The sequence below is a fragment of the Strongylocentrotus purpuratus genome, unplaced genomic scaffold, assembly GCF_000002235.5.
Source record: "Strongylocentrotus purpuratus isolate Spur 01 unplaced genomic scaffold, Spur_5.0 spur5_scaffold_6, whole genome shotgun sequence".
NCBI lineage: Eukaryota > Metazoa > Echinodermata > Echinoidea > Camarodonta > Strongylocentrotidae > Strongylocentrotus > Strongylocentrotus purpuratus.
Genome location: NW_022145612.1, coordinates 20,813,736 through 20,866,379, shown reverse-complemented (window position 1 = coordinate 20,866,379; position 52,644 = coordinate 20,813,736). Strand labels below are relative to the sequence as shown.

General features: G+C 36.0%; 4 protein-coding genes across 4 annotated transcripts; 1 reads left to right on the top strand and 3 right to left on the bottom strand.

Annotated features, from left to right (window-relative positions):
- Positions 1 to 627: 627 nt before the first annotated feature.
- On the top strand, positions 628 to 31,494 carry LOC584846 (transient receptor potential cation channel subfamily V member 5). The gene is made up of 16 exons (XM_031000435.1): positions 628 to 753; positions 5,821 to 6,030; positions 6,453 to 6,800; positions 7,259 to 7,496; positions 8,022 to 8,365; positions 8,941 to 9,166; positions 9,783 to 9,898; positions 10,904 to 11,017; positions 11,719 to 11,829; positions 12,566 to 12,717; positions 13,647 to 13,756; positions 14,220 to 14,323; positions 14,731 to 14,892; positions 17,553 to 17,704; positions 29,536 to 29,725; positions 30,508 to 31,494. The coding sequence occupies exons 3-16, from the start codon at positions 6,492 to 6,494 to the stop codon at positions 30,673 to 30,675; spliced, it is 2,496 nt and encodes an 831-aa protein (XP_030856295.1). The 5' UTR covers positions 628 to 753; positions 5,821 to 6,030; positions 6,453 to 6,491; the 3' UTR covers positions 30,676 to 31,494.
- On the bottom strand, positions 22,920 to 27,638 carry LOC115930044 (uncharacterized protein K02A2.6-like). The gene is made up of 2 exons (XM_031000434.1): positions 23,883 to 27,638; positions 22,920 to 23,831 (listed from the first exon to the last, which is right to left on the bottom strand). The coding sequence occupies exon 1, from the start codon at positions 27,363 to 27,365 to the stop codon at positions 24,171 to 24,173; it is 3,195 nt and encodes a 1,064-aa protein (XP_030856294.1). The 5' UTR covers positions 27,366 to 27,638; the 3' UTR covers positions 22,920 to 23,831; positions 23,883 to 24,170.
- A 4,455-nt stretch (positions 31,495 to 35,949) lies between the features above and the next one.
- Positions 35,950 to 40,062, bottom strand: LOC581567 (uncharacterized protein C1orf194 homolog). Its single transcript, XM_781556.5, has 4 exons — positions 39,745 to 40,062; positions 38,601 to 38,717; positions 38,053 to 38,168; positions 35,950 to 37,076 (listed from the first exon to the last, which is right to left on the bottom strand). The coding sequence occupies exons 1-4, from the start codon at positions 39,832 to 39,834 to the stop codon at positions 36,881 to 36,883; spliced, it is 519 nt and encodes a 172-aa protein (XP_786649.2). The 5' UTR covers positions 39,835 to 40,062; the 3' UTR covers positions 35,950 to 36,880.
- A 489-nt stretch (positions 40,063 to 40,551) lies between these two features.
- Positions 40,552 to 52,319, bottom strand: LOC577218 (protein O-glucosyltransferase 1). Its single transcript, XM_774818.5, has 11 exons — positions 52,176 to 52,319; positions 51,162 to 51,252; positions 50,203 to 50,346; positions 49,480 to 49,612; positions 48,801 to 48,925; positions 47,900 to 47,959; positions 47,293 to 47,392; positions 46,818 to 46,876; positions 46,045 to 46,212; positions 44,151 to 44,207; positions 40,552 to 43,523 (listed from the first exon to the last, which is right to left on the bottom strand). Exons 1-11 carry the CDS (start codon positions 52,285 to 52,287, stop codon positions 43,373 to 43,375), a joined length of 1,200 nt encoding a protein of 399 aa, XP_779911.4. The 5' UTR covers positions 52,288 to 52,319; the 3' UTR covers positions 40,552 to 43,372.
- Positions 52,320 to 52,644: the final 325 nt, after the last annotated feature.

The following is a 52,644-nucleotide window of genomic DNA, read 5'->3' as shown; positions in this document are numbered from 1 at the left end:
TTCCGGGGGCTCTGCCCCCTGGACCCCACCAAGGGCCCTAAGGCGGGCCCCTGGATGCTCATCTGACTGTAATTAAATACCTAAAACCCCTGAGATTCCGGGGGCTCTGCCCCCTGAACCACACCAAGGGCCCTAAGACGGCCCCTGGATGCTCATCTGACCGTAGTTAAATATCAAAACCTCTGAATTTCTGGGCTCTCCCCCCCCCCCCCCCCTTGGAACACGTCAATTGCCTTACAGAGGGCCCCTGGATGCTCATCTAACCGTAAATAAATACCTAAAACCCCTGAGCTTCCGGGGGCTCAGCCCCTTGACCCCCTGCCGAGGCTCATTCCCTGGACCCCACGCCAATTTACGCTCTACCTGATCGATAATACTCCACTTTGAAAAACGTTCCGCGGGACCTGCATGTAACGTGTAAGACTGGTGGTGATGCAGATTTTTCGTGTGCCCCCCCCCCCCCTTCCGAACTTTTTTTCTCATTACGTCACTGCCCCTCGAATGTGAGCCCCTGGAATGTTTGCCCCCCCAGTCCCAAACTGCTTCCGGCGCGCCTGACTTCAGCTTAATTGATTACATAACTCTATTGGTCCGCCATTGTGAGAGCGAAAATCCACAGTTGTATTGTCAGCGGACCACCGTTTACTCTCGCTGCAGGCACAAGAGACTCGCAGGCCTATATTTACCTTCGCAACCGTAGCGATCGCTTACGACGACGGGAAAACTTTCTCTTGTGAGACATTAATTTAACATGTAAGTAATACTCAAAACTGATATAACATTGAGGAGCTTAATGTATCATTATGTATTGGCCTGTTTGTTGAAGTATGTGTATTTTCGATTAATACCGATCTGGTAAAACTAAGAGTAAGAAACAACAAGTGGTGGTCCTACCAGTCGCAATGCCTGTGTGAGTGTGGTGGTATATTAATGGGAGCGTCGAGTCCATTAAGTCTTCGTGGTTATTGATTGGCACGACTGCATTTTACCATGGACCTAGGGCAATGATTTTACGCCAAAGGTTAGGCGGTGTTTATGAGCCGTCGGCCGTCTTACTACGTTCTACTATAGGAATAATTGGACAGCACAAGTGTACTCTCTTAAAAAAAGAGAGTGAATTTTCACTCTATTTTCACTTTCTTGGGAGTGACGTCCGTGATCACTTGTTTAGGAGTGAAAATCGATTGATTTTAGAGTGCTCTCTAAGAAGAAAAGGGTGAATGTTCACTCTATTTTCACTACATTTTCACTCTCCAGAGGAGTGACGTCCGTGATCACTCAATTTTTTTTAGAGAGTATGCGCTTGTTAAATATGAAATATGAAGGAGTGATTTATGGTTTTTATCAAGTTTGATTGACGGTGCAGCGACTATGATTGCTCTTAATTCTTGTGTTATTTTTTAATCATATAATGATATACAAAAATAATTATCGTTTGCATTTTATTTAGCATTTCTGAACCCTACATCTTTGATAATTGACTTAAGTTTTACATTTCACTCCACTTTTCTTTAAAATATATTTATGTTGGTTTGAGAGAGGCATATTTAATTTTAATGTCAAGTTATATATTGAGTCAAGTTTTATTACTAATTTTTGATGTGGTTTTCCAAAATAATTATCAAAATAATGTTGAATGATCTCTTGATCTCATCTGATGATGTGTACGTGTGCATGTATTTATATTTCCTTTTCCTTTGAGGGAATGAGAAACTCTGATCTTTATGCACATTAGTCAGAAGAAAGATATGTTATGAATGTGGACAGTGACAAAGGAAATAGAGGAGTGATTATGCCCCAAGACTCACTGTACTGGTAAATGCTAAAATACTGGCAGATAGGTGAGCAAATGAGGTCAGTTGTACTTGTTCCTACATGAAGCTGTAATTAATGTCTGATCCTGATATTTTTTTTTTATGTATATAGTTGATTTTGGACACCTTGATAATGATTGTGAGTACAGTATCTCTGATGTTAAGATTTGCTGAGGAGCTAAATTGGATAAAGTATAATTTGTGTGAAGAAGAGGGAGATAACTTTAATTTACATGAAGGATGCATTCTGGTAGTAATAGTGTTTAATTATTAATGCTAGAAAGGTGTGTCAGTAAGACATTATTCGTATATGTTTTTGGTATTCATAAAGACAAGTTCTGTTGGTTTTCTTGTGGAATTCAGATTGGTAAGCAAATCTGTTAATAACTGCATACAAATAGCAAACTTCTCTAGAGACAAGGTGAAGATGTTGTGTCTCACTGATTGTAATTTATATTATAATTTGAGTAATTGTGTCTTGTGTCATATCATAATGAAGACACCATGCACATGTATTATTAGCTTTATTTATATAAATCTTAACAGTTTTTTAATCTTCATTTCATGAAGCCTGCACTTTTCAGGAAGAAGAAGGAATGAATTTAGTATTGATGTAGCCTGTAGTAGGTGTGTAATACTTTTTTTTCCATGATTTTTTTTGTTGCAGATTTGGAATGAAAATGCAAAATATTCTCTTTATAGGTTTATACTGGGTATACTTTTAAATTGTCCAAATGTTCTCTTGGGCATCAAATTTGAGTTTCTTAATGGTATTTCTGTTTTAAAAGTTCAAAAGTAGCTTTCATCCTGGACAAATATTATAGAATCGACATTTTATTTAAAATCATACCTGTTTTTTTAGCCCTCACTTTCATTGGATATTTGAAATGTGCCTATACTATTACAGTAGAATTTGATTTATCTTAAGTCGACTTTTTCCACAAATTACATGACTTTTTAGAATATATATGATTATGTATATAATGTATTTTCAGAACCTAGTGACTTAAACTGTATAAAATACATAATGAATGAAAGTTGTATCAGGGAAAAAATTAATATTTATTTTTTCGGGGGCTACTTTTCAAGCTTGCCTGCATAAAAACAACACTCTAAAATTTGTTTTGCATTGATTTACTTTATTGATGCAAATTTACGGAGGCTCTTTTCTGATTTTCGGGGGCTCTTTTGGGCATTTCGGGGGCAAATTCGCCCTGAGCCCCTGTGTATTTTTTTCACTGAGTTGTATGTTAAATAATAAAAGTGACTATGTGACATATTTTGTGATATCAAAATATAGTAAGCTCTGTTTAAACCCCACCTGTCAGAACATGATAATTAAAAAATATAATAATCTGTTTGTCTTGAAAGGTTAAATTCTATGCCCTCTAGCACATTTTAGAAAGAAGAGACACACTCAAGCTGATAGACCGAAGCACTTCCTGTATAGTAATATACATAGTACATATGCAATTTGCAGCTTATAATGGAATTAATTATGGTTGATAAGAACTGTGCAATTAAGAGAGCTGTACTCAGTGGGTAGGAAGGCATCATGCATGCTGCTCTTCGGAAAGCCATTTTGGTTGCCATAGCAGCCACGTCTACCGGTATATGTACACACTTTATTCATTCATATCTCTCTGTATTCGTTGCTGGCATAGAGCTGATACAAGGATATTTTTGAGAGCTGTGTGCCGATTCTATTTTTCCTCTGTGTCTTCCTCTCTCTCTCTCTCTGTCTACAAATGTATCTCTCTCTGTCTATCTCTCTCTCTCTCTCTCTCTCTCTTTATCTCTTTCCTTTCTCTCTAGGTATATATCCTTCTCCTGTATGGCAGTAAACAATATTTTCGATTCAAATAAGAAATGAACATGGCCAATAAACTGTGGTTTGTACAAACACCATTTTGAGATAGATGTTCTGAGATATATATTATTTTTTCTCCATGTTAGTTGTAACTATGCATGTAAGATGTGATCAAACTTGGTCATAGATTTCAGGAAAATGTAAATGTCTTTGTACATTAAGCAAATATTAATCGACTACAAGGATAATGGTACAAACTATCATCGCCAAGGTGATCTCAAGGGGCTACTATCATTCCAAGCCGAAGGCGAGGGATTATGGTAGCCCCGAGATCACCGAGTAAAGGAGGTTAATATTTGTTTTATTTCCCACATCGGCAATAAGGTCTATTTAAAGTGAATTTTACATAATTAAAAGAACTGATTCTGCAGACAGTTTAGCTTCAGCTAGATTTTACTAAGCGCAACATTGCATACAATGTAACAAAGTCGATGCGCGCTCATTTGACATTGACATTTCGCGTAACCTACTTTGCTACGCGTATTCAATTACAAGTGGGGCAGCAGCAAAAATTTCCCTTACAAAAGTACTATCTCAGGTAGATAGTATTTATCTATCTTTTATCATGTGACCTCGTTTAGACCAATCAGATTGCAAGATTCTTAGTATGTGGGATATAATACATTCTATCTGGTAAGTCTAAGTTAGTCTAATCTTCTTCAGTCAGTTTGAAGTGATAGGAGTACATTACCTGAACAGCTAGAATACACTGCTCTTGTTCAAGACTTTCCCATTTGTTTTATTTTTGTATCTATATATATGCATTGTAATTTCAGAAACAATGGTATTTGAGAGATATTTATAATTGAGGAATCTATTGCACTTGTAACACCTAACACTATAATATCTACATGTATCATTCAGACATATATAACTTAAAAAGCCATGAAATCCACCAAACCGTCTGCCGTTTTAAGATATTTTGATGATTATTTTTATATGAAATGTTCTTTTCTTCCTGATACCAAGTAATTGTCTTAACTCCAAGCTTCGATGAATGAATGACTACACTTCTACATCCACATAGATTTAAGTTGTAGATAAATGTTGAAATGTTCAGGGGGCCAACTCGCCGTGAGGAGTTTGGGGACTCTCCCCCATGTGTCTCTTGGTATCTTAACTATATATTAACTTTAATAGCCATATGATCAAAAAGTATCATGAGAAAATATCTAATTCCTAAACAAATTTTCAGTACCATTCCATTTCTGGTTATACAAATAGTAACAAATGATATGAAATGAAAGTTAAATTTGTGTCATATCATATCATAATGAAGGCATCATGCACAGTCATGTATCAATATTAGCCTTATGGAAGCTTCTAATACTATATTTGCTTTCCTTTTCTAACAATAATGGGAGAACTATGACATAGTTTGAAGGTTGAAGGGTTCAAGTCGATCGCATATATTTGTTTTTTGTTCTGGCTCAGTAATTCTATTATGCTGAGTATTTGGATTTCTCAGCGCGAGAGCTTTTTAGGTCATTGTTCAGTTGTATGTGTACCTTTTATTATAAATGGAGCTCTGTCAATAATAATTTCGATCTTGATAAGTTTGCAGGCCTGCAGTTTTTGTTTACCTCACCTACATTTAAGTGTATGTGTATCTAAAAAGTAGCTGTGTCCAATATTTATGCAGTTTTTCTAGAAGTGTTCAAAGCCATGTGCAAGTTAGACCTACCAGTTAAAGATTTAAAGATGCATAGAGTATATTGATATGAAGATAATATGTATAAATACATGGTTTTGAATTGTTGCAATTAGCACATGAAGTTCGGAGGGTAACAACTTTTGGAAGCCTTAGCTCATAGGGTACATTATCAGTATGATGATATTAAATGATAATTATAAAGAGTATTCATAAAGTGCCATATCCATTTTGCAAAATGATCAAGATGCTAGGAATGTACATGAAAAATATATAATCTATATTTACATGTAAATTGTAAATTGCAAGAAAATGCAAATTATTCTCTTTACATGCAATGACTAGATTCATATACTTTTAAAATTATAATTCATGCTATCTGCAATGTACTGTTAAATCCAAATTTATTCATATGTCATATTTTTTTAGGCATTGTAGTTTACGATAAGTCACTTTTCTATGGGTATCTTTGTTATGTTTTTCAGATTTCTCAGATCATTGCTATGTGGGCTACGAATCACCTGCTGCCAACGTACAGTTCTACTCTTCCTGGTCATCATTTCATCAACGTCTGAATTCCAGCTGCTTGTTCATATGCCTTTCACACTCACCTTCAGTCACTAGCTCTTGTGATTGAAACCATGGCTGAAACATGACAGAAGCTAGCTCACCAAGTATGCTGGCAAGTGTGTTAGGTGAGTCCTCAGTGTAATCAGGATCTATGTATTCTGGTATTACTTTGTTACATTACACTGGCTTGTAAAACCATTAACCAGTTTTAATATTTAATGAGAGCATTGATTACTGCGGGTGTTTCACCACTAATGTCGGTGTCATTCTACAGCAATATATACCGGTAGAGTACATTTCAACATAACTATATTTGAATTGATTTTTAATTCCCAAAACCAGCAACACTCTGATTTGGCAATCTTTTACTGATTTTTGACTAATTTTCAATTTACACCTCTACCAGAATTGGAAGATAATAATAAAATAGATTAAAGTTAAAACGATCAAAGGACAAGTTATTCATTTTTTAATCAGACTTTGATAACCTTTGAAATTATCAAACTGAACTAACAATAAGTCATATTTTTCAAACTTTCATATGTAGGTCTGAAATAAACGGCGTGCACATCCCCCGCCCACCAAGATGCTGCGTCGCGTAAAGAATGCTCTGGTGAGCAGGTTCTTTGGAACCAGTGGAGATCCAGATGCAGAGTGGCGGAAGCAGAACGAGGCAGCGGATGAAAATGAGATGTACAAGTTGCTCTATTTCAATTCTAAAGGCAAACTGGTAGAGGAGTACAGACATGTACTAGCTGGCCACAAAAAATTGGAGGATTTCAGGGCTTACATCAGGGAGAACGTAGGCAAGATGCTATACCATGAAGGCAACGGAAAGACAATCACCCGATTGGAATATGCAACATACAAGCTCATAACGCTGGATGGTAAAAATGTATGTTCATTACTTTTACCTTTTTGAAGAAGTTCCTTTGAGAGCTATGATGTGCAGTCATTTAAAAATCTTGTGAATAATAATATGACAAATTAAAATAACAAGCAGAGATTGCTTGCTCTTCACATTCACTTTTAGATGACTACAAATTTCATCTTTCTTGTTAATTTTGAAAGCACAAAAATATGGCATACATGATAAACAACAGATGTGAACGAGCCTCTTAAATGAATTATTTTGTAAAAATGTAAAGGCAGTCTACCGACAGATTTATTGAGTGCAATAATACATGATCATATTATTTCCTAAATGAAACATTGAGTGCAAAATGTTAAAAACATTTTATAAACTTTTACTGTAACTCTTTTAGATTTAAACCTGTAATATATAACACCTCTGTCTTTTTTGTTTTCCTTGCATCAACCTCATTCTTTTCTGCTTTATGTTCATGATTACAGGCCGAGACACCAGACCATGAACTCCTGAAAGTCTTTGATGATGGTCAGTCGTCAGCTATAAACAAGTTCGAACAGCATGACGCTTGTTTTGACCTTAATAAACGTGGAGCGATTGGAGAGACTATCCTGCATATGTGCTTCCTCAATGACACTCGAATGCATCGTGAGATTGCTTCTCACTTGCTAACAGTGTACCCTAAGCTTGCTCTTGATGTCTACGAAGGCAGTGACTTCTTTGGTAATTTCATATTCTAATACAAGATTGTAATTTTATAAGTATATACCATGACATGTATATTTGTAACCTACTCATCATGTGATGTGGTGTTAATGAAAATATGCAATATTTTGTGAATATATAGATTATATTATATATAAATTATTGTATTTCATCTCTATCCTTTGACTAAAAGTCATTTCCATATGTTATATTTGATACATGGTAAATGTAACTATTAAGGCTGCAATATAACTTTGTTCAAAGGAACGATGTTTATGTATGTATTTGATTGATTTTGCATTTTTTGCGCAGACCTTCATGTCCAAACGATTATAAATGTATGTACTTTGTTGTCATATGCATTTTGGTCAGTTATATGCCCAAACAAAAGTTTTTTTAAGAATTGGAATTCATTTGTTGTTTTAATACTTATAACTAAAAAAGTTTATCCCTCTATACAGAAGTTGTATATAGATACATTCAATTCTTTGAATCATTTGTTTGTTTTTTTATTGTAAAATTTTCAATTTGATTACCTCTCAGGTGAGAGCGCATTGCACATGGCCATTGTGAACAAGGATTTCAGGTCGGTCCAGCTCCTAGTCGGTCGATACAAGGCTCGCCTGGACGAGAGGGCAACGGGACGCTTCTTCCGCCCTCACGACTTAAAGGATCACGTCAGCCAAAATAAATCCTTCTACGAGGGCACTGCCTATCTGGGGGAGTATCCACTGGCTTTTTGTGCCAGTACGGGTGCCATGGAGATGTATGATTACTGCATCGATCAGTCTCTGAGACGGAAACCAGGAGAAGGGAGGTGTCATCCGGACGCTCAGGACTCGTTTGGGAATACTGTAGTTCATATGGCTATCATTCACAGTCAAACGGTAATTAAATACACTGATTCTGATGCAGTCAACTTTGTGTAATGGATTGGTCAAGAATTTTAAACAGTATAGTCACCCATCAATAATGTATACTATATTTGGCATTGCAATAAACACTTTTAGTAAACAAATTTAGTTGGAATAATATTTAGGTCTAACTTGAAAGTTGTCAGTAATTTCCAGACTTCAAAGTCACATTCAAGCTGGTATATATCAAATGGAGATAACAAATCTAATACAGTCAAACCTGTCTATAGCGACCACCCAAGGGAAACACAAAAATTGGTCTTTGTAGACAGGTGGTCACTAAAGCAGGTTTGACTATATTGTAATGAGTTTCACTGTTTAGGAAAAGAATTGTATTGTGGTGAACATGTACATGTAAGTCTATCTTTAATATGACATTAATGGCTATAAAGCTAGTGATTAAAATTGATATTTGTGACAAGTAACTGGAGAAGAGAGGATAATCATTTTTTATAAAGTTCCTTTAGTAAAGATATGGACCTTCATCTCCACTCATATCGATGATGTATTTTAATGACAACTACCATATATTTTTCTTTTGCTCTTAGCTCTTGTTTTACCATGCCATCCATCATAACAAGATGCCAGCATCCTATACCATTGCCAATAAAGCTGGTCTCACGGCCCTTCAGCTCTCGTTCCAGTTAGGACGGAATGAACTCTTCTCGGCTCTCTTAGAACTGAGCAGTGAAACACAATGGACCTACGGCAAGATTGCGTATGTAGCCTATCCTCTCTCCATCCTGGATTCCATTGATAGTGAAGGATGCGTCAGTAAGTAGCATTTGATACCAAGGCTTTTTTGACAATAACTTCTTAAAACTTGATGTGCCTTTCTGTGCTCAAGGATAATAATTATTCTGAATGAATTTTCATAAGCAAAATTTTGATTTTGGATTCTTTATTTTGTTGTATATGCTGTAGGTCTTCATTGTGAGGGGATGCCATTGAAAACTTTTAATAATAATAATATAGGCCTACCATACTTATATAGCACATATCACAATATGTCTCTATGCGCTGTAAGAAAGAGTTAAAAGGAAACGTGGATAGAGTAACACAAGAAGAGTGAGATATGCTCAACATACTTCATCTCGTTAACAGTGGAAAGTATTTTTGAAAAGACGCGCCTTGAAGTTGTCAACAGTGTCACAGTTTTTTAGATTTTCCGGTAATTTATTCTAAAGTTCGGCCGATGCAACCTGAAAAGAACGAAACCCGTAGAATTTAGTATTTATTTGTGGAATGGTGAGGAGAGACTTTTGGGAAGATCTGAGGGTTCTGTTTGGAACATATAGGGTAAGTAATTCTGTTAAATAAGTAGGAGCTAATCCTTTTGTAACTTGACTCTTTTAAAAACCGAATTGTTTATTTTGAATGACCACTACAGATAGCTCTTCTGCACTGAGTGTCATTGTTCAGTATGATACCATCAACCATCTCAAGATGTTAGAAGGACAGGTGATCGATGAACTACTCCATGTCAAGTGGAACTTGTATTGCAAGGTATAAAGCTTACATCACACCCAAAACAGACTATATCTTTATACATGTGTGTATATATATATATATATATATATATATATATCTAGAAGACTATTTGTTCAGCTTCAGCTTAATTCATTTACTCTCAATAACTGCATGAGCATGCATGGTGGTGTAGCTGGTTCAGTGAGTAGTGGTATATCTTGGTATATCTTTTTGTGATTTTTCTGCCCCGTATGTTACAAAATATAGAATAACATAGTTATCATGACATGTAGCATTTCTATGATATCTGGGGGGGGGGGGGGTGTTTCATAAAGCTGTTCGTAAAGTTACGCTTGACTTTACGAACGACTTGTATATGAAATGCCAGATAGGATTCCCAAAGTTTGTCCTGACATCTTTACAAAGAGTCACTATATTTCCAATAACCTCAATTAAATTATGGCAAACAAATATACTTTGCATTAAAAATGTTTGTTATAATAAGAATGTCAATCTTCATCTGCACAGTTCAACTTTAGTTGATGCAGTTGAATAATGATCGAGCACCCCATTTGGCTTTTCATATTTAAGTCATTCGTAAAGTCATGCGTAACTTTACAAACAGCTTTATGAAACAACCCCTGGTCTATCCAAGATCTAAGAGAGAATTAGCACCTTCATACAACCACCATGGGAACCATTTTTCATAGTCGGCAATCTTTGGGACAAAGACCTTGGGCCTTGTCCATTTATCATGCTCCTAGTGAATGTAATGATTGGTGGAGGCATATATGCAGGGAGTGATTACTCCACTCAAATAGGTGGTACACTCAAAATAGTAATACTGCTCTGTGTATTATGGGGTATTTTTGTAGTACAATTATCAATTTGTATGTCCTCCTTGTTATGTAGTGCTTTCGAAGATCATGCATTTGTGACTATCATCAACCAAAGCAAATGAGATCTTCATGTTCATACCTTATCTTATTGAAATGTGGTAGTGCACCGATAAAGACATTGTTCAATCTAATTTCCTTACAGAAACAATTTGCCTTCAAATTATTCTGGGCATGTATCCATTTGACGTGGCTCTTCATCGCCGTCCAGCTCCGTCCAGCTCAAGGTCTTCTTAGTGGAAGCAGGCCTGTCGATAAGGTAAAATAATTTTTATAATTTAAGGTTGTAACACACTCATGCTTGTAAGAATTATAAGGTTTTATTAATCTACAAGTAGCAATTTATATTTATATATATGTTTTAAAGCTTCAAATAGAAAAAAGATAGCAAGGAAGTATTTCTACACAAGAACAATGGCTGATTGGATACTAGACCTACTAGTGGCTACTATCCCTTTGAACAATTACCCACATACCAGACAGCTGGCGCCCAGATACAGCTCCCAAAGACATCTACCCCTTAGACAATTAATATTTGGATAACTACTCTCTGGCTTATTATCCTTAATGACAATTCCTTCCTGACAGCTACTACTAATACTCCATGGAAAACTACCCGATTAGAAAATTACCCTCTGGGTAGTCCAGTGGTAATCGTGTGTGGAGGTACATGTAGATGTCTTGGTGAGGGCAGGTGTTTGTTGCTTTGTGTCAGGGATGGCAGTGTGGGGTTATTATTTGGGACAGAGAAAGATTGAATATGAAATGGACAAATCAATAAGAATTTTTGTGTGTGAAGGAGAAAGTTGTGGATATTTAAAGTTTAATTTGGTCATTATGTTCTACTTAATAATTTATTGATTTATTTTGTGCTCTTTGCTTGAGGGCATCGTAATTGTATCATTCTATACCAACCTTTAAAACTACATTCTTTGCTTTTCCTCCCTTTTAACTCTATAGTTCCGCTATGTGTCAGAAGTGTGTGTAATCGTTGGCTGTCTTGCAAAGACTTTTACGGAACTAACAGAGATTAGAGCAAGAGGATCATTCACCGATTACATAAAAAGTTTGGTAAGCAATCATGTCTCGTTTTTGCTATAAAGAGAATATCACAAAAGAGAAGGTGAGCTGCGTATGGAATTTTAAAACAATTTGCAAAAGAAGTTGAAATGTATATTTCCCCCACGTCCGCACCACAGTGACTTAAGCTCACGGACGCCAGCTATTCTCCACTCCTGACGACGGATAGTCAACCTGTTCGAAACGTCGAGCCACTCCCGCCACCCATCCTCTCCAAGCGCTATAGTTCTCCTTAGAACTATAAGCTAAGAAAGATAACCAACAGTCTTTTTCAAGACTACACCAACAGTCCTTTTCAGGACTACACACCCTCAAGAAAGATTACCGAGAGTCCTTATCAGGACTCCTCAATCCTCTCTCTCACATGGTGCACCCGCAAGCCTACTGTATATATTTTTATTTATGTACCAAATTTATGATACTCTGAAGTGATTTTTATTCAAAGCAAATAAGCATTTGTTATATAAGTTACAAGCTGTCTTTGTTTGGAAGATGATACTGACTTAGCTTCATATCGCAAGTGGCATTGAGCATTATTTTCTTTTATATCAACATTTTTATATAGGCCACAAAATCAAACATACCGGTAATATCTTTATAAATAGCCTATCTAGAGCTAGAAACTCTCAGGCCTGCATGGTAGCTACTACCCCTTGTTCAGTAACTTGTAAAAGAGCACACCAATATCATTTTGTAACCTTTCTTATCTCTCTTGCAACCTATGCAGGCTGATTTTCCAACAAAAGCTCTCTTCATGATAGCAGTCTTGCTGCTCTTCATCTGTATCCCTCTCCGATTCACGGGGCTAGAGTGGTATGAAAACGTCCTCATCATGTTCATCGTGCCTCTCTCCTGGAGCTACCTCTTATTCTTCTTCAGGTGAGTCCATGCAGTTATCTGAAGTTAAATTCCAATGATTTTTTTCTCTCATGCAAAACATAATACAATGAATAAATATATTACAAACAAATATACAATGAAACAACAAATATAATAGTAATAGCACGAGAAAAGAGGAACTAACTAAAAGCATAGCTTGTTGAATTATTAGTTCCTCAGATGCTGTTTTACAAGATATCTTGAACAAAGTATACTGAGAAAATCAATAAATTAAAAAATATGAAGCAAAGAAATTATGAATTTTGGGAGAAAAATAAATAAAAGATTGTAGATATTAAACCTGCTAAGAATGCTGAGAAATTTGTACTTTCATGGTTTTTTCTCCCCCTAGAGATTTTACTATATAACTTAACATGAATATGAATTGATAATGATGAGAAGAAAGCAAGTAGATTGTTTAAATGCCATGTTGTTTTTGTTCTGCTGATCCGCATGACTGTATTAACGTGTGAATTTTGATAAAAGGGTGAAAAATAACGCCTTGTATAGTCTGTTCAAAGAATTTTAAGCTATTGATCTGTGAAATGATTAGGATTCATGTCTAAAATCTTTAGAAACGAGCCCCAATTTGAATTGTAAGTCTTAAAATATTAGGATTCATGCACTTTCCATTTCATACATGAAATAGATAATGCTCATAATTTGGAAATTATTAAATCAAAGAAAAACCAATAGATCTAGGTACCTGTGTGTTCCTTTCGGAATCTCAAAAAATTATATAAAAGAATCTTAAATATATTTGAGTGGGATCCATGTACGTGTAGACGTCTAACTGCGATGATCATTGCTAACTATAAAAATGACAGATTCCCATTTGTGAATGATAAGACTTTTCCAGATAATCACCATGTTTTTTGTTTTTCACTTCTTCGTAACTCATTCTTGACAACTTCATTTCTCATTCACAGGGGTCATCCTAGCCTTGGTCCATTGGTGGTAGTCTTCTTCAAGATGTTGAAAGGAGATTTGTTGCGATTCTCTCTCATCTACTTCATTCTTCTTATAGTATTTGCTCAAGGTAAGGGGATTATTTCCCGAAGTTCATGATTTTTCTTAACTTTAAGCCCCACTGTCCTACTTGTAGCTACTTGCTCCCTCTATATAGAAAACTTCCCACATCGTTGCCTGTTGGTCTCCCATGATCCTTTATACCTTATGTTATTTGTGAGCTGAGTTGATGAGATAGCCACCTTTCAGTGACCTCGCTATGTGGTCTAATCCCTCCTGGCCAAACTAGTGCAGATAAGCTTTAAGAAAGAAATTAGATATAAATTACCAAAAAAAAATAAGTTTGATAAGATCTTCATGCCTAAAATATTCAATGTTAACAAGAAACCTTTCCTATGGCTCTGTCCACTTTGGCTACCGGTATTTAATATCAGAAGTTCATGAATGTGCCTCCTATTTGTTGAATTACATTTTGGGGGGGTCAATTATTTGAAATAAAACTAATATATCTATTTGTTATTTTTTATTTCCAGCATTCTTCTTCCTCTTCAGGGACAGTGGTGCAAATACCAAATCATTTGTGACAATTTCAGAAACCTTCATTTCAACATTCATCATGACAAACGGAGAATTCAACGTAAGTCATGACCGCAGATTTTGAATTACTGTTTTAGAGCAATATTGTAGTGACAAGGGTTATTTTGATGAAGATTACATAATCATCATAATTGTTTTGAAGCGCTGACTTTTCATAGCTTTCATGAGAATGTTACAATCAATGTCCAGTAAGGCTTACATGCTGGTACATATATTCGACAGAAGGGCATTCTCTTGACGTTGTTTTATATTATTTAGACACATAGAATATTTATATTTTTTAATAGTTTATTATTTCTATTAATATTATTCATTGTGTATGTAGTTTGATATACTCTGATACGTATCACATCACATTGTTCATACATTAATCGTTGAAAAGAGGGAAAAGCCTTTTGGATGACCACAGCAATTTGATTTGTATCTTCTATTCTGTACCTCTTGCAGTGGCGTGAACTTTATGAGTGTCGTATGCCGTGGTTTGCCATCATCCTGTTCATAATCTTCATGTGGTTCATCTCGGTACTTATGCTCAACATGGTCATCGCCATGATGGCGCGTACCTTTGATATCATCAAGGAGAGATCCCGTATGGAGTGGAAGAGACAGGTAAGTAGTCATATTTCAGCACTTAAGATTAGTTAGTTTTATACATCACCTAAGTAGATCCTTGTCATTTGATTGGAGGATTGTTGGTCACATGATATTCAATAGATAAACTATTGCATGGGCGTGCATTTTTGGTACTATTTGCCGTAGTACTATTCAACGAGCGTGCATTTTTGGTTATATGCAGACTGCGTACACCTCTCTGCCCTGTGCGTATCCCATTGTTATTTAGCTGCGCGCATCTGGCGCGAAGGTGATCAAGAAGGGCCGACTCCAACTTTAAGTTATCTTTAATATAAGGAGCAAAGCATACTTTGTTGAAAGATTAACGTTCTAATTTTTGTCTCGCCTGCGTAGCAAAAAGCGAGACATAGGCGCCGCTTTTCCGGTGACGGCGGCGGCGACGGCGACGGCGACGGCGACGGCGACGGCGACGGCGTCAACATCAAAAACTTAACCTAAGGTTAAGTTTTTGAATTTTTGGTATAATTTTTAAAGTATAATTTCTTAGTCAATGAAACTTTGACTATAGGGTAATCAAGTATCCCCAATCATGTGAGTAGAATTTCAGATCACAAAGTCAAGGTCAAAGGTCATTTCAGGTCAACAGACTTGGACTATGTTGTAGCATCATCATCGAAAACTTAACCTAAGGTTAAGTTTTTGAATTTTTGATATAATTTTGAAAGTATAAGTTCTTAGTCAATGAAATTTGGACTATAGGGTTATCAAGTCTCCCCAATCATGTGAGTAGAATTTCAGGTCACTAAGTTAAGGTCAAAGGCCATTTAAGGTCAACAAATTTAGACTTTGTTGTGGCATCGACATTAAGATTTTCAAAATGCTTCTTCTTCGTTATTTTTCAACCGATTTTGATTCTGATTGTTTCATATGATAGGGCTAGGAGGGGATTTAAAATTTCTACACAGAATCGTGAAATTCATTATCTATGCTAATTTATGCAAATTTATTCGAAATCACAAAAAAGGCTTCTTCTCCTTTATTTCTCGACCGATTTTGATTTGGTTTGCTTTATATCGTAGAGCTAACTTTGGTACACTAAACTTCTACACAGAATTTTGAAATTGTTCTCCATTAATTAATTATGGTAATTTATGCAAATTTATTCCAAAAATAACAAAAATTGCTTCTTTTCCCTCATTTCTTGACTGATTTTGCCTTATCTGGTAGAGCTAAATTTGGAACAATAAACTTCTACACAGAATTGTGAGATTTTGCTCCATTGATTATTTATGGTACTTCATGCAAATGAAATGAAATTATGTCCCTTCCACATTGACATTCTGGTTTATCATATTGAATTGCGTTATGCAGGCGAGACCGCCGAGAGCGTTTCCCTTGTTATGTTGTATAAAACAAATAATGAATATTTTCATTCTTTGAAAAATTAACGTTAATCCTATTCAACTAGGCTGACAGCTTTGTTGAATAGAACATTAATCTTTCAACGAATGAAAATATTTGCACTATTGAACTCATAAGCATTCACTATTTGTATACTATGTTAAACAAAGAAGAAAATATTGTTATGATATTTCCTATTTTCGTCCCTCTACGCTGGTGACAGGAAGCTTTATATGTCAGATCTGGCCCAACCTAAATCACAGAGAGTCCCTGTGGATTTTAACTCCCAAAAATCAATTGTATCATCATCAATCAATTATATGTTTCAAATCTTGTATGTATTTCATCTCTTGCACAAGCTGAGCCTTGAGCATTTGACTGTCAAGTGGATTTGGCGCCTTATAAATCATATGTATTATTATTATTATTAAATCTATCATGCTTCTGTCAAATAGAAAAGTTACTTGTATCTTGTTTGATTGATATGTTCTGTAACACACAATTGATTTGGATGCAATTTACGTTACAGGAAAATATAATTAATTTTAAAAGTATACAATTGATATGAAAATTGACTTTAAAATCGATTTGTATGTTACAGGAACCAGATATGTCTATCACTTATACTAAACAGTGTAAAGGTTCTGTTCTTGACATTATCAAAGACACTTCCCATATGAATTTATTTCTCAATTTTGTTTTGCTTTTTTTTTAATAAATAGAAGAAGTTGTTAAAGAATCTCTTTATATGCATACATTTTCTCTTACCTCTTTCACCTTCCCATCTTCTCTTTGTTTGCTTCTTCCCATCAACCCTTTTCTTGAATATGTAATCTTTCAGTGTTATTTTCCTCCTCTGTTTATTGATTGTCATTCTTTTTGGGGGGCATTTGTTGTACTTTGATGCACAGGTCCATATATTATTATATCCGTGTAAAAAATGTGCAATCTGAATTTACAGTTATGATGTTCTATATTCATGTATGTAAGATCTCTACATGTATAGCTGTATATAAATCCATGTATTTTATCTTCCTTTCCAGCTTCTTCTTCTGTCTTTTCACTCTTTCATGTTATTCCTAATTCATGTCTGATGACAGCATTCTTATATCCTCACATTTGTACTTCCTTTTTTAAATTCTAATTTCTTGTTAAACATTTCTTCTTCTTTTCCTTAGTCGTCTATTTGTTGTACTAACTCCTTCTTCTTCTGTTGTGTTATATAATCATTTAGAATAGGACTAATGAATACCTGAATTAAAGTCAATCTTGTTTACTTTCATTTTCTCTCTCAGTGGGCCATGATTGTTTTGAATGTGGAAAGGTCTGTATTGAGACCCAGACTAGCCAAGGTTCGGAAATCTTACTCATTTCCTCTCAAAATCAAGCAGCGGGTTAGTTCTATAGTCATCGACAACAATCAACCAGAGACCAGTACAAATGGAAGGTAATTACAAGAATGCAATATATAGTCTAATCCAAATTATCTGAACAAACCAAGTAACTGTATCTATAAAGATTCATTTAAACACATTTGCTTTTGTTCTATAAACTGTCAATCTTGACCTCGTCCTTTAACTAACAAAAATCCAGAGTAACCAATGGTTACAAAACCTTATGCATTTTCTAATATGCATTACTTTCAAATACTCATACTTTCAGAGTTTCTAAAACCGACCCGGCAGACTTCCCTTTAAACAGATCACTGCCAATTTGCATGAACCAAAATAACTGTAAACATCTTTATCTTGCATCCATACACAAGCTTGATAATTCTCATCTATCTTCATAGTTTAAATTCCTTCTAAAAACCTCAACAATAGATTGTCACTTTAAATGTGCTATATGACCTTCGACTGACTTTGACAGGCACCTAATTTGCATATTTATGCTCGCCTAAGAAAAACTGTCTCATAAAATGTCTTCATACAATTCAACCCTGTTTGAATTAAACTGAAATACCTGACTTGCTCTAAAACTTCCCAGTAATAATCTAGAGATTTACACTTCAATACAAAATAAACTATCTGGCATAACTTGTAATTTACACCTGTAATTTACATCTGTAATCTACACATGCAGTACATTACAGCAATCCTTTCGAGTTTCGTTATTAACTCTTAAAATGAATAAACAGTTTCTTTCAATTCTGACTCTAAATACCATGTCAGAGGTGCAAATGTTAACCTTTTACCAAGTCAATAAATAGTGTCTTGCAACTTTTATGCAAGCTAAATGAAATTCCACAGACCAACTTTTGTGACCCAAACAAACTGCATAAAATCCAAGATTCTAGCATGCACAAATATAAACATCCTTTATCTTTAGGACTTCTACATATATACACTGTTTACTCTATAAATGACATAAAACGATATTTGCCTATTACTGTAATTCTGTTTTGACAATTATTATTGAACTGGAAAAAACACATGACTAAAAGTACGTCTTATGGGCGCGGCCATTTTAGGCGCAGCCATCTTGGAATTAATGCCACACGTGCATTATGCTAATAAGTTAAATACAGTTCTTTAGAATCCATTTTACAGTACAACTTGAATCTATCTTATTTTCCGTTTTAAGAGTTCACATTCCAATTTATATTAATCTAAACACTCACTTCTGTGGCGGGACAAAACTTTGTCGGGAATACTTCTATGGCAACTGACGGGTTAACTAGTAAATGAGTCAAACTTGACTACATTTCTGACTGTGCACTGCGTTGACTGAAGAACATGGCGACAGTGCCGAACTTAACCTATGGTAGCTTATAAGAGCAAAAAAAAGAGAAAATCTAAACCAAGCAAAAATCATCGCTCGGCGAAACATCCTCCCCACCCAATGAGGGAACTTTCCTCATGAAAAACATTAACATTAAATTAACACTTGCTATATTACTGTTCGTAGCCTTCAACTGGGTATACTGAATACACTTCCACAACGCGAGCGATGGTCCATTTTCCACGTAACGCGTTGGCGCCAGCCATCAAAAACGATATCGTTGACACAAACATTGCGATGATCAATGTTCCACTTCCATCTTGGCGTCAATAACGTGAGCACGTCTCTTCTCAAACGCTGCCAGAAGGCATCTGCAATCCCTTGGACGAGCTCTACTCGATGCCTTGGGTTCTTGGTTTCTCGGAACGGCTCTTGTGCAACATCACTGGATGCACGTCCTAACAGCATGTCATTAGGACTCAGGTAGTTCCCATCATCCGGATCAGTCGGGATTCTGGCAATCGGCGGTTGATTGTCTGGATTGGCCACCTCTATCAGGCATGTATACAGTTCAAACTGCGTCAGGATTCGCTCTCCAATGGATCTCTTCAGAGCATACTTGCAGCTCTTCACCAATAACTCGGCGCAGCCGTTGTGATGCGGGGCTATGAACGTCCATTTCGTTTCCTTTTCAGTACAGAAATCCTTTAGCACACGTTGAGCACCTACAAACTGAGTACTGTTATCACTCCAAATCTGTGATTGCTTCCCTCTCAAAGCAAAGATTTGACGAAGTACTTGAACAAACTCCATTGCGGAACATTCAGTTGCAAACTCTAAATGCAGACATGTGAACAAAACTGGTGGTGTATGTGGGGCTAGTCTTTCTCTGGGTAACTCGGTCATTTCATGTGGTTCTGCCTTCTGGTCAAATGCTCCACACACTGCACATTTGAACTTTACAGTCTTTACTAGTCTTTGTCCCTTCAGAATCCGGTACCTCCTTCTAGCCTTTGCTGTACTGGTTGCAACTCTAGTATGACCACTACTGTTGTGGACATGTCGTGTGAACTTGTCGTGTTCGAAAGGAAACAGGTCTGGGTGTTCCCTTCCAAACGACATCTCAGCTCTATCTACTCTGTCTCCTACTCGGATGATGCCCGTACCGTCTGTGTGAGCACTAAGGGCTTTCAGTTCTCCCATATCGTCTCTGCCTTTCAGTGACTTCTTGGCACTCTGCAATACTGCTTCTCCTTTCTCTAACTCATCAGGTGTCAAAGTGCCAATGTTGTCATTATCACCAACATCAATTTCCTTCCTGCACTTCGATCTCAGCTTTCTTACAAACTTCAGCACATATAATGTCACTCCGATCAACTTTCTCCAGCTGAAGAACCTCTTGCAGTCAATGACGTCCTCTTTGTTGGTTACTATCAAGACTGATTGTTCTTCTTTACCTCTTTCTGATTCAACTTCAGGCACCTTTCCCTCTAGCTTTGGTTCTTCTGGCCACTCTGACTTTGGTTGGCACAGAAAATCAGGTCCGTGCTGCCATCTGCCGTCAAACTCATCTTCACTCAAATCTTGGGTGAGATCATCTGCAACATTCACCTCTGCTTCTTGCCTGCTGATACCACTAGGATGGCACTGCACTGGATCATGACAAACTTCAATTGGTTCTGTCGTCCAGAAATCATTGAAGTCCACTGAGTTGGCAAGCATAACATTCATAACTGTACTCTTGGTTGGCTGTTGCTTTGAGGTAGCTCCAAACACTACCCATCCTAAAGGTGAATGCCTTGCCAACATATTCCCTCTCTCTCTGGTTTCTCCTTTATGAAGCTTAGCATGGTCGGTTCCTACTAACACATCGATGGATCCAAAACCACGGTGTAGAAGATCCTTCTTCAGGTGGAATGTCCTTGCAAGCTCATCAACCCGAACTTCTGCTACATTATCGTTGATGCACTCCAACCCAAGTGCCAACACTCCGTAAGCCTGCTTGCCTTCAAGTGACTGTAGTCTCATCCTATACAGTTTCGTCTTCACTGCTTCAACACGGCCTCCGACTTTCGTGATGTTGATCGTGATCGGTTTCCCAACCAAACCCATGTCGTCTGCCATCGACTGCTTCACAAGACTGATCTGGGATCCTGAGTCTATTAGACAGTTAGCTGTTGAACTCTTCTGATCTGGACCCAGCACTTTAACCGTAACCACTGGCAGTAGGGCGGAATTTCCAGCTACACTGGCGACTATCTCAGTTCTGGTTTCAACTTCCCTGTGCAGCAGAGGATGATGAAATGAAGAGCACTGCTCCCCATTTATCTCTTTAGAGCACCTCTTCCTTCTCTTGCAGGTTCTCATGTTGTGCTCTCTGCCTGCCTTCTTGAGACAACTAAAACATGCATGATTGTCTCTCATTAACTGAAACCTCTCTGTCTGACTCTTGGAGAGGACCTTCTGGCAATGTTCAACCCAATGATCAGAAGATTCGCAGATCCAGCATCTGTACTGGGTAAATTGGGTACTCTCACTGTTCTGTTTGTTGTCAGCACTTACATGGTGGACTGCATTCTTCTGTCTGCTGCTACTAGTTGCACTTCTAAGCGGTGCAGTGGCCCGCATACGTGTCATCATCTCCGTCTCCATCCAGTCCAGTAAGTGCTGCAAACTGACATCCTTGCCAGCACTTTCTACATGTCTGAACCACACCTTCCGGTCTTCGAGGGTCATCTTGCGCTCTATCAGAGCCAACGTTTGGCTGTTATCAATGTCTTGTGGACAGCCAACTTCCTTCAGTGTATTGAAGCTTCGCCTCAACAGGTGCACCAGATCGCAAAATCTGGAGTCCTCTCCGTCCCTCAAATCCCTAAAAGAATTCACATCGTAGATTATGGCATCTGCTATAAATCGCCGGTCACCGAAAACAGAGTTCAGGTATGCCCAAGCAGCATCGTAATCGTTGCCTACCCCTCTTATCATGTCCAAGGGCTTTCCCTGGAGGCAGGTACGCAGTATGGTGACCGCATCTCTCTTGCTATATCGAGTATCGATTAGATGATGAAAGTCCGATCGAAACGTAGCAAACTCTCTTACGTCACCGCCGAACTTTGGAAGTTTTGGGCGTTCCATCTGTACTTTGCAGGAGGTGACAACACGTGAGTCAACCTCTGCCTCTCTGCTCACAGTCTCATTCTCTTGCCCTGCTGTCTCTGCGGCTACAGACGATGCAGCAGTAGCTCCGATTGGACCATCACTCACATCCGGTACAGTTACAATTGCCTTTGACTTGGCATGGTCCCTTATTCTCATCTGCATATCAATGAATGTAGACTGGCAGCTTTCCAACCAGGCTTCCTCTTTAATGAATTCATCATCATCATCAATGGTCTCACAGAAGGCCTCATGCCTTTTCTCTAAATCTATAAATGTAACTTGCAAACCTTGGAAAGCTTCGTCGACCTCCTCAAGGTCCCTGTCATTGTCCAACAAATGCTGCAAGGCGTTGGACATCCGGGTTAGCTTAGCCTTTGCAGTTCTCCTCTTGATCTTGAGGTCCTTCACATCTTGTTCAGTTGTCATCTTGGTTAACTTAATCCCTTCGTCTCCTATTCCAGGTCAGCGTAGAAATCGAATGCAATGAATAATTGAGGAAAGGGAAAAATGAAGTTTGGGAGTCCAGCCGTAAATGGAGATATTAAGCTGTGAAGCTTATTTATTCGATCTGTAAAGACAGATAAAATAACAAAGACAGATTTAGTATATCATTCATGTTACACAAGAATGCAATATATAGTCTAATCCAAATTATCTGAACAAACCAAGTAACTGTATCTATAAAGATTCATTTAAACACATTTGCTTTTGTTCTATAAACTGTCAATCTTGACTGTCATATCCTAACCAGGATATAGAATAAATGGAATTCAACACAAGTATTACGAGTCTCATAGTCTTTATTGTATCCTTTCCGCTCCCGCTTCACGAACATGTAACATGCCGTATTTGACCTCTTGACCTTGCAACATGCAATGCATTACATTATCTCTCGATCACATTGTTGTTTACATCGATATCAATATCATGTCTAATCGAACATCATGACATCCCTCCCTTATCAGATTAAAAGATATCTTTTCCATTTTACTTCAATGAATAATCATGAACCCTGATTTCAAAACTTGTTTTAGCATGCAATAAGTTTTGAACTGTTTGTATCAATATAATACATGTATGTGACTTTTCCATTGACCACATCGATATCCAAATATCGTTTGTTTGTTTTCATACTAATAACGACTCGTGTATTACTTGACTTCGAACTATTGAACTTGAACTTCAACCAAACACACATTGTTTTTTGTTTTTAAAACAATGAACTCCCAATTCAGAACTTATACATTTCTCATCATACACATCATGAAATGAATATTCAAACAACTTGACATTACAATATATGCAGTGTATGATCAACTCACTTCATTTAACTACTTGACTGACATATCAAACTGCTTTAACTATAAAGTCTCTGTTTGTTTATAATATGAGTCTTTCATAAGACGCATGCATTAGAGTTCTCAATATTCATCTCTGGGTTGGATGTTGATCAGATCTGTCATGAGACATTTTAGAGTTCTCATTATAATTAATCTTATAATGTTCTTTCTTCAGCTGCTAGTCTTTCACTTGAGCTTCAAATTAGCTAACAACTTGAGAGTTTGCTTTGAGATGAATCCCCACGTTTCTCTTGGCACTAGCTTGCACCCTTTTCTTCTCTCATTTTTTTTTTGGTTTAAATTTCACTAATTAATCACTTTAACTCAGGGCAGCGTACAAGCATTCACCCAAAACTACTTTTTTTTTTTCTTCAAATAGGGCAGCGTACAAGCATTCACCCAAACTTTTTTCTTCTTCTTCAAATAGGGCAGCGTACAAGCATACACCCGGTTACTGAACTTTTCATTGAATATAGGGCAGCGTACAGGCATACACCCTTATATAGTGAACATTCCGTTAAATATAGGGCAGCGTACAGGCATACACCCTATGTACTTGCTAAAATAGCACTTGAACTCTTTGTGAAACATTTTAACACTCAAACATTCAAATGACTGAAAAACTTTGTTGTGTCACTTTTACTGGTTGAACACTTCGCGTCACAATACTAGATGGCTGTTTCCACCGAACCTTCATTCCAACAAATAATCAGAAAATCGCTTGGGCCTCAAACGATGGCGTTTTGGTCTGCTCCAAATTGATGTCTGGGTCGGTGATGGTACGGTCTTCGGAACTCCCATCTGACGCTCAGTCCCCTCATGTTGGCTCTGATCACTAGTAGTCTCGACATCAGACTGCGGTGTTATCAATTCAGCACCAACACCATGGTAGAGTGGAACCTGGGCCTCTGTAGTCTCAGCTTCCGGCTGCAGTATTCCTATGTCACTAGTAGTCTCAACATCAGACTGCGGTGTTATCAATTCAGCACCAACACCATGGTAGAGTGGAACCTGGGCCTCTGTAGTCTCAGCTTCCGGCTGCAGTATACCCTGTCGATGATACTTCTTCACATGTGATGTGTTCCTAGCATACATCACACCTTCTGGTGAGCAAATGTTCAGCTTGTTGCCCTCTCTGGATACAACTGTGTATGGTTGTGGTAGAAATGGTGTGTCCATTTTGCTAGACACTTCCCTCCTCACCAGAACTTCATCTCCTGGCACCACATCAGATGGTTTGGCACCCCTCTTAGAGTCTGCATACAGTTTCGATGCACCTTTGCTCTCAGCGTCCTGGTCTCTGATCTCTTGGTCATTTAGAGATTCACTGATAACAGGTAACTTTGTCCTGATCTTCCGTCCGAAGAGTAGCTCAGCTGGGCTTTTACCTGTTGTGCTATGTGGTGTAGCCCTGTATGCTGCAACATATGACAGAAGCGCCTCCTTCCAGTCTTTGCCTTCTGAATGAGCAATTCTCATTCTCTTCTCGAGGGATTGGTTCTGTCGCTCAACCTCACCATTTGCCTGAGGCCACTTGGGTGTAACCCTATGGTGGTGTACACCTGTCAGCCTCATATAGTCTGCAAAGACTTGCGAGATAAATTGAGGCCCATTGTCAGAATACAGGGTTAGTGGCAAACCATGTCTTGCGAAGATCCCTGCTAGAGCTGCCACTGTCTTCTCTGCTGTTGTAGATCGCATCACAATATATTCATAATATCTACTGTAATAGTCAATGATCACTAGAATTGATTCACCAGATGGTAGTGGTCCCAAAAAATCTACTGCGACATCCTCCCATGGACCAGCTGGTAAGAGCGTACTTCGTATTGGCTCACATGCGTTTGCTACAGCCTCAATCTTGGCCTTGGTGGGATTGATGCCGTCCTTGGTCAACTTGTGTCCCCTGAATACTAACTCGGACACACCAAACAGGCACTTTTCTGCATTGGCCGTTAATCCTGCGTCTTTCAATCGTGTCAAGGTCTGTCGAAGCCTCTCATCATGCTCTTCCTGCGTGGCACCATGAATGATGATGTCATCAGAAATGTTTGCAACACCAGGTAGTCCTTGAAGCACTTTGTGGATCTCGTGCTGATAGATCTCAGGTGCTGCATTCACACCGAATAACAATCTCTTGTAACGGTATAGTCCGCAATGTGTTACAAACGTGGTCAACTTTCGGGATTCAGGATCTAACTCCAACTGATGATATCCCCATTTTAGATCAATTTTTGAGAACACCTTGCTTGTTGACAACTCTTGGAGTATTTCATCCACTGTCGGTATCGGATGTCTCTCCCTCACAATGGCTTCATTGACCCGCCTCATGTCAATGCATATCCGGATATCTCCATTAGGCTTGGGTACTATGACTACAGGACTAACCCACGGTGTAGGTTCTTCCACAGGCTCTATAATGTCTTGCTCGACTAGTTCCTGGATCTTCTCCTTCACTCTGTCTCTCAAACCGAATGGTGTTCTTCGAACTGGCTGGGCTACAGGTCTAATCTCGGGATCAACTTTCAGCTTGATTTGTCGATCACGCAGTTTTCCAACGCCTTGGAATACTGGCTTGAATTCTTCTCTCATATCTACATATGATTTCACAGAGTTCACATCTATCCCGATCCGTAGCACACCAAGGGCTAATGCCGTTTTTCTACTCATCAGTGGTTCGCCTTTCTCTGCAATGACAACAAATTCAGCTTCTACACTTCTCTCACCTGCCGTGACCACAGCTTTAAAACATCCAATGGTCTGGAGTGGCTCTACAGAAGTATACGGATAAATCTTTTTGTTACACCTTCGGGATGAGCATGTAATTTTCTCTGTCTTCAGGAACTCCCATAATGCTCTGTCAATGATATTCGCGGTGGTTCCAGAATCTACTATGATATCAACTGGTACTCCTCCAATCACAACAGGCACCTTTTCACACTTGTCAGTATCAATAGCGAATGCATATCCTCTCTCACTATCATCACTATGATTCTGTTCATCACCTTGCTTATTCTGACAGTGACATGTGCATTCATCCACTTGTCGCACTTTGTGACCTTGCCTTTTCTGTCCCCATTTTCCTCTAGGTTTAACGTTTGGTCCACTTGTCTGCTCCTTCTTCCCTGAACCATCTCTGCACTTTGTGGCGAAGTGTCCCTTTTTCCCACATGTGTGGCATATCCGTCCCTTGGCTGGACATGTCGAGTCCTTATAACTGTGCCCAGTTCTCCCACAATTAAAGCATTCACGGGTTTCATTACTGACCTGACGGATCTGGGAACTAGGGTTAGGAAACTCGTCCACCGATGACAGTATTCTGAATTGAGAATCCATGGCCTCCACGGCCTCAAGTGACGCTGCTATCGCCAAGGTTGCAGTTAGGGTGAGTGCAGTACCCTTTTCCAAAAGTTTCCTTCGCAGTCTAGACGACCGCAACCCTTGAACGACCTGATCACGAATCTGGTTCTCCAAATCATCTCTGAAAGCACAGCCTTCTGCTGCCTTCTTAAGCCGTGTCACCATCTGCGACACAGTCTCATCCGCCTGCTGAGTAATCTGTCTGAAAACATGACGTTGAAAGGTAGAATTTGACTGCACAACAAAATGCTTCTCCAAAGCGTTCACAGCCTTGTCATAATCTGCCTTGGTGCCAGTATCCTCAAGGGTCTTGAAAACTTCCCGCACAGCCGCTCCAGCCGAGTACATCATCAAGGCTCTACGTCGAGTCAACTGCGCCGGCTCTGCCCCGTCGACAAACACACCGAGGCTATCTGCGTACGCATCAAACTCCTCATACCAGCGCTGCCATCTTTCACTCACAACACTGCCGTCTCCGGTCGGATCAAACTGACTAAGTCCCTTGATATCTGCGCCTCCAAACGCCATTTTCCTTCTCAAACAGATCTACAATTGTCCTATATGACTTTCATCCTCGTCGCCAATGTCATATCCTAACCAGGATATAGAATAAATGGAATTCAACACAAGTATTACGAGTCTCATAGTCTTTATTGTATCCTTTCCGCTCCCGCTTCACGAACATGTAACATGCCGTATTTGACCTCTTGACCTTGCAACATGCAATGCATTACATTATCTCTCGATCACATTGTTGTTTACATCGATATCAATATCATGTCTAATCGAACATCATGACATTGACCTCGTCCTTTAACTAACAAAAATCCAGAGTAACCAATGGTTACAAAACCTTATGCATTTTCTAATATGCATTACTTTCAAATACTCATACTTTCAGAGTTTCTAAAACCGACCCGGCAGACTTCCCTTTAAACAGATCACTGCCAATTTGCATGAACCAAAATAACTGTAAACATCTTTATCTTGCATCCATACACAAGCTTGATAATTCTCATCTATCTTCATAGTTTAAATTCCTTCTAAAAACCTCAACAATAGATTGTCACTTTAAATGTGCTATATGACCTTCGACTGACTTTGACAGGCACCTAATTTGCATATTTATGCTCGCCTAAGAAAAACTGTCTCATAAAATGTCTTCATACAATTCAACCCTGTTTGAATTAAACTGAAATACCTGACTTGCTCTAAAACTTCCCAGTAATAATCTAGAGATTTACACTTCAATACAAAATAAACTATCTGGCATAACTTGTAATTTACACCTGTAATTTACATCTGTAATCTACACATGCAGTACATTACAGCAATCCTTTCGAGTTTCGTTATTAACTCTTAAAATGAATAAACAGTTTCTTTCAATTCTGACTCTAAATACCATGTCAGAGGTGCAAATGTTAACCTTTTACCAAGTCAATAAATAGTGTCTTGCAACTTTTATGCAAGCTAAATGAAATTCCACAGACCAACTTTTGTGACCCAAACAAACTGCATAAAATCCAAGATTCTAGCATGCACAAATATAAACATCCTTTATCTTTAGGACTTCTACATATATACACTGTTTACTCTATAAATGACATAAAACGATATTTGCCTATTACTGTAATTCTGTTTTGACAATTATTATTGAACTGGAAAAAACACATGACTAAAAGTACGTCTTATGGGCGCGGCCATTTTAGGCGCAGCCATCTTGGAATTAATGCCACACGTGCATTATGCTAATAAGTTAAATACAGTTCTTTAGAATCCATTTTACAGTACAACTTGAATCTATCTTATTTTCCGTTTTAAGAGTTCACATTCCAATTTATATTAATCTAAACACTCACTTCTGTGGCGGGACAAAACTTTGTCGGGAATACTTCTATGGCAACTGACGGGTTAACTAGTAAATGAGTCAAACTTGACTACATTTCTGACTGTGCACTGCGTTGACTGAAGAACATGGCGACAGTGCCGAACTTAACCTATGGTAGCTTATAAGAGCAAAAAAAAGAGAAAATCTAAACCAAGCAAAAATCATCGCTCGGCGAAACAGTTAAGAATAATTCCCATCACTGCATATACGTTTAGATAAGTGGAGGGAGGGAGTGTCATCATGGCGTAAAAGTCGGTAACCCCTCTTAAAGGGATCCGGTAACTTTGTCTCACATTCTAAAACAAAATTCTGGATTTAGCTCATGCTGCAATGATAATTATAAACCTTTAGGTCAGTCAGGAACCCCATGACTTTTACAAGCCGATCGCCTGTCTGATTATCAAGATATTTATGATTGGAATTACAAATTTTGAAAACCGTTTGCCAAACGTCTTTTATATAAACACTACAGTCTATTGGGAAAAACGAGTATGGTAAAACCGGTCACTCAAAGATTTTTATTTTTTTGAGGCATTTCTTGATAATTTTGAAACGTGAATTTTTTAGGGCTTTAATATTACACCATATCACAGACACTGATAACATGTAGGGCCGTGTATCTCAGATTTAACATTGTTAAACGATCCCTTTAAGATAAGATAAGATAAGAGGGAGAATGCTGACTTTACTAAATGATGATGATGACACATACTAACTTTATTGTGATATGAATGTATTTTCTCTGATACTAATGTCACATACTTCATGTCGTTAATTTTTCTTTCCACTTATCAACATTTTTTTCTTCAGACCCTCTCTCGTACGGAGAAGTACAATTCAAGATGTCAGAGTAAAAAAGTTCAAGCGAGGAACACGGCTAATAGACATGAATAGTGCTGCAGGGAATGTGGTGATGAAGGAAGTCGATGCATTCTCAATTACAAAAGTTCTTGCACATAGCAAGGCAGAAAGCAGAAGAGTGGCTAAGAAAAGATGGAAGGTGAGTTTATGGGTATGGGTATGGTATTAAGTTATTCCAATGCCAGTGATCCCTTATACAGTGAATTGTAGAAGGATTTGTGAGGATGTGTTGATACACATGTTTGTAGGTCCCAGAATCTTTACCATATATAAATATTTGTAACATAAATAAACTACATTTATTTGTGTAGGTGTTGTCAAGATATGTTCCGTTGAAAGCCAAAAGGGTGCTATCCATCAATGTAAGAAGATACAAGTTAATCCCCTTTTAGCTCTCAAAGTACAATATAGTTTTCAGAACTACTGTGGTAATCGTTTCACAGGTTTAAATGAATTCATTTTACAGTGGAAAAGGATTGAGGAATGTCACATATTGAAAATACATGACATTAAAAACATTATTTATGCCTCCACAACGAAGGAGCCGGAGGCATGTATTTGCAAAGTCCATCCATCCGTGTACGTCTCGTTCTCTTGATCGTGTTATCTCAAGAACAGATTGATGGATTCCCGCCAAAGTTGGTTCATGTGTCTTGCAGAGCCAATGGCCTGCTTAGATTTGGGGGTCATGAGGTCAAAGGTCACAGGGCTCTTTACGTATGCAAAAATAGCTTGTGATCACGGCGCTATTCTGAGAACCTGTTAGTGGATTACAATCATACTTGAATTCTAAAGATTGTTTCTGTTTTGGTTTGTAAAATCGTTCTAGGGCGGAGTTATCATTTTCAACTTTGCGCAGTCAAAGATCCATTGAGTTTCCTTCAATTTTCATCTTGATATCTTTTTCTCTCATTTCTGCAGACTCTTATAAGGAATGTGATAGTTCAACAAAGGTTTAGCATGCACGGGAGTCCTGGTAGAGCTTTCATGCCAACCAGAATCAATCATCAAAACCCAGAGGTTCCCTCCATCAGCCAAAGGATAAAACTACCTCCAATTGGGGAGCATCAACCCTCAGTACTCTTATGAGAACAAGTGAATACAACATTGTGAACTGACAGAGACAATATCCAGCTGTAAGGACAAGTTGATGCAGGCGTTAACAAATTGGACAGTGCACAATCAGGGTGCCTTACAGCTGAACATAGTGTGAAACTGTATGGACAGAGTCATTCCGCATTCTACAGATGGCACCATGTATGCACAGTGCATTTGTATACATGAATGGACCTCATAAATACAGTGCTGTTAGATGAAAGAGGGTCTCAAGCTGTATGGATAGTCCTGCTGCATCAGGGAGGCTCATTATGACACCACCATGCACGAGCGGATTACCATACAAGGCAGTACTGTGAGATGAAAAATAATCATATGGACAGAGTGATGCTGGCCTAAAAACAGAAGGCATAATATGACATCACCATGCAAATATGCCTTGCAATATACAGTACTGTGAGCTGTTAAAGACTATCAATTTGTATAAAGTATTGACAGACTCCTGCTGCTGTCAAGAGATGACACAACTGACAATCTATGTACATTTATCGCACAAATATTAGTTGTTTTTGTTAATATTGCATTTATCAGAATTTATTGACAGGTATGCTGCCTGGGAATAATGTAGTATTGGTATCCAATGAATATGTACCTTAATGTTCCACAGCATCTATGAGGGATGGAGGGTGAGAAGTATGACAAAGTTTTATTATCATGCAGGTGTTAATTGTTATGAAATAATACACTACATTAAGAATAGCTCAAGATGGTCATCTAATGACACTTAGTTTATATCTTGAACTGGATTATTTCAGTTTTTATTGTATTTTAGATACTGTAAGTGACACAGGCTTGAACAATAACAATTACTAGATATATATATATATATATATATATATATATATATATATATCCAGTGGTATATGATTCGTGTAGTCACAGTGCATACAAGTAGAATGTGAAATACTTGAAAATAGTTCACTAGCTTGGCTGTCATTGGTGAATACATTTTGAGTATAAGGCATGTTGAATATACCTCTCCCATGATATACTGATTTCTGGGGTTTGATTGAAGGGAAAAAACTCTAGCAGATGCACAAGTATTTACACAAGTATAGAATGCATTTTTTTTTAATCCAGAAGGGCATTAGCAGGGTGTCTGTATAATACTGTGCATATTGAAGTATATTTTAGAAGTGGGAAAAGCTCTTTATATAGCTAAACAAAATTTGAGATGCGTTTTATGTAAGTCGTTGTACTTTTTCTGATACATTTTGTTCCAATATGCATAATTAGTAATATTTACCAAATGCATCATGAAGGAAAGTAGATTTACCCCGATCCACCCAAAAGTATACAGGTTATTCTCTATTTTTAATCAGAATAAATAGGGCTAAACTGTAAGTTTGTAAAGTATTATTATCACAATGTATAAATTTGGTATTACCAACAAAATTACAGATGTTAGATTTACCCTCTACATACTTTATCATATGAACATGAAATACTCTCACGTATACACGAAAAGCCTTAGTCATAAATGTTCTTGCCTTTGTAGACAAGCAGTTAATGTTAAATGTTGTATTTACCAACACATCTTATTAATATGAACAATTACACCTTCAAAAAATAATGATTTCTACGGGAGGATGTGAATATGCAAATTTCAAGGCAAATCAAAAGTTCTTACTCCAAAATCAATGAGATTTTGTTGTCAATTGTTAATGATTTATTTTCTTTTATATATAAGCTCTTTTCTACTGACTCAAGTAGTTCAATTAAAATTCTCTAGTTCATTTTAAAGGACTACATAATTGCAGAAATTATGATTTTGTGAAGTGTCCTGTATCAATTAGATTTAAATATGAATTTTTACCAAAGTATTGTTTGATGGTACATATTTGCATGTATAGTAATGAAAATACAGATTATATGTGACACATATACTTTTGTTAAGTGGCTGTAGATAAAATGTATAAAAGATATATGTGGTGTGTGAATTGCAATTTCAACAACTCAGGTTTGCTTTTCAAAGTACAAGATCTACGTTACTCTTACATGAGTTTACTATACATCCATCCGTAGTACCAAATAAAAGTGCCTTTCCTACATGTATGTGATTTTCATTTTATCCTCATGTCAGTATCCCCAAAGATCTTTCACTTCTCAAACACGTTGGTAAAGAATTTTTTGTTCATAATTTCTATAAGTCCAATAGAGATGTATTTTAGGCTTAAATATGAAATCATAGCAATATTATCTTCAAAGGATGATGAAACAGGGTATTTATTTTTGTGTGCTATTGCTGACTGTTTATAGTAAATCTTGTGAAATATGTAATATATGTATATACTGATACGAGTTATGGACATTTTTTTGTCTTTCATTGACCTATTTGATGTCTTTCATTAATCTAGCCTACCTATGCCTGTCAATGTTATATTTGTTTTTAATTCATTCTGCCACATGTTTGAATTAACAAAATGTTTCAAGTTTTACATGAATTTCTGACCAGTTCAAGAGCTTTCAAGTGAACATTGATGTATATTCATAATATTGTAAATGAGAGAACAAATTTATTTGTGTGTATAGGCAGAACCTTGCATTGTACTTAATTCAACCAGGAAGTGTTTCAGAAAACTATTCTTATCTTTTATGTCATCGCAGTGAGTATTGCAATAAGCTGGCAATCGATTTTATGAGTTAAATATTGTTTGTATTTTTTCATTTTCATTTCAACACTTGCTATTTAATATAATAACAATTCATTCAATTCAATTCAATTCGTTTTATTAAACCATTTAAAATAAAAAATAAATATACAAATCATGCATGTATGAAAATTATTAATACAGTATAAATGGTCAGGGTGCCCCTAAAAGCCAAGGCTTGATTAATGGGGTGCACAATACATAAAGAAATATACATACAATATATATATTGATGTAACTCATTTCAGGACCCCCCCCCCCCCTATATGATCCTTTTGATACAATTTTCTAGCAGGAGTAGACAGCTGGAGCTAGAAGTATACTGTAGGAATTAGACCTACTACCGGTATACTAAAAAAAAAGATACCATTTATATTGGGCTTATGCAACATTATTTGGTACTTTCTGAGATATATTGCAATCCAAATGCTGCAAATCTAAACAAGGATTTCTGCTTTGCATATTGTGACCCTGAATATAGGCCTAGTAATTCAATTCACTATTCACTATTTCTCTCAAAGCAGTCATTAATACTATATTATGTTACTATTAATATGAAATAATATGAATAATAAAAAAAAAAAAAAATGAATAATAATAATAATAATAATAAATAATTATATTACTGGATTTGTAAAGATATATATATATATATATTACGCTTTGTACTGATATGTGCGTTGGGTGTGTTTGAGTGCTGATAATATTATTATAGTTCACAATTTGGTATTTATTCAATTATTGTTTTTATATTTTCCTGTTTTACGTGATTAACTTAATCATAATTTGTTCTTGAATCGATTAGGTGAGTGGTACATACGTGGTATTATTTTATTTTACTTTTAGGCTCTGTATAAGCTTGGCTTGTTAGAGCTCTTGTGAGTAGTGTGCCGCGGGGTTTCATATCCTTAAACTGCTGGCGAACAGAGAAACAAGACCAAGCTCTGTAATTGTTAGGTTTCTCCAATGGTAGGTTTGTCCAATAATGCCGAGTTTGTGCCACGGAACCTAGTCGGACATTTCAATTATATTCTTTTTATGTCATACGTCTTTATCTTTTTTTTTTTAATATTTTTTTATAGTTTAGTCTACCTTGCTGATACCTCCTCAAAATATATACGATAGACTATCATTAATTCTGCTGCATTACCATATAGCTTACTTAGAGGTTACTGCAGATCAATCACCTGTACTGTATCTAGACTACAGTTAAGTGTAGGAGAACAGTAAAAACATTGGGGCCTTTGAAGGAGCGTTCACATCGCGGTCCGTCAGATGAAAATCTGCGAATCCTTCAACCACACTACTCAAGTTTCTTTTAGCCTGTGTGGACCACTGGACGGGACTTGTGTAGTGACTCGATAAGAAGAAGATTCAATTCACCACAAATATATGGAACATTTTATGTTTACCATTATTTGGTGGCTTGACTTTTTCTTTAATTACCCCCAATTTATTCATATTCCATTGTTGATTAATGAAGTGAATGTCCCGATTTTATTAAGGCTGAAATTTATCAACATAAAAATATGTTTACTCATTAAAAATGATATCACTGAAAAATGTAATGAAAGATGAACTAATCAGTTCACTCTTCAGTGCAGTGCGAAGTGTTGACCTGTCCATTGTATAATTTTATGCAATTCTGTATTAAAATTGATATACAAATATGAAGTACCGGTAGTCATTAAATGAAACTTAAAAAACCAGGGGTCATATTCTGAAAACTATGTTATCTTTTAAGTTGGTAAAACTTGAGTGTTAGTTGTCGTTTTCGTAACAAAATTGAAATTGAGAAGAATAAACACTTGTTATTGGCGCTTGCTCAGAAAGTGACCATTGGAATGATCAAGGATCTAACCTAGCCTAAAATTTAACAATACCAGACAATTATGTTGAATGTTTATAGTTATGTGCTATGAACACTCATTGTTAGTAATGATTTGTGATATAAATACAGTAGCTTGCACTAAAAATTTAGCGATTCATTGTAAAATGGGTGATAAATTCTATGTCATATCAGTGGTGATATTCTACTTTTATCACGATCAATTCCTTTTTTTTATGATGTAATTACAATGTTAAATATTTCAGACTTTACCTAAACATGAAGAGAATATGATATTTTCAATTAAAGCTTGAAAAGCAAAATTAATGTATAAACTAGTTGTAATGTGTGTTATTCAGGTTCTTATACACATTCACCCCGCTTTTCTCTTTTATGAAATGTACGTCTCATGTCTTTCTCTTTCAGTCACTCTCTTTCTACCTTTCCTTCCTTTGCTTTGCCAATTTATCAGACTCCCCCCTTCTCTTTTTCAATATGTATGTCTGTCTATACAGGTATGTCTCATGTCTTTCTCTTAGTCTCTTTCTTCTTTCTACCCTCATCCTTTGTTTTGCAAATTTACTGACACCCCCCCCCCCATCTTTCTCTCACTACATCTATCTCTCACTGTATGTCTCATATCTCTCTCTGTTAGTCTTTCTTTTTTCTACCTTTACATCCACACTTTTCCTGTTTGTCTAGATCACATTTCTCCCCCTACCCCCTCTTATGACGACATAATACAAACATAGTAGCATGGAGCTGATATTATGTTACATCTCACTTTAATTACTCTCTATCTCTATAGATTTTCTATACATGATTCAATTACATGACATGATTCAAAGCTACTATTGTTTACAAAGATCAATTTCACCAAGATGCGTTACAAAATTAATCCATCAGCCAAATAGACCATAAAGATAAGAGGGGATTAATAGTCCAATCATTAAAAGCACAATTTGCATAAATATTCAATACAAGAACAATCAAGTGGTCTGTTGTTGGATGTAGTTAAATAACTGGTAATATGACAATAAAATATATCTTCCATAAAAATACTGTATAAAAAGCAAAAAACTCCAAAGGCATCATGTGAAAAACACAAAAGATCATACTCCACTAGATAGATGACTGATGAGCACTTCGTTTTTCTATTTTGGAGATATGATATATAGCATGGACGGACTTTAAAACAATGTCTGCATATTCAATGTAACTATACTATCATATTCCTTATATTCAGGCACTGAAGATAATACAATTTTTTAAATATTCAAATTTGAATTGAATTTGCACAAAGATATCTGATACATACACATCCATTCCAGTTTGGTCTAGATTATACCCCACCCCAAAAGTAGCTTCCCGCGTCTCTCTACCCCGTCTAACATTCGCTTTACTGAATACCAGCTTCACAACCAAATGTTAGCTAATATTTAAATTAATATTATGAATTATGCATTGATTTAAAACATGATTAATTTGTCATAAAGGGATAAAGTATTAGTATTGCATGTAAAAAATAAGTTTAACACTTTCGTATAAGTTCACTGAGGTAATGCAACAAGATAAAGACTGGAACAGAACAAGACAGAAGCATCGCAATTATTATATTTGAAAGTTTTTCACAAATATGCTTCCAGCATATTGGTATTCAGTATATACAGGAACAGAGGGTTGATAATAGATATGATTTTCATGTTGTGTAGAAACCACCATCATGTTTTCTTGAGAACCCTTGATTGGTAGCTGGTGTATGATGACTCTCAATGGCCCCTTTCACACTGTGGATGCTCTCTTTCTTTGGGGTGTGAATGCTGACAATGGTCAGTTTGCCAGTGGGCGACACAGGCTCAGCCACCTTTTCTGGCACTCGGTTTTTCAGGATACGTCTGTTGGAAAATCAAAGGTGATGAGGATCACATATTTGAGAAAGTCAAGATACAGTGTACATGTATATCACTTTTCTTCAAGAAAAAATATACCAAGAGCTTGATGCATAAAGCAATTGAAAACAATATTCATTCCCATGTGCACATAGATTCCTTATTATCCTTACTCTAAAAGAAATCATATTAGGCTATATATTTTGTACTCAAATGTCATCCTTTTTTATTCTTTTTTCTTTTTGATAAATTATTCAAGTACATTTATAGCCATACCAAAATGTTAAATAGTACCATTAAAAACAATCCCTCCTGAAATTCAAGTGTGAACAACAACAAAAAACAAAAAAATAACAACAACAAACTCAAAATGCATACAAAAAAAGCGTAATAATTATTTAAAGCAATCTATCTCAGAGAGATAAATGTCTTAAACATCATTTTAGATGAACATTATCAGTGTGGGCTGGGATATGTTGCCATGGAATGATTGATTTTCTATCTCTGACATCCTGCTTTGGTGATTACTGACCAACATTAGAGCGGTGAATAGAAAGAATGTTCTTTAAGCATTCATTAAATGTTGTTAACAATGAGCCTTAGTCCACTCAAGCTTGAATAGGTCAAATAGGTTATGAACTCAAGTTCAAAAGGGTCAATTATATTCAAAGACTCTTTGTTTGACCCCTGCAGTTCAAAGCTCTCAGGATTATCCTAAGCTCTCTCCAATCAATGCACACAATGTGAGAATTCAAAGTTACTATCAGTTGACATGGTCCTTTGGCGTTTCCATGGAGACTGGAAACCAAGGCAAAGGAGAGAGAGAGAGAGAGGGAGGGAGGGAGAGAGAGAGAGAGAGAGAGAGAGTGAAGAGAGGGGGGGGGGGGGTGGACAGACAGAAACAAATACAAAGGCTCTCATACAAAACAACAACAACAGAATTGATGTACAATAGGCTTTAACAAATATTTTTAAAACGTACCCATGATTGGCGCCCAGTGTTTCAGGTTGCATAAGTGTTTCTGATCTATTCTTGAGTAGTTCACCATGGTGATCATAATTTGCCTTGAGAATGAAATCCAAACTATCTCTAGGAGCCTATATAGAGACAAAGTAAAAACAGAAAACATGATGTCAGTGAATTATGGTGACTTTTTACCACTTTTATTATTTTACAGCTCTATAACACATGTAGTTCATTTCTCTTGGAATTATAAATATACTTTTTATAAATTGAAAATGTACATTATCAACATCATGATTTAACTTATCAAAATTTTGCTAACAACATAGCAAGTATTGTTAAGTTAATGTGTTCCTAGAGTAGAGAAAAAATTCTCATTAATAGTCCAAAATTAATAGGCCATGAATTGCATTTTTAAGATTGAATCTATGAAATTTTCAAAACAACATTTTTACTTCATTTCATACTGTAAATGTCATACTGCCAAAAACAAATAAAATCATAAAGGAAGACTAACAATCACTATCTTTACTTATCATTACTAATGTGTAGCCAAACTAACTCACCTTTGGATCATGGTGATACACTTCTCGCCTTGAGCTAGCTAGTGTGCATGTTGAGTTGAGTCTCTGCCATGGGTCTTTGGTCTGTGCTATATGTGTTGGTTCACCATATGGCATTTTCTGCAGGAAGAAGATATATACAAACATTTATTAGATTTTACATTTGACATGAGATGAATCCCCTTTATGGATTAAAAAATCTTTGAAAAGTTTTTGTTAAACTCCTAATTCACCCATACCCTTAAATACAATGTTGTTTAGACAACACTTACAGATCATTTTAAATTCATGTATTCGATAACGAGACTTGCAAAGTTGACTGAACAACAACAACAACACAAACTGAGATATGATGTGTGAATTAGAATAGGCGTCCTTCTACCAATGTTTGTAGAGCAAGAAAACAAATTATGAAGGGTGGCACTAGTAATTATATTTGACTATTTAGTTTACACATACTAGTCTATTTTGATTAGACCCTATAGCAAATATTAAAGCAAGGTTATTAAATTAGACTGTTAGACAATTGTATTTTGGGGGTAAAAGTACCAGCAAATCAAATGCTAAATAACAGTTAAATTAATTATTTTGAAGTGTGTGTAAACAGTGTATATATATCCTATAGACTCTAGTCTAGGCCTAGAGTCTACTCATGATAATAATATATAGTCTTATAGACTGTCATAACCCCCTGTAAGTTAAAACAAGAGCTAGAGTTAAAAGTAAATTAAAAGAAGTAGGGCCTATCAATTTCGACAGAAGATTTTAAGAGTGTCCCATCTAACAAAAACACATTATGGTATAGATCTAGAGGTCTGATACTGATAGCTGGTAGTTAGAGTGCCAAGATCTATTTTAAAAAATAGATATGCATTTGGCTTTGTCTGTAAATGCATTTTAGGTTTAACAACACAATCCTGATATTGATGATAACAATTAACATTAACAAAACAGAAACTCGAGAAAGCGGTAGATATAGACGTTGTGTGTCTTGATACTTAACTTAACAAAAATAAGGCAATCACTTTTGCTTTTGGATTTAAAAAAATGTATTCTTTAAATATCAGTGTTACTGCCAGATGAAAAGTTTTCTTGACTTTCTTTTCTTACTCAAGACTGTCGAGTCAAAAAATAAAATTGAACTCACCTGTGTTTCGTTTGTACCAAAAAAGCTTGTGTCATTCTCCAACTTCTCGAAAGGATAGGGATCCCTGTTTGACATTTCAATGTTACTCATGGTGTTATTATTATATTTTCTCACTTAAATATTAAATAAAACGGGAGTTGCTTCTGAATCCTTTGTGATGTTTCAGTGTAACAAGGCAATCTTCCTGAATGAAGCTGTTTGTGGCGTGTATCCAGGCCGGTCCGTCCCCGATGCATGCAATGTTGATGCGACGTGTAGAATGTAAACAGCATGTGTACCGCGCCAGCGCCCAGCCTATTGTTACGTGTCGCCGTTGACAACACTCTACATCAATGCCGTCGGTAGATGGCGGAAGACTTTAAAAACCGGGAAGAAGGGAGAAGGAGGGGGGGGGGGGGGGGGGGCGAATGCACTATGAACATGACTGACAAAGAAAGCGGACAAAATATACAGTTCCTCAGGTAGATAAAGGAACATCCCTTCACTGCTATTATGTGCAGTGAAGGGATGTTCCTTTATCTACCTGAGGAACTGTATATTTTGTCCGCTTTCTTTGTCCATCATACTCATAGTGATGGTCAGACTAATGGCATTATTCTTTGGCCATGTAATTGGTGCTTCTCCTTAAATCCGAAATTATGTAGGCCTTTTCAGAACGATGTCTACAATAGACACTACATATCACAAACACTACATATCAGCAAATTTATAAAAGGGTGGAATTGATATCGATCGATCGATCGAGGGAGAGAGGGAGAGAGTGAGAGAGAGAGATAACAGAACACTATATGGAGACTTGTAATCATATATGGTCAGAGTAAGAATCATAGAATCTGTTTTATTGCTCATTACAAACACATACATAATTGAAGACAAGCATGAGAAAAATAAATGGAATATGAATGATGTACATTTTGTGAACATAAAGCTTAATATATCATTTTCATGGTGTTGTCTGAAATGAATACTTTATCAGCAATGTTACAGTGAATTTTATGGAATATGTATCACATATATTTGTCCAATTAAAATATTACAATTGCATACATAAGCTATGAGTGCTTCACTGGAGCAAAAAAATGATGTAATGATTATCATCATAGAACTCAAATGTGTAAACATATTTCATTAGAGAACTTATGCATATGAATATGCTTCACTTTTTTTCTGAAACAGAAATGATGATAGATATTTCATAGAGAAAACAAATTTTGATTCAATTTCAATACATATGAATAGGTCTTGGATTTATTGGTTTCCAAATAAATCTATTTGAGATAAATCAAAGGAGCCCATAAGTTCATCTTTGAGAGGAAAAAAATGTTGAAAAAGGGCATCCTTGCACTTTATCAATGACTTCTTCTCGTCTTGTGAAAATATCTTTCTGTCACTGATGTCATCACAAGAAAGTCGATCATACAGCTGGAATAGAGTATAGTGAGTGATTCACTTGGAATTGTGAGTGCGGAATGACCTGAAACTAATATCTCTAATTTTAACCGTAATTCACAGTAAGAAAAAAAATCGTTTGTAAGGAGGTAATGAAATACAACACATTTCTAATTTGGTCCATTGTCATTTTTAAAGCCCTTCTATTCTCCCATACCTAGAATTTCCTCAAATTAATGATTAAATCTATAATTGTGGTCTTGAGTATGTTCCATCACTTTGTTTCTGACATTTTCATTAATAGGAGCATCTTCAAATTGAAAGTTTCTCAACATTGAATTTATAATAACTATGCATCCCCTCTATTACCCAAACAAAAAATATATATAGTTAAGAAAATAATAATAAATCAGAAAAGTTCAAAAGTCAAGATAATATTTGAAATCACTAGATAAAGACATTTTAAGTTCCCATCATGCTCATTATAAAATGGGTCATGAGTCTCATGACATTTGTGTAATGCTGGACAACAGAAGACATTGCATATAGCTGTGAATACACGAAGCCAATTATTAAGTAACTTGTGTTTAAACTCTTATGCAGAGTGGAAAATAGAATTGCAGATCTTGAACATGAATAGATTGCACTGTATAGAAATTAAGAGAAAGACAAGTGCCATGGTAATAGACAGACAGACAGATAGACAGACAGGTGGATAGACAGACAGACAGACAGATGGATAGACAGATAGGCAGACAGATGGCTAGACAGACAGACGGATAGACAGACAGATGTACAGACACACATACATAGATATGTATAAATGTAGATAAATAAATTCCAATATCAATCGTAGTGATAAACATATACAAAGGAGCTTTGTAATAAGCTTGGTAAATAAATGAAATCATATGGTGCACTTCATCAACTGAGTCTGAACAAAATATGTTTTTTTCAAGTACTTCAGTCTTGTCCTCAAAATAGGCAGAATATGTTTTCATCTTGTTAACATATTACATTTAAATAAAATTTAGACCTGAATGACTTTGTTTATCATCATTCTCCCAAAATACTAATAATGTACATATACAGTACATGTATATCCAATGTGAGATACAAAAGAAATCAACATGAAATAAAAATGGAAGACTTGCAAACTATAGTCGGCATTCTACATGTACCCTGTGGCATGAATAACCTGTATGACCTAAATTGACCACACACAAAATGAGAACAGGATAGGTCATTTCATGATCAATTCAACAAACATTTTGTCAATGGTCAATCTTAGTGTATGGTAAGATTAGACATTCTAAATAAGGATTCATATTGTGCATACTACAAGAATTGTCACTATGAGCAATAGTCCACCTAATCTATCAATGCCATGAAATCAACTGGATACATGAGTTACATAGGCAGTTATATTGCAGTTTTGACAAGCATTCCTATTTTGAATATATCACCACAGCTTATGACATTGAATTTAAGGCACAATGAATACAATTTTGTTTTAATACAATAGTTGGATTATGATATAAGATAAGAAAAGGTACTACCATGCTTAAATTTGTTAATTTCTAAGCCAATGAAATAAATGAATTATAAACAGTTTTCTATTTAAGTACTAAAAATAATTACTGATTATTTTTAATTCATGTCTCACAATATAAACGCTTGTGAGCAATGAAACGTTCATTCATCTATCAACGAAGGAAACCATTCTACTATTAATCTCCTAAACCCAGTACAAAATCATTTCCATTTTCTACAGTAAAAATGTGAAAAATACAGATACAAATAGACAAAATGAAAGCAAAGGAAGTTGGCAATGGAGGTATTCCGAATATCAATGGTTATAGTAGTTAAATTAGAGTCAAGTAATAGCTACTCGACACCATACGGTACAAGCCTCATTCACGTATGACACAGTAAACCGTCTAAAAAGAAGGAAAAAATGCAGCAGATTAAATAAGGTGACATAATTTAAGTGTAATGTGTTTCACATTTCTATGTATCTTATATTACAAATAAAAGTAGGAGCCTTGTTGCATTCAGCTACATTTTTTCATCTCCATCTACCAACATTTACACACAAGTAAATAAATTGTGTTTTTTTGCTGTGGTAGGTTCTTCTGTTTTTTTTTTTTTTACACGGTTTACGGCATTATGTGTGAATTAGCGCCAAGTCAGCCAGGTGAATCTGTAACACCTCTCACTAATGGATGCCATGATCATCTTATAATTCGTCCTTCTTAGGTTTGATCTCCTGTAGATCCTTCCTGTGTTTAGGCTTGTATTTCTGCAGCTTAGCGTACCTCTTCAGCAGATCCTTCCAGTAGCACTGCACATCGTCCATACGAAGGTGATTCCAGATAAAGTCACGACCCCTGAGGAACACACGGTGGCAAGATTATTGAACATAAAACAACATAGAGTGAATTTAATATGATAATGATACGAGAGCTCATTATGCTGAAAGATGAACAAATAAATGCTATTCTTTCACACTGCAACACCAGGGATCTAAATCATTAAAGTCTTTCAAAAAATGGCATGCTGAAGATGGATTTAAAAAAATAAGATGTCTACCGGTAATTGGTATAGATAGAGTATGTAAATATTAATATTACCAGGAAATTACATAACTGTATATAAAAAGCTTTTTAAAGCACCTGCAAACATTGGTGTGTTGAAGTTCTAACAATTATGTGATATTTCTTTCTTGGGGCACACGGAATAGCGTTAATGCTATAAAATAACACTCAGTCAAATCATGTACCAATGTGCCACATACCACTTCTCAATTCTGCATACAGGTACATACACACATGTTTACCACATGGAAATATATGGTACATGGAAGTATTATATTTTGAAACATAAAGTATAAGCATGAGTCACACATTCCAGAGTGCAAACAAATGTTGTATATCATATCCCTACAGATCACTGCAATGCTGCCATAACAGAAGCTGAACTGTGATAATGTTGATTGACGGATGAATATATCTCACCTGTCTGCGACCTGCTGAGCTACCTCTTGGTTGGCCTTGGCAAACTCTATCAGTTCTCTGTGGGAGGGCACAAGAAATGGAGGAGTTAAAGGGCACCAATCCTCATCAGAAGTGTAAGTTCAAGAGTGAATCATCAAAAATACTAACCTCATTGAACTCTCTATATCATTACATCAAACATTTTAACCGGGCACATTATTAATAACATTATAATTGTTTGAAAGACCTATGAATTTCTAGAGGTGATACAATCTATGGTAATAGATTGATAACACAATGACATGTTGCCAATTCCTGTATAAAATGTGAGTCTCATCGCTCTTTATTTGTTTTCTTTTTTTTAAACACCCTTTGTAATTCCCTACCCACATCATATATGATCATGAGGTACTAAAAGACTCTCAAATATCCACTTCATATTACAATCTGCACTTGATTTCAAACATTAACCCCTTATCATTGTACTGATGAAGTTAAAAAACATAAACAGGCACTGCTATGCCCTGGATTTTGATTAAGACTACATTTAGCATTCTATTGAATTTGTAACTGTTTTAGGAACCATATTTAGTGTTAAAGGGCAAGTCCACTCCAAAAAAAACTTACTTTTAATAAAAGCAGAAAAATCAGATAAAGCAATCAAAAAAGTTTGAGCAAAATCGGATAACCAATAAGAAAGTTATGAATTTTTGAAAAAGTATGTAAAACTATGGAACAATGAGAATCACAACACAATTTGCCAAGATGGTTATTAGTTTGTGACGTCATGTCCTCACAACTTATCAATCGCTTTATATAGTTTAATCCCATTAATTTCCCCTTTTATCCCCTAAAACTTGATTTCCCCATGCCTTTGCCCAGGCTATATGATTTGTATCATATTGCGTGCATGACATTTCCCAAATTTTTTTATGAATTTTGAAAAATTGATACTATTTTCTGAATATTGTATTTCGTAATTATTGATTTTTATATAAATAGTTTATAAAAATTCAATTTTTCATGATTTAACTGGACGAAAATTACTCTTTATTTGTGCATCCACACAAACACATATTACTAACAATCTAACTTGGATGCTGGTGTGAAGAAATAAGATTCTTAGGGTGAAAATAGGAAATTTATATCATCATTATAAAGAAAATAATTAGTGGATAGTGAGGACCATACGTCGTAGACTCATGAGTGAGTTGCCAATTTGTGTACTGATTTTTAAAGGTTTTTATGTCATTAAAAATTCCTAACTTTCTTGTTAGGTATCCGATATTGCTCAAACTTTTTTTGATTGGTTTGTCTGATTTTTCTGATTCTATTGAAAATAAGTTATTTTTGGAGTGGACTTGGGCTTTAAGCTTATCTTGAATGCCAGTAATGGAACTGTATAGCTTTAGTTATTATCAATTGTTTGTCATGACACTGAAAAAGTTGTTGGGACCACCAGAAGACAAACAAACTGATGAAGGTCTAATAGGATTTTTTTTAATACAAAAAAAAGTACACCATATATTTGGACATGCAGAATCACTTGTTATGCACATTTCCAGTGATTGGGATCACCAGCTTTGCTCATGACACAGCAATTATACATGTTCTATAATAAAAGTTTGGCAGACATCATGTATTTGAAGTCTTGAAAGTGCAGTGACAGATTCTTTGAAAATGACAAGCATTGGTGCTTTATGATATACTCTGGCAACAATTGCTGCAGGCTTTACTTTTCTAAAAATATAATGTTAGGCTAAGGGTCCCAACTGGGTTTATGATAATATGTATGGCTAGAGATAAGGTAAGGTTTAGTAAACAAAAAGGTTAGCATGGGATATTGACCACAGAACAATTGTTGCCAGAGCATGTATTGCACAACTTTCAAGATTACCATACAACAGTTTCTTACCTTGCATCAGAAAGATCTTGCTTAACAGGGATGTAATGAACCCATGGCTTGAGTGCTGGGTAGAAGAATTCCAGCCACTCATCACCAACATGAAAGACAAGGGAACGGCAGAGAAACAGGTGCTTCAAACGAAAACTGGCAGCAACTCCACGGAAATTAAACAGGTATCTATTCAAGAATAAAAATTAAAAATTCACTTATAGCAAACAAACACTACAAAGAGTATTATGACAGTAATATTATCAGTTTAAGTATTCAAAATTAGAAATCTACCAAGATTTTTCAGTACTTCAGATAGAGTTCTTAGTGAATCAGTTAACTACCTTAATTAGATATATCATCAGAAAGAGCTGTAACGATTAATAATATAGTAAATGGTTGAATTCAGAGTTTACATTACAAAAAAAACATTTTCATACATAAAGTAGAATTTTTAACACAGCAATGGTAAAATGAAGATTTCTCAAAGTAGCTCTGAAGTACTTCAACAGAGTTTCAAAATATTTTGTCCCCCTTTATATTCTTTTCTTTCTGTTCTGTTTCTACTACAATAGAGTCAACACAACCTTCATTTTATGACCAGAGGTGATGAAAATCCCATCTGTCAAAAAAGACAAACAAATTATATAAACGTAAAATCACTGTCATATCCCCCTTACTTGTATGTACAGGGCATGCTACTCTCATATACATTTTTTGGGGGCAAAACGAAATATTACATTTTATGAAATATTTGAATGAAATATTACATTTAATAGTAAACCAATATGCACCTGTATTTGCAGTGATCTTCTAATGTCATTTCTTTTGCAGGAGGCATATGTAGTGTATCCTGTGCATGAAATATAAACAAATACAATACATGTATGCAAATATACGCAAAATGGTCTATAAGTCTAAAAGAAACAGATATGCCCTTATTTTTACAAAAAAATGAAATCTGAAGCTGGATTTAAACTCGGTCTTCTTAAGTCAAATTAATCAAAGAAAAGAGTTTAGACTTACACACAGGTCTACGTTTTGTTTTTTCTTAGTCATGATTTAGTACCAGCATCTGATTTAACTGAATTACCAGTAGTAGAATATAGATCAACTCTAGTTTAAATTTTAAAACAATAGCTTGCTGAACTACTGTATTCAAAGTTCTTTAATTTGATGTGTTTGGGCTGCCCAACATACATAGAAGGTGTATTTAAAACTCTGATTTGAACTTTTGAAGATGTATTATTTAAAACTCTTCAAACTCACTGCATCAGATTTCCAGGCTTGATTCTTGGTGTAGCTTGCATCAACCAAGTCTGGATCATCTCTCGACAAGAGAACAAGCGGGTCTCTCTCAGCAGTCGTTCTGAGGAGGAGATATCAAACATTGTTTTGTAGTGGAGTGTTTCATAACATCTATTAGAGAAATTAAGATCGTGAGGAGAAAAACCGTTGGTGAAATGACTAAAGCCCATAATGGTATTGTGTTGAACAACAGTTGAAGTTTTAAACAGAAAATATTTGCTGGGAATAAAAAGCCTCATCATAACTGAAAGAGTCCACTGAAACACTTCCGGGGGTACTTCAAAAAGAAAACAGATGTATTTCATGACAATTTTCAACTCGATAGTTTGATGAATTAATACTTCACATAAGCTTCAGATAAATAAATTCGGATTGAGAGTATAGCCATTTGAAGTAGAAAGCTTTCATATGCCACCATTTGTATTTGTAAAAAAACCTTTTCAGGTCTAGTAATACAGATGCAACTCATGTTTTAATCTATTCACTGTACGTCATGATATGCAAAGAGGTTCACATGAAAGGTAAGCACTGATGTGTTATTGATCAAGAATGGATGAGCAACACATACCTTGATCCCCTGAAGAATGCTTTATCTTCTTTTGTGTCCCAAGGTAATTTCTGTGATTCCCTGAGGTGGAGAAAGGGTACAGAAAAGTAACATAGTAAAATATTATAATCATACCTGTTATACAAAAACTAACTTCTGGTAAGCATATTGCCCCAGTAATATGTTCATATCAACCATATTTAACTACAATTCGTAATTCTTTATATTTATTAATTTCTTTTAATACTTTTGGTCAACATTTTATTAGATCATAAGTTAAAGTGCAAGAAATGATACTAGTGGCCTCTATAATACTTACATACACAATTCTACATTAAGATGTTTTACTCTAATACTTTGAAACAGTGAGAGTAGTATAAACAATTATTCAGTGCTTCAAGTATTTGCAAATATTTACATATCTATTGATTTTTGTTCATATTGCCGTAGCTCAGTAAAATTGATTGACTGCACAAAACTAATCATTACCTAGACATGTTGCGTACAAGATTAATAAGTGAATGATTGGTTGATTGAACAGATGGAATAAATTCAGAGCTGCCATCCTTGTGTGACCAAAAAAAGGAACCATGATGGCAAAAAAGAGGAATTCATTAAAACGTAACTTAAAACCACACGTGACACACTTCCAATGCAGAAATGTCCATTCCTTATGCTGTTTTTTCCATACAAGCAGGTATTTTTTTGGTGATTATTTTGGTATTATCGGCATTTCATTCTTTTTGACAATATTTTTCTCTTCAAGTATGTTTTCATGTATGCTTTAAACTTAGTTTTATATTGAATTTGTGATCAAATCAACATTTTAGGGCAGTTGCTTGGTGTGGTACGTAAAATAAAAAAAATATTAATAATAAATAATTTAAAAAACAAACAAACTGTAAATTGCATGCAATCTTACTTGTCAATAGACTCTCTGAAGAGATCCCATCGTCCGAGGCCTGTAGGAAACAACGGCCATACTGCTGGACCACCTTCCCAGAAAGTCCAGGCTGGGTACATTATATCATAATGCTGGCTTTGTACCTGTTTATACAAACACAGACATGAATGACTTATCTTGGGAGACTTGGTAATAACATGAAATGGCAGTTTTGTGTAAAGGTATCCATTACAACCCTTGTATAAAGAAACATGTAATCAAGAACAACTGACCAAAAATGTGATTATTATAAATTTGCTCACAGCCAGTGGTAGATTATTTGTATAGAAGTTGCTCTGTATAAATTTATCTAATCATTATTAATATACAACATTTTCAGTATGTTATACTGAATGTTTTAAATTGTTGCTGCTAGCAAGTTTTACAAAGCAGAGCTGAGGACTCCATTTTTTGCCATTTATTGGAATCAGCATTGATTTGGTAATAACAGATGCAAAAATGTATTCAACACAAGTCATTGTATAACAAAACTTCATTTCAAGGCCAGGTTGGTATGGTTTGAAACTTGAAATACAAAAATTGACAAATAAAGCAATTTCATTCATTTATCATCCATTTCAGGTTCATGTCTCATACCAAAACAAACACAGAGCTCATTTGGAATGAGAATACTATGGATAAAAATCAGAATACATACCTTACTAAAAGAAAGGACGGGTATTGGATCAGTATACTTCCCACTCTGTGGCCAGTCCCTAACATTCATCACAAACTCCATGTCTGGCAGTTTCTTGATGATGCGTAAAATGAAATGTTCAACTCCATTGCATCTGTGGTAGTAGAGAGTAGAGAATGTATTCATATATTGTTTTTAGTAGGACAGTACATATAGACACTTCAAAGCAAAAGATATATAATTCAACAAAACCAAGTAGTTCTCATATTTTACTGTTTACATGAGAAAAACATATCTTACATGAATTGATTGGAAAACAAAAAAAATACTTTTGTGTAAGCTTTTAGATATGCTATCAATAAAAAATTATGATGTATAACAAAATCTTCTTTGATACTTGCAGCATCCTTGTCTATTTTTTATTTTCTCTTCCACCTCTCTCCTCCTTTTTCCTTTGTTAATCTTTCTCTTGCTATCTTTTTTCTCTCTATTTTATATTTATATCTTTCTGATTTTCGGCACTTCTATTTAATTTGCAGTCTCCATGTGCCTCTCTCTCTTTCACACACACCTCTTTACACAATTTTCACCCATAGTTGACTAATTTCAATTTTGCTTTTTGAGTTCATGAGTTGTTCAGTTATTAAAGTTAAGTGCTATATAAAACAGTTATCACTACCACTATCACCATTATTATTATTAGTGTATGCAGAGAGTAGGCTTTAAAATTGAGTAAGTGATTACCTAGCAGGAAACATGCATTTCTCTTCCCTGTAGAGCCTATGGTTGATGACCTGATAGAGGGTACCTCGACTCTCTGCTTTCACCACATCCGCTCTGGTGATACCTCCTCTCTCCTCCCATACCGACAAGTCTTCATCCATCACCCTAAGCAACGAATCATAAAATTACAAATTGATAGATTTTAGTCGAGTAGTCTTAAATCACAAAGTAGTAAGACAGTCTGTTTGTTATGATTGAACTGGTTACACAATGGATAAAATGAAAATCTGTAGATGCAGGCCTAATGGCTAATGATGCTTGTGTTTACTCTTATCATATCAAGTCTCCGGACTATGGACCACAAGGTACGGGATTCAAATCGCTGTCGCAGCACTAATGTCCTTTGGCAAGACATTAATCTACAATTACCAAACTCCGCCCAGGTGAAGTAAATGGCAGGAATTAGTTCCTTAAAATGCTTGAGTGCCATAACGGCAGCCGTGCTAAACCCATGGTAATAATGAACATTGCCAGGAGTGGCAATGTGCCAAACATGAGCGCTATACAAGACTCCAGTTTTATCATCGTTATTATTATAATAGAACGATAGTTAAACCAAATATTGTTCTATACATGTACATGTAGCTTACAGGCAGCTGGATATGATATGCTACATTCTATAGCATTCTGTACATACAATACAAGGGTATTTGCATTTGTATGTACAGTAAATATAAAATGTTAAAAAAGAAACAGGTAACAATAAACAAATGAAAACACATAAATTCAACATACAAGTTCTACAAGTTCATACCAGAATGAATCATCTTTCCAGATGTGCAGCGATATTTCAACATATTACATCTGTTAATATATGAAACACAGACAATCATATCTGCAGTTAATCTTAGAGGTTTGCCTTCTACAGTGTATCACTACCAGCTTCATATTCCTATTTCTAAATTGTATTGATTTCTTACCCTGCGTGACAGGAGCAGTCATCTGTTACACAGGCTTCGTAGCTTGAAGTGGCCTCTTCTATGAGTGATAGATAAGGCTGCCACTTTTCATCTATAAGATTAAGTGAAAAAAGGAAACAAATCAATATTGAACAATCTGGATCATGTTATGATGATTTGTTATAATAACCCCATATTTTTTGCAGAGTTAATTTGAAAAGACCCTGAATCAAGCCATTTGGCAAATGTAAGAAAATTTAATTCGAGGATCTAGGTAGAAAAACAAATTAAAGTGGCCCACAATATAGATCTAGCCCCACAGAGCCATGGGGTCTACAAATGGCACACTGATACTACTAGCTTTACACTTCATCTTAAAATGTTATATTGTCGACTAGATCTAGACCCTAGTCATGTTTTTCTTTTTTTAATATTCCCTGAACTTCTGATGACAATTTAATTAAGAAAGTCAAATTAGACCCAATGCACAACATAGCTTTAAAACATCCATTTACTCTTTTAACCTTCTCCTTTTCCTCTCATTTTCCTTTTTTCATCCCCTTATGCTCTAGGCCTACCCCCCCCCCCCCACCCATTCTCCCTCTTATTCTCCTCCTCCTCCTTCTTCTTCTCCCCCTTCTTCTTCTTCATCTTCTTCTTCTCCTTTTTTTTTCCTTCTTCTTCTTCTTCTTTTTCTTCTTCTTCTTCTTCTTCTTCTTCTTCTTCTTCTTCTTCTTCTTCTTCTTCTTCTTCTTCTTCTTCTTCTTCTTCTTCTTCTTCTTCTTCTTCTTCTTCTTCTTCTTCTTCTTCTTCTTCTTCTTCTCCTTCTCCATTTCCTTCTCCTTCTCCTTCTCCTCCTTCTCCTTCTTCATTCTTCCTTCTTCCTTCTCACAAAACTCTCAGGTCTGTTAGTCTTACTCTTACACAAATACTAACAAGTGGGACCGAGCTTTTCCAGTCGGTGTAATAATACGGTTTAAAAAACATCATACACAACGTAATAAAAGGTGCATTTTAGCACTTTAGAATAATTACCATTTTCAGTATCTGCTTGTGTAAATAAAAGTTGAGAACATGTCAGGAGGAGGCAAAAACGAAGAATTCCTGACCGAGCCATTCCCATTTTAGTCCTGCAGGAGGCTGACATCTTTTGCTACTATACACAAAAATATGTGTGGTCATGCGCCATCTGTGTTCATTTTCGTGCAGTTACTAACAGCACAACAAAAGAAATTCACTGATTCACGACAGCTCAATAACCAATCATAGATTGACTAGTGGCATATTGTAAATCATTACCATATGTTATTGATGTTGAGAATTGACAAAACGTCTCGAATACATGTAGACCTATGGGGATTTAGATTATGTTTTTTAATTCTCTTAACAATATTTTGTAAACCAGTTTCTCGTTATTCATTTTCAATAGCATGCCTATCAAATTGGCCTATATACACTAATTCGGAATAGTGATTGATTGATTGATTGATTTTATTCGTCAAGT

Excerpts from the sequence above, each read along its gene's own strand:
- LOC584846 (XM_031000435.1), top strand. The coding sequence starts at position 6,492 with ATGCTGCGTCGCGTAAAGAATGCTCTGGTGAGCAGGTTCTTTGGAACC. Across the intron at positions 9,167-9,782 it reads TGATAGTGAAGGATGCGTCA|ATAGCTCTTCTGCACTGAGT; the intron begins GTAAGTAGCATT and ends TGACCACTACAG. Across the intron at positions 14,893-17,552 it reads GTATGGAGTGGAAGAGACAG|TGGGCCATGATTGTTTTGAA; the intron begins GTAAGTAGTCAT and ends TTTCTCTCTCAG.
- LOC115930044 (XM_031000434.1), bottom strand. The coding sequence starts at position 27,365 with ATGGCGTTTGGAGGCGCAGATATCAAGGGACTTAGTCAGTTTGATCCG.
- LOC581567 (XM_781556.5), bottom strand. The coding sequence starts at position 39,834 with ATGAGTAACATTGAAATGTCAAACAGGGATCCCTATCCTTTCGAGAAG. Across the intron at positions 38,169-38,600 it reads TGTATCACCATGATCCAAAG|GCTCCTAGAGATAGTTTGGA; the intron begins GTGAGTTAGTTT and ends GTCTCTATATAG. Across the intron at positions 37,077-38,052 it reads ACACTGGGCGCCAATCATGG|ACGTATCCTGAAAAACCGAG; the intron begins GTACGTTTTAAA and ends ATTTTCCAACAG.
- LOC577218 (XM_774818.5), bottom strand. The coding sequence starts at position 52,287 with ATGTCAGCCTCCTGCAGGACTAAAATGGGAATGGCTCGGTCAGGAATT. Across the intron at positions 48,926-49,479 it reads CCGTCCTTTCTTTTAGTAAG|GTACAAAGCCAGCATTATGA; the intron begins GTATGTATTCTG and ends TTGTATAAACAG. Across the intron at positions 43,524-44,150 it reads GCTCAGCAGGTCGCAGACAG|GGGTCGTGACTTTATCTGGA; the intron begins GTGAGATATATT and ends TGTGTTCCTCAG.